This window comes from Micromys minutus (assembly GCF_963924665.1).
Source record: "Micromys minutus genome assembly, chromosome: 10".
Lineage (NCBI taxonomy): Eukaryota > Metazoa > Chordata > Mammalia > Rodentia > Muridae > Micromys > Micromys minutus.
In genome coordinates this window covers 38,549,021-38,620,832 of record NC_137979.1, presented here as the reverse complement: position 1 = coordinate 38,620,832, position 71,812 = coordinate 38,549,021, and the positions used below count along the sequence as shown (strand labels likewise).

The 71,812-nt window shown below is 45.9% G+C and overlaps 1 protein-coding gene across 4 annotated transcripts; it reads left to right on the top strand.

The window, feature by feature from the left end:
* Positions 1-14,044: 14,044 nt before the first annotated feature.
* On the top strand, positions 14,045-70,608 carry HLF (HLF transcription factor, PAR bZIP family member). Of its 4 annotated transcripts, none has more exons than XM_080922892.1 (5): positions 14,045-14,634; positions 16,711-17,046; positions 61,467-61,687; positions 66,410-66,597; positions 68,808-70,608. In XM_080922892.1, exons 1-5 carry the CDS (start codon positions 14,520-14,522, stop codon positions 68,848-68,850), a joined length of 903 nt encoding a protein of 300 aa, XP_080779018.1. In that variant the 5' UTR covers positions 14,045-14,519; the 3' UTR covers positions 68,851-70,608. The 4 variants fall into 4 exon arrangements, with proteins under 4 accessions (XP_080779018.1, XP_080779017.1, XP_080779020.1 ...); XM_080922891.1 differs by having other exon boundaries at positions 66,407-66,597; XM_080922894.1 differs by having other exon boundaries at positions 66,410-70,608.
* Positions 70,609-71,812: the final 1,204 nt, after the last annotated feature.

Here is a 71,812-nt window from a genome sequence, read left to right as displayed (position 1 = left end):
CCTGTGACTCTGAGATCAGAAGAGCTGAGTTTTAATGGAGCCCTAATACTTGCTATTAGAAAAAAAATATTCTTAAAAGGATATCCTCACTAGACATGTGTGTCAGGAGGTATCGTATTATAATCTGACTTTTAAAAGGCTCTAGCTCTTTGGAAAAGGGGATATAGATAATGTACTTCACGGCTGTCAGGGATAGCTCTCTGTCCGATATGCAGCTGATTTTCCCATTCCCCTCAGAGCGCCTATAGGAAGGAGTACGCTGGGCACATCGTGGTAGAAGCTTGATGTATTAGCAAAGTGTGGATGGGTGCTTTGCTTAAATAGCTAGAGCCTGTAAATGTCAAGCCCACTGCTAACACATCGATTAAATGGTACAATGATCAGAGAGAGTCTTGTTAGGATGTTGGTGGGACCCAGAAAACAGGCACAACTTTATCTAGTTCCCATTAGCTATTGAAACTACAGGAGAAAAGGAAACTAATGGACTTTCAGTTAAATGCCAAAATAAGATAGATGTGTTGCATGCAATATTCCTCTTATTCTATCAAAATTCCCAGGAGGATACCCATTTTGGTCCTAGTTTCATTGATGGGGAAATGGATTTGGTAGCTTGACTATTTGGTGAGGAATAGTGAACAAGATGGTCGCAAAGCTAGACTCACTTCCATTCCTGTATCTAGCCCATGTCTGTGTTCTCCTCCCCACCCCAGCTCCAGACCTGTCGCCACTCTGCGTAATTGCCACCTCTGACAATGGGACAGAAGTGACAGCTGTGAGGAGGAGTCTGGGGGTTGGCATTTCTGTTACCTCTGCTCCTGACTTGGAGCATGCTGGGCTCCAGTTACTTTGTCTGAATACATGGGGTCTTAGAGTTGAGGTAGATAATCTCTAGAGCCAACATTGAGCTCCTGTAGGGAAGAGGGATGTGGATCCTGTATCTGGTACAGGAGTAAAAGAGCCCCACCTTAAGCATTCTAGACCAATCTCTTCCTGCTCTTAGGTTTCCACTTCCTTCTTCAGGTCCACACATACCCTCCCAGCACAGCTTTCCTGTGTTGGTCAAGAAAACCAAGAGTTAAGGCTTCGGTCATTAGATATTTATTAAGCAATTTCTAGATAGCAAGCATTATGCTTGGATCATGCTGATAAACAGAATTCACCTGATTTCTTCCCTCGTGGAACCTAGGTACACTTTAGTTCTGGACACTAATCAGAAACAATGGAATGTTTTTTTAGGCATGAATAAATGAATAAATGAAAAACAGAAGACAGGTGGAGAGAAAGAGGGGGGAGAAGAAAAGGGGGGCAGATAATTCAACAGGCGATACTTGCTGTGTAAGTGTGTACTGAGTTTCACTCTCAGAACTTCCATTAAAATGATAGCTATAGTGCCCACCTGCAGACCCAGCACTTGGGGAAGAGGAGACAGGCAGATTTCTGGAGTTTGTTCTCCAGCCAGCCTAACAAAACAGCAAGTTCCAGACCAGTGAGCAACCATCTCAAAGAATGAGGTGGAAAACTCATAAGGAGCATCATCCAAGGTTGACCTCCTGCCTCTACATACCTGTACATATATGTATGTACCCCTATGCACATGCATGAACATAACACAAATACATACTACACACACACACACAGAGAGAGAGAGAGAGAGAGAGACAGAGACAGAGACAGAGACAGAGACAGACAGAGAGACCAGAACATTTCCCAAATCATGAACCTTAAGAATCTTCTTTCAGGGTCTACTCCATTCACTTTTATACCCTAGCTGTTATGTAAGCTTCTGAGAAAAATACTGTTCACATTTTCAGTCTAGAACCTGATACTTCCCCACAGCCCTATTAAAACTAACTCCCTATACACTTCTGGTTACATAAAGCATGCTACATGCGGAGGTAAGAAATATATGGGAAATGAAAATTAATACATAGTGACTGAAAGAAGACTGGTGTGGCCTGGTGCACGGGGAGAGGAGGAACCAGAAAGGGGCCTGGGGAACTTCAGGGGCAGGGTGGACCTTTTGTATTTTGATTATAGTGGTGACTTCATCAGTGTATACAGATGCCAAAACTAATCAAATTGCATGCATGGTTTACTATATGCCGAGTAAATGTCAGTAAACTACCAAGAAAGACAAAGTAACCAACCAGGGTATTTGTTAGACAGCCAAGTAAGTGCGTTAGACTTGGGGATAGACAAGGAAGTGGAAATGAAAGGTGTGGCTGAGCAGTGAAAGCCAGCTTAATTCTGTCATCTCAGGTGACAGGAGTTGTTCAAGCGTTCACCACAGAGTTGAAGGGACTTGCTGGGCAGATCTTTTGCCATCTAAACATAAGTAAAACAAAACAAAACATCAACAACAACATCATAATCAACAGCAACAACAACCTTGCAATTGCTTCAGCATTACTATAGAGTGGTCCACCATTGCTTATATTTTCTAGGAAACCATCCAGATAAAACACTCACATGTGTGTGTGACAGCCTCCTTTACCCAACTCCCATGTTAAGGGTGTCACATTAGTAATTTAAATCAGCCAGGGTAAGAGCTTTGACATTACAGGAACCAGCCAATGCTATAAAACCAAGGTTTACTTGCCCAAAGTGTAAGCCGTAGGACAGACATCATACAGATGGGACAGAAGTATGAAAGCTTCACACAAACTTATGGTCCAGGGCAGGGGAGCTGCCTCAGCCAGGGAAAATGCTGCCTGTGGAAGTGTAAGGACCTACCTGTGTTCAGATCCTCAGCTTTCGTGCAACACCTAAGCTTGGTGGAAGGGAGTGGTTAACATTCCCCAATATCAACATCCAGTCTGGACCCACAAGTGTGTACATGCTCTCTCTCTCTCTCTCTCTCTCTCTCTCTCTCTCTCTCTCTCTCTCTCTCTCACACACACACACACACACACACACACACACACACACACCTTGACTGGAGGGAGGTGGCATTTACAGTACATGCTCTGAGTTTCATTTCTCTGGCTCCCTCCATATTAGGTGAGATCTATTTCTGCTAATAACATGGCTGAAATCTCTGAAAAATGAATCACTGCAGGGAGACGAGGGCAGGAGAGAGGAACAGTGGTTCAGAGGTGGCTCTGGCTAGAGCTTTGCTACCAAGAACAGGTCTGAGTATGGAGTAACTAAGGGAAGGGAACTCTGGGCTAGCATCCCTGACATGGAGGTCATGGGGGGGGGGGTCATAGCTTCTGGAGAACATCCTAGGACCTGGACTTGCCTTCAAGAAGGAAGTGGAGGATTTACAATAGGTAAACTGTGTCTTGTCCCAGAAGAGACACCAAGGAAAGGATTTGTAACCGATACTTGGAGGATTAGGTACACAGGAAATGAGCGACAAGAGAAAAAGGGTTTTTGTGGACAAGGCAGATAGCTGACTTGAAACTGAGCTGCCTGTACTTTCACAGAAAGAACCCGCATTAGGGCAGTTCCTTGGTTAATGTCTTGGGTTTGAATCAGGATGAGAAAAGTGACTAGGTCATTGGAAGAGAAAAGAGAATCATAATCTCATTGTTAAAGTGTACTGGAAAGACACCGGGTAATGGTGGCGGTGGTGAGTGTGTGTTTTATGGGTCTGATCTTTTTTCAACTTCTAATACACAAAATCAAAATGAACAAGAAGAGAACACCTGTGGCTTTGGTGTGTTTATTCGTTCAGAGATTTGCTAGGTCTATTCCGAGCCATCGGCCTGATGTCTCTGGCTGGGAGATGTTACCTCCCCTGAAACTTTGCTGATGCCAATGGCTAAGAAAGAAAATACCAAGTGCTCAGGATCCAGAAGAGGGAAAGCAAGAGCCTCCCTTACACCTCGGGGGAAGCAAGTCTTTGCTGACATGTTCATTTTTAGATGTCCTGTTCCCAAAACTGCAAAAGAAAGCTTTGTACAGTCTTCAGACATCAACTTCGTGGTGCTGCATTAGGCCAATCGAGGAAACAAGACACATCTTCATGAGGCAGACACAAGGCTGGAGAGATGGCTCAGAGATTAAGGCCACTCGTTCCGGTCGAGCAGTGGTTCTTAACCTTCCTAATACTGAAACCCATAAAATGTTAGAATGACCCCCAGCCATAAAATTTTTGTTGCTGTGTCAGAACTGTAATTATGCTACTGTTTTGAACTGTAATGCAAATTTCTGATACGAAGTCTGAAATGTGACCCCTAGAGGGGTCGACTCCCACAGGTTGAGAATTCAGGTTTGATTCCCAGCACTCACATAACAGCTTACAACCAGTTCCGGGGAATGTGATGCCCTCTTCTGACTGTGTGTGTGTGTGTGTGTGTGTGTGTGTGTGTGTGTGTGTGTGTGTGTGTATGTGTATGTATGTATGTATGTATGTATGTATATGGTGCCCAGACAGAGGCATGCAAAACACTCATTCACATAAAATAAAATAAATTTTGAATGACTGTATTTTTTAAGGTTTATTTATTTATTTCACATATGTGAGTACACTGTTGCTCTCTTAAGACACACCAGAAGAGGGCATCAAATTCCATTACAGATGGTTGTGAGCCACCATGTGGTTGCTGGGATTTGAACTCAGGACCTCTGGAAGAACAGTCAGTGCTCCTATCGGGCTGAGACATCTCTCCAGCCCAGACTGTATATTTTTAAAAAGCACGAACACTCTGTGCCAGACAAAAAAATAGACTCTTTAAGCAGCAGACCCACAGATCTGCACTCTGTAGTATTTCTCTGAACTTTGTAACAATGGAGTTTGACAAGGACTGTAATAGCAACTGGGTATGGCACCGGTCTCTGTAAACTCACGAGCTCAGTGCTCCAAGATGTTATTGAAATCAAACTATAACTTTCACAGGATACCTGCCGTTTTCTTAACAAAATGCCCAAGACGATTAGGCAGTGGTATGAGATCCCCAGATTATTGGTTATTGGGTCTCTGTAACTACGTCAATGCTGACTGGTCCGCAACTGGAGGCCTAAGGCTACAAACACAGCAGCGGGTCTGGTTTGGATGGGAACCTATTGTGTTTGGGTGTGTTCGGAAAGGAATTAGGAAGGAGAGCTGAATGGTCAGGACTAAGCCCCAGCAGGTAAACAGAAACCCAAGCTGCAGAAAACGGAGAACGTGGGCTGGCCGTACAGATAACAAACACTAACCTTCAGGGGTGAATAAGATCTGACAGGCGACGGAGGGAGGAACAAGCACCTCAGTCTACACTGGGAGCTTTTCATTCCCTCAGAGGTGGGCAAGGAAGAAGCGTTGAAATGGAGAGTGAGAAAAAACATCCCTTCTAAAAACAGAGCTGCGCCCCCTCCTGAGCACAGGGCCCAGGTAGATGACCCTGAACTTTGGCACTGCTGCCCCCAGTAGAATGTATATGTACATATACCTTCAAGCAGTGTCAAATGTCTGTTACACAACTCCCACTGCTGGTAGTACAGTTCCACCGGTGGAGTGCTCGCTTTGCAAGCATCAGGACCAGTGTTCAGTTTCCAACAATCTCTATAAAAGCCTGTCTGTGTTGGCAATGTGCTCCTAATCCCAGCACTGGTGGGAGTAAGAGGGATATCTCTGGGGTCCACTTAGTGTGGTTCAGGACAGTGAAAGACCCTGCTTCAGCAAGGGTGATGGAGGAGGCCCAAGGAAGGATGTCCAGTGTTGCCCTGTGGTCAGTGCACACATGCATATATACCACACATACATACCACTCACATACCACTCACACACTTACATATCTCCCACAAACATACATACCATACACATACACATGCACACATACATACCACACACACATACACACATACATAAACACTCATACAAATCACACACACATACATACCAATACATACTACTCACACACATACATATCTCACACAAACATACATACCATACACATGCACATGCACACATACATACCACACACATACATATACACTAATGCATATCACACACACATACATAAACCACACAAATATACACACATATATAAACACACTTACTATCACATACACATACATACTACACACACATATGCACACACACACACATAAATACACATACATACCACACATATATAAACCATATACACACCATACATACCACATATACACATACACACACACGTACATACGTAAACATACATACATACCATGCGCACATAGGTAAACTACACACACACACACACACACACACACACACACACAAAACCAAGAGAAAGAAGTTTCCTGTAAGTGAACGGAACCCTAAAAATATGAACTCTTGAACTCAGGGTGTGGCGTGCCCCAGTGTGCATCTCAGGTGAGTGTGCAGCAAGAGAATGAAGCATCAGGAAGAGAGGCAGCAAGGTAACCTGAAGGCTGGAGGAAGCATTTGGTATTTGCCCTACCCCGGGCCAGCCAGTCTGCTTTTGGCCTGTGCTACAACTCTGGGTTACAATGCTTAAGGAGTGTTAGTAGCTGACTGCAGTGTTATTTTAAAGAGATGACAATGTAGCATGGAGACCTTCAGCCGGGGGGCCTCACGGGGCAGAGGGTGGCAAACAATCCATGTGCTTTTTACTGTCCTCAGTATCTTCCCCCTCGGGTAAACTTCATCTTCCAGAACTTGTACTTTGACCTGGACCATTCCCACATGCCTACCCGAGTGGACTTGTTTCCCATTCCCTGCCTCCATGACCCGTTCCTATCTTCAAAGCCTTCTCCATCAGCTGCCCTATGAAGGTTTCTCTGAGTCTTCAGAGTTGACTCTCCTCTGTGCCCCACTTCCCACCCCACCCTTAATGGTAGATTGCCAGACTGCAGGAGCCTTGTGACTAAGTCTGTACCCTTCACTGCAGTCCTCGGGACCCAATGAATGCCTGGTCCAGAAATGCCTTCCACCGATGGCTTGTACATCCATAAGACCATGATCCTGGCCGCCATCTTAGCAAAGCAGTCCCGTTGAGAGCCCATCCATCTTAATGTTCTCTGCCCAGCACTAGCAGATGGGGAAACGGTGTGCTTGGAGCCTAATAAAGCAGAGGCTAAAACTTAAGAATGCTGCCTCTCGCATGGTGCAGAGTTTAGGAGATGCCCCGAGACACAGTAAGCAGGAAGAAAGTAACCTTAGAATGTCTCTGTCATATGTCCAAAGTCTAAATCACTTCAGGCCACACATGATCTTTCCGCCTATGTCTCTCTCCTCAGCCCAGGTCCCTGTGATCAGTGCCCACATCCACACATTTGCTCAACCAGAGAGGAGCCAGCAACACTCTGTGTACCTGGTTGGCACCGCCTCATGTCATTAAGGTCGTTCCAGTCACTTCCTCTGCTCTGATTCCAAGCTTAGCAAAAAAAAAAAAAAATCTCTCACAAAGAGCAGCCCTGGAGGGCAGGCAACACACTGCCCAGGGGACGGGAATTTTCATTTTTTAAAAGTATTGCTTGAAGTTCAGCAGAGCTGGCCTGCTCCTTAGAAAGAATTCTGGTCTAAAGACAAGCAGTGCTAGGCTGAGCTGGTAAACACGGTGCATCCATGTGTCTGAGTTAAACCAGCTGCCCCTGGTCTGTAATAAGTGACTTGGTGACCAGTGGTCCAACAGAGACATCACTGATACACAAAAAGTTGGCTGGTCACTCATGACCATGGCTCACGTGAAACCCCAGGAAAGTCATAAAGGCTAGTGACAAAACCCTGACCTGAAAAATGAAGGCTCGGTGAATGAAGGGGAGTTGGTCCTGAGATTCTTCGTGACTGTAGCCCATGACTTTATGTCTCCTCAGCTTTATTGAAAGCATTGTCTGCTGCAGTGCGTGGTCTGAAGCCTGCTTTGTAATCCCCTCCTCTCTCGCTGGGCCTAAGAAGGAACTCTGATTCTGACCTGACCTTTACAAGTGACACTTGAGAATGTAGCTGATGAACGTTCATTTTCTTCTGGCCCATCAATTGATCAAATGACACATTCGATGTGTGATAGGCATCATGGTGAACCCCTGTGTCCTTGCCTTTAGTGCCTCCCTTGGTTCACTCATTTTAAACCGTTACCTAATCAACACAATTCTATTCTGTCACCCCTTACTATGAAAATAGGCGGACAACTCCACCCCACTCTGGAGACCTGCAACGCGCTGGATTCGATTTTTTATTTTTATTATTAGATTTCAGGTCGAATTTGTTGTTGTTGTTGTTATTTTGTTGTAGTTGTTGTTCTGTTGTTGTTGCTGTTGTTTTGGGGTTTGGGGTTTTTTTCGGTTATTGAGATTAGGATAAATATGATATGCCTACCTGATGGATGGAAAGATGGTAGAAAAAAAGTATTCATATTTAGATGCAAAAGAGCCTCGAATGACATGGACTTAAATGCCTGTACAAGTTTATCTGTGGGCGCACCTCAGGAGGGAGAAAGCGGATACCCGATAGCAAGTCCTCACCTTAGTCCAGCCTTTACAGCATCCTGAGCACCAGACCACGCACTCTAGCATTCCAGTCTCCCGACTCAGCAAGCTGAGGCTTTTGTTTACGTTTCACTCAGAAGAAAACAAAAATGGAGATCCAACGGACTATCCAAAGTCACAGGACAAGAGCTGAACCAGGAGGAACCTTCGTGGGTTTGTTAAATGGCTCTGTGTCGTTTGTTCTCCAGGTGGAGGGAAAGAACATGTGCGCTAGAGACCTGCAGAGCTATTTCCAACTCACGACTTAGAAATGGGCCCCATTGTCTGAAGCCTGGGAGGACAGTACCATATACTCTATGCTGTGGGACAGGGCAAGGGTGAGATGGCATTGTAAGCATCGTTATTGCCCCAGAACACAGGTCAGCATGATAAAGATGCTGCTCCCGCCGCCTGGTCCCCCTTTTCCTCCTGCTCCTCCCACTCCGTGCTAGGATGGTATTATGTGTGCTAACTGCTAATAGGGGTATTATGAAAGCAGGTATCTGTCCCCTAATGTGCACGTGGCCCCAGACTGTCTGATCATTCCGTGGAGCACATTCCATTATTTTCCTTTCTCTTTGCTACATACATTTTCTTTCTTTCTCTTCTAGACAATTCCCTTGGTCTTCTACCACACCTGCTTGAGTCCTGCCATCTTTATTTATTCTTTAGTAGGTAAGTTGATTAATTATCATTGTCCCTTTCCATGTTTTTAGGTGAGCTGGAGGCCTCCGGGAGAGGGAAAAGGATGAATGACCCTTGGCTTGGCAATCCGATGCTTTTCACTGTGGATTAGTTCCCTGGATAAATTGGCAACAGGCTGAACAGGTTCACCGAGAGCTTTGGCTCCACTGTACAATGCACTCCATAATCTCAGGGCAGTCCTTTCGCACAGGTTCCCAGGCCCTGGGAGGGCACAGGGGCAGGGCAGGCATCGTGTGCAGGCTAGATTTCACAGCCACCAGGAGTCTGAAATATAGACACTACTCACACAGTACAGACCCTCCCCAGAGCTTCAGAGTCAGAATGGTTGACTCCCACCCATCTGCCCTCTCCCTGGCCACTCCACGGCCCCAAAGCATCCCTACTGATCTGTATTGTTAAGTCTCTTGAAAGGACAACAGGTAGAAAACACTACCTTCTCTGACCCCCAACCTTCTTTTTTTCTGAAAGGTTGGAAGAACAGGAATCAGCAAAGTCCCCCAAACTCTAAGGATGCCCAGTCGTTGTCCACTGGGACTCAGGGATGGAGCCAGGAAGGAAGAGCAGCCCAGAAATGAGCAGCCTGGATGAAGACATGAGAATCCAGCAGGCTGGTACTGAGGTTATACCCGGCATAGGCCTCTGAGACTGAGCTCAGTCTGCTTTGTCTTGGCATCTCACACGGAGCTGCACATGACAATGCTTACAATGGGCATGGAATGGACAGTGGACGGCCAACAAGCCATGCATTCGACCAGCGACTAGCTGAACTAGCAGCCACAGTGTCCAGCGCTTCTTTACCTCCCTGGTGTCTTCATATAAAACCAGAACACCTGAATGCGATTGGTGGGTCCTCTCGCTCTTTCCAATGAACTACAGCACCTAACTTCCATGCCCTGTGTATTCCCTTCCCTCCTTGACTCAGGCTTAGCCACACACCTAATTTTGACTGATGGAGCATCAAGCAAGTAAAGGCTTCATATTGGGGCTTATCTACTTTGCTGAGAAAACCATTCAAGGAGGGCCAATTGAGAAGAGTGAGAGAGCTTGATACTTACATGAAAAAAAAAAAAAAGAAAGAAAGAAAGACAGTCAGAAAGGAAGGAAGGAAAAAAGACAGTCAGAAAGAAAGAAAAAAAAGGAAGACTAGCCATGCAAACTCCCAGCTGAATTTTACCCAGAATGCAAAGTGATGAAAAAACAATAAAACATTAGACGTATAGGAAACAGCTCTGGAGACTATCGTTCAACAATAGAAGACTGGGGTGATCACCTTTTTTATGGCATTGTGAGGTCAATCCGGGGCGTGGAAGGGCCTTGAAAATGGACGAGGGCTATCCGTAACTCAGGGTGTAGACGCAGACCTACCTTCCTGGGGATTTGCCACTCTGTATGCACTAAGAGTCAGCCCGAGGGACAGAAACCCACAAACGGACACAACGCAGAGATGAACAGGTTGTGGGAGCACCCTTACGTCACAGCTCCTACACCTGTGTGTCAGGGGACACTGCAGAAGTGAGAACTGAAGGATTGGTGAAACAGAATTCCAGGAAGTCTGCTTGTGAAGGACTGGCTCCTACAGTTAAACTTCTGGAGCACTCACTATGCAGTTGACGTAGAGAAGACAGAGGGGAAGGGGAGTCAGTGTGATAGGGGCTTGGGGCTCCAGGGTGCCGAAATCCAGAGAGGACCAAGTCCAATGGAAATGAATGGCATGGATCATTATCTCAAGGAACCGAGCAGCCAAGCCACCAGGCCAGTTTACTCACCTGAAATGAGAACTATTTCAAAACCACAGCATTGGGCTCTCTTGGCTGGGAAGGAAAGTGATTGCTCCAGGCAAGCAGGTTCCTTGAATCAATATGTTTATTCTGCGGAAACATGGGGAAGAGAGGGAAGGTAGAGAACTCTGAACATGGAGTACCAGGCTGTGCTAAGGGGCTGTCATACCTGTCTCCTGTCTGCAGTCAGAGTGCTTGCTCCTCTCCTTGTGGATTGGTTCACAGGCTGTGGGCAAATTAAGTTGAAGGGATACCCCTCTCTTTCTCTCTGAAAAGAGCATGGAAGCCCAGTGTGTGTGTGTGTGTGTGTGTATGTGTGTGTGTGTGTGTGTGGTATGTGTGTGTGGTGTGGTATGTGTGGTGTGTATGTGTGTATGTGTGTGGTGTGTGTATGTGTATGTGTGTGTGGTGTGTGTGTGTAGTGTATGTGTGGTGTGTGTGTGGTATGTGTGTGTGGTGTGGTATGTGTGGTGTGTATGTGTGTGTGTGTGTGTGTGTGGTGTGTGTATGTGTATGTGTGTGTAGTGTGTGTGGTGTGTGTGTGTAGTGTATGTGTGGTGTGTGTGTGTGGTATGTGTGTGTGGTGTGGTATGTGTGGTGTGGTATGTTTGTATGTGGTATGTGTATGGTATGTGTGTGTGATGTTTATGTGTGTGTATGTGTGTATATGTGGTGATGTGTATATGTGTGTGTATGTGTGTGTATATGTGTGTGTGGTATGGTGTGCGTATGGTGTGTAGTGTGTGTGTGTGTGTGTGTGTAGATTAACATGGAAATATTCCTCTGTTTTTGAGACAGTGTCTCTCACTCAACCTGGAGCTCACCAATTGCCTAGGCTGATGGTCAGTGAGCCTTTAGGATGTTCTTATCTGTGCCTCCCCAGTGCTGGGGTTACAGGTCCATGCTGCTGCTGGAGGGTTTTCTCCCTCCCCCTCCCTCCCCCTCCTCTCCCCTCCCTCCCCACCTCTCCTCCCTCCCTCTCCCCTTTCTTCCCTCTCCCCCTCCCTCCCTGCCTCCTTCCTTTCCCCCTTCCTCCTTCCTCCCTCCCTCTCCCCATCCCTCCCTTCCTCCTTCCTCCCTCCCTCTCCCCCTCCCTCCCTTCCTCCTTCCTCCCTCCCTCTCCCCCTCCCTCCCTCCCTTCCTCCTTCCTTTTTCCCTTCCTCCTTCCTCCCTCCCTCTCCCCCTCCCTGTCCCCCTCTGTCCCTCCCCCTCCCTCCTTCTCTCCCTTTCCTTTTATGCTAATACTGGGCATCCAAGCTTGTATTTTCATGCTTATGACCCAAGTGCTTTTTAATTCACAGAATAATCTCTTCAGCTCCCACTGAGTCTTTTCTGAAAAACAAAACAATGGCAGGGTTTGGGAAGTTCATAAAGATCCATTTACTCCAAGCCCACCTCAGGCGCTTCTCTGGACTCTTTTTCTGGTAACAGAAGCCTATTCTTCCTCTGCAACATCACGTCTTACCCATCTCCCGACCAGCCCCAGCACTGCCAACAGCATGCAGTGGTGCTCACTAAATGTACACAGCATTCAGACGGAGGCTCAGGCGGCTCCTGTTTCTGGAATCTGACATCACAAGAGCATCTCATAATGTTATCTTACCATTCATTCCGTCCAGGTGTTAAGCTGGAGGAAATGAAGGCCTGGGCAGGAAACTTCTGCTCAGATAAAGAGAGCTGCTTATCATGAACTTTCAGTGCCCCTCACCCCTCAGAGTTTCCTGAATTTTGGATTTCTCCTCTCTCCTTTCTCATCCCTCATTCTTGGTAGTGAGGTGGGGGCGGGGTATCCCAGTAATATTTGTACCCCAAGGACCCAGTCTGTTTACGAAGGCCTTTATATCTCGTTGAAGAGCTTCTTGCAGATCCTTCCCCAAAAGTCTGAGACAACTCTCTGTGGTACAGCACTAGCCAGACATGGGTAAGGCCTTAAGTCATCAGCGCTGCAAAAACCATCACAGGATCCTCCACGGGACAGGGGATCTTGGTGTTGGGTAGAAATTAATTGGTGGGGGGAGTGCAAGGCAGAACTGTGTGGAGACAGTGTTAGTGGGTCTCAGGTGAGGCAGGACACCTACATTCCACCCCATCCACTCTGCCAGGGAGGTGGGGTGCGTTCCCCCCACACACACCGGAGGCCCTCAGCACCCAGGTCAAAAGACTGGCTGTTCTAGCTGCTTTCAAAAGGCCAGAGGGAAGTGAGGCAGCCACAAACAACAAGATTCCCCTCACCCTTTAACAAACAGTTTACAACAAGATTTTAATTAGTATTCAGACCTTCTAACTTGGCCCAATTACAGCCATGCTGGGTCTTGTAAATACTTTTAATATTCATTCAGTGCATAAATCTCTCGTGCCTTCCTTCGTCCTTCTGTTGGGAGCAAATGTCTGTCTTGTTAATTCCCTCCGACAGCGTGGGAGCCAGTTCACTTCAGCTCAGTCTCCTGTCTCCATTCTAAGGTTGCAGAGTGTTTAGAATTTAGGAAAGTCGATATTTTAGGTCGGATATGGAGTGGGGCTAGAGGTAAAGTACTAAGCTCATCGGGAGGGGGTGGGGGGCTATCCAGAAGTCATTCTCTTTAAGTCTATCCAAATAGGAGTCTCCTAAACTTGTCCTCCGGTTGGAGCTACCTGAGAAGCTTTACAAACCATTGGTTGCCAGGACATCACCTCACGGTGGGGGGGGGGGGTGTATAATTTAAATCCGGGATGCCACTTGACCATCTTCTTGTCTTTTCTTTTAAAAATCACCCATTTATTTCCACATTGAAAACCACTGACACGAATTTCCCATTGCTCTGCTCACTCAGGCCGGGGTGGAGGGTGGGGAAGAGCTAGCACGCAAAAGGATCCAGGGTGACAGCGGAGTCCTTCCCAGCGCAAGGCAGTGAGCGTACTAGGAAAATCTGGCACCTGCGCTTTTAGCAGCCCACCAACGCTGCAAGGTCCAGAAAACAGCGCGTGCGGCGATGCTACACACGCAGCCCTGAAAGGGCGGGGCTGGAGGGCGGGGCCGATCTGGGCCCCGCCCCTGCACGCCTATCGGCGCGCGGTGCGGGCCCTGACGTCACTCTTGTCAGGGCAGCGGCACATGGACTGCCTGATGCGCTGAGCCCGGCGCTGCGGGGCCGCGGAGCGCGGGGAGCAGCGGCCGCGGCGGGGAGGGGGGTGGGGCGGGACGGCACAGCCTCGGATGCTCGCGCGAGGGTCCGGGGCCCGCGCTTTGCCTTCTGCTCATCTGCAGCCATCTAGGTGTTTTATTCTTTCTTTCCTCCACCCCCCCTCCCCTTGCAATTTTGAACATTTTGCAAGACTGAGTGCTGGAGGCAGGTGAGAAAGAGCATCCTGCACAGGGCCGGAGGAGTCAGCGCCGCTGGGTGCGCTTTCCCTAAACTGTCAGCACTGGGAACGCGAAAGTTTTTTTGTTTTTTTGTTTTTGTTGTTGTTGTTGTTTTTATTATTTTGATATTTGTATGCGGATGTATTTACAGAGACAGAAGTGATTTTTTTTTTCCTTTCCTTGTCTGCACTGTTTTGAAAGCGAGTACTTTTGGTTGGCAAAGGACGGAAGAAAAAGCTCATCAACATTTCGGGGCGTCGATTGGCCTTCTTTTTAAGACAGTTGAGTGCATCACGATGGAGAAAATGTCCCGACAGCTGCCCCTGAACCCTACCTTTATCCCGCCACCCTACGGCGTGCTCAGGTCCCTGCTGGAGAACCCGCTGAAGCTCCCCCTTCATCCTGAAGACGGTGAGCGTTGCCTGGGCTCAGGGAAGGGACGACACTCCCAGGGACCCCCTGGTTGGCCCAGCACCAGCAGTTTTCTTCCCCTGGCCTTGCTTTATTGAAATTGGGGGGCTCACTCCCTATTTCTCCTAAATGCAAAGGGGATCCCTCCGGGGCAACATTTGAAATAGAGCTGGGAACCTGGCTCACCGGCCTTTCTAGGTCTGTCCTGCAGCGCAGGTGACAAGTGAACTTGACAGATCAGGATCGCTGCTTTGAGTGACAGGGTGTGAGCTTCCGCGGAGACTGGCGTGTCTCTGGGACTGGAGAGGAGAAAGGGCGGGAGGTGGCTGGTTGGAGCCTTGGGGGGGGGGCTAGGGGAGGGGTCCCCGTAAATGGGGGTTCTCACTGGGCAGCCTGGATATTCGGATTGTGCTACTGCTTTGTGTTGTAAACTCACGCGGCAGGAGCGGAGAGGCGCTTTCTCCCGCTGGCCTGCAATTCACCGAGCGGGGTGGGGGTGGGGGGAGTGGTCTGCCGGCGGGAAGCGGTGCACGCCTCCAGCGCTGACACTTTCCCGGTGCTCTCTTCCCGGTGGGAGGGGAGAGCTGTGCAGGCTCACGTGTAACCGCGTGCAGGAGCCTCCTCTGGCTTGAGCCCTTTCTTGGTAAGTCTCAAACCTTCCCTAGGCATCCGGGGCTTGGAGCTGAGGAGACAGGGGGTCGGGTACGGTGGAGAGGGGGGTTATGCATGTGAGAGCTGGCTGGGGACGCAACCGAAGCCGGACAGATTTGTGTTCTGAGCCGGCGTAGTTTCTTGCCTTTGGTGTTACCACAGTGACAAAAGCGAATTATGCTGCTCCAGCATAAAGTCTTGAAAAGATTATTTAGCTGCAAATAGCTTCGGGGTGTTTGCATCATTTTCCATGGGAGAGAACGCCTGTTGCGTTGCAAGAGTTGCTGGTGCTTGATTGCGCTTACAGACCGCCCCCCACCCCCGCCTCCAAAACCCTCCGGCACTGCTTCTTAAGGAGTAGCATTTGGGAGAAAGCTGCGGATGCGGTAGGCTTTTGTGGTCCTGTTTTAAGTCCAACTCTCTAATGAGACTGCGGAGGATTTGAAGATTCCAATGAGTGACAGTCGGGCTACATTTCTCTAAGGGGGAACAAAAACCCTCAGAATCAAATTCTGTAATCCCTGATTCCACCCACACCTGAATATTGGTAAAATGCAGACAGCTCAGTAAAGACCAATCCGGGAGCTGTATTGCCAGGCAGGGAATAGCTGCATTCTTCCCCTCATTGTGTGGGACACAGCACCTTTGCATCATACTGCTTTGTGATGAGATGCATAAATGTATACTTCCTTTTTTGTAAATTAGGTAATATTTAAATGTTTGGGGAAAACGAACCCACCTTTTAAAACCGACTTAGTCCTTTTGTATGCGTTTGAGTGGTCTTCTAAGCAAATGGATGAGTTTGAAAGTTCTTTACCTCTACTTCACCCCCACCCACCCGCCCACCCCTCCTCCACAGGCTCCTTCTGTAATGGGAGCATCTCTATCATCCTTGTAAATGGGGGGGGGGGGTAATTATTGAGGTAACGCATGGGAAGGAATAACGTAGAAACTAGATGCATAGTAATAAGAGAAGGTGGGGGTGGGGAACTGCTTACTAAGACTAAGCATGAATGCCCTGGTTTATAAGTCTGAATGACCTGAAGTTCTTGCTGTCATCACTTTCTGAAGGATAGAAGCATCCCAAGTTATTGGTGGTCCCTTTCAAAGGCAGTGGAATAGCCTCTCCGATGTTATGTTTCCCAGCATAGATTTCAGCGACTTAGCCCTTCAAAGAACACACTGAGGATTGTTCTCTTGTTTTCATTCCCGATCAGTTGGTAGTCCAGTCCTGCAGACCTGTGCCGCATTTCCAAAGTAAATAGGAAGATGTTGAAACTCTAGATCCACAAAGGACAGCACCCAGAGGCCTCGGTGCCCCCCAGAAGTAGTTTTGTAAGAGATGGCAGGAAGGCTGGTGACAGAATGACCCCCTTTTCTTTTCTGTTTTTAAAAACCACGCTCACCTTTCCCTTTCTTCCTCAGCATTTAGCAAAGATAAAGACAAAGGAAAGAAACTGGACGATGGGAGCAGCAGCCCGACCGTCCCCCAGTCGGCCTTCTTGGGACCCACCTTATGGGACAAAACCCTTCCCTATGACGGAGACACTTTCCAGTTGGAATACATGGACCTGGAGGAGTTTCTGTCAGAAAATGGCATCCCCCCCAGTCCATCTCAGCACGACCACAGCCCTCACCCTCCTGGTTTGCAACCTGCTTCCTCCACTGCGCCCTCAGTCATGGATCTCAGCAGCCGGGCCACTGCACCCCTCCACCCTGGGATCCCGTCTCCGAACTGTATGCAGAGCCCCATCAGACCAGGTAAATTCTGGAAGGTTCACCCTTTTAGATGTTGGGGGACGACAGGACGGAAGCGGGGAGAGGTAGGCGTGAGTAGGCAATCTTAACACACATTTCTAGAGAGGAGTCCTCGCTTCCTGTTCGCAATAGCCTTCCTCCTTCAGTGAGCATGCGTGGCTCTCACCTGCAGAGGCAGTTAGAATCCGACCCAATGGACCTGCCCTAAAGAAGCCTATGTTTTCAGGTCTGGGGTGTGAACCCAGACTGTTCCTTTTAACCAACTCCCAGAAGAAATCTGAGCGGTTGATTCAAAGACTACAGTTTGTGACACTCCAACCCCGAGTTAAGAAATGGGCTAATAGGTTAATGTAAAATAAACATCGATTCTATCTCCTACCCCCTTCCTCTGGTCCCCGAACACAAAGATAAGAGGATCTCAATGGATAATTTGGGTTGACCCCAGAAAGGTAACTCATATCCATTCTTCTCTGGCATAAAGTGGTAAATGTGAGTAGATGTTCAGGACAATTCCCTCCCTCCCTCCCTCCCTCCCTCCCTCCCTCCCTCCCTCCCTCCCTTCTTCATCTCCTTTGGTCATTAACTAAGACCAAGAATCTATGTAAACCCAGGCTCTCTTATTGCCTGAGGCTAAGTCTCTTTCTTCTTAGCACCCTGAGTTCCTGTGAGCCAATCTGCCTCTATATGGTTTTCAGTGTCATCTGCTCCTCACGCTTATTCCCCCTTTATTATGCTTGTGCCCACATAAAAAGCCACCCATGGTGGCACATTTGTAATCCTGGTGCTCGGGAGGTGGATACAAGAGGCTCTGTGAGGTTCGTGGACAGCCAGCCCAGGCAAATCACACACACGTGCACCCACATCTGCACATGTCCCACCTCCCACTTTCAAACGGCTTCACACATATACGCAAATAAAAAAATGAAGAATGTTTAGGGAGATGACAGAGAAACATTATCGAGAAAGAATGATGCTTTGAAAACCCGTTGCCAAATGGGCAGGGGGTAAGCCCAGACTGAAGCAGCTCTGGATCCATCCACCCCTTTAACATGCCATAGAGCACAAAACAAACAGGAAGAAGGATCATTTTATGGACAAATACCTGGAACAAAGATTCAGAGTGATAAATTGACAAGGAAGGCCTCTGATCAGAAGGCCCTTAGCTGCAGGGGAAGACAGGAAACAAGACAATGAGAGACTTGTGTTAGCAGTTTCTGCTGAATTCTGTCACACGAAGAACTGGGAAGGAACTGAAAGGAAGGCGGAAGAGAACCCCTACCGTTATAGGTTAGCCTGGAGTTCAAGTTCACCCTTTCATAGATCTCTGGGCTTTCAAATCTATTTTACCCTGTCTCCAAAATCCACTTTAGTTGATAACTCTAGGCTACAGGCTCTATTGAAGTGACAACTTAAGCTCCAGATGCCCCCGGAGACTTCATCACTCTCCTGATGTGAATTAGATGACCTGCTATGAAGAATGCATATGCTAATGTTTTCGGTTTCTTCACTGGGAGAGGCAGCTTGCTAAATACACAGCCTCTCCACACCAAGTGCAATGATGTGTCACAGGGAGAGAGCAGAGTCCCAGAGAGGGGGCACTGGCATGTCCCACATCCTACCCACATCTGAGTAATGGTAGAGATGGCATAGCCTCTTGGAACCCCGTTTTTCCCTTTAATACAAAGATATCATTTTGATTTGATGGGCTATTTTGGGAAAGATAGACAATGCACCAAGGTCAGATGGCTAGCTTCGGGTATTCCGTTCATTTGAAAGGTTGTGGCTGTCGTTAACGTTTACTGTTATGACAATCCTTATCACCTGAAATTCCTTCCTGAAGCCATTAGATTCCGTTACACAGCTTCCTCTTGGAGAGAAACAACCGGAGGTTTGGTCCAGTGAGCATCGTCTGGAGTGTTCCTATTGAAAGTGAAAAGTTAGGATCATAGACTGAGGCTCAGTCATTTGTAGGAGCTCCTTAGTGTCCATTGTGGTCCATGACTCAGGTGATGGGGATTCCCCAGTCAGAGTCGAGGGCCATAGCAAGGAACTCTCAAGTGTCTGTGGGTTTTATTCATTCAGTTACAGAACAAACATACCAAAGGATTTGAAAATACTCTCTTCACTTAAATTTCCTTTCAAATGTAGTAGGATAATATATAATATTTCAACACAATTTTTGCTCTTTGAATTGAAAACCAAGTGATATTCCTTACAGGAGAAACAAACCAAAGCTCTTTTTTAAAAATGCAATACATTTAGAGAATTGGCATTCTGAATTCATACACTGCTGCTCATGATAAAGATTATACTGAGAAATGGGATTTCAGGGGCCATGGGCTTGCTGGATGTGTTATCTCAAGCAAATCAGAAAAGGGTGAAAGTTCTTTACTATTCTGCATAGCTCGCAGGGGTGACCAAAATAGAAATACTCAGTGAATCTTGAGGAAAATGAGTCTTCAGACCAGAAGAGCACAGATATAGCCAGGGGCATTCTGGGAATTGTGATTTCAGCCTCAACTGAAATATCTCAACTTGAGGGTAAGTCTGGTAGTATATGGCCTTGTGGATTATAGGAAGTTCAGGAACATCTCTATTCTCTTCTTTAGATGCCAGGGACACCCACTGTCCATCTGTGGCAAACACAGATGTATTGAGTCACCTAACAATGTCCCCTGGGAATAAAGTCATTCCTAGCTGAGAATTAATGCCGCGCCTTCAACTTAAGACAGCAAAGTCCAGACTTGATTTAGGCTACTATCATACAAAGGAGTGCTTTTTATCCTTCAATGCTCTATGGCAAATGTTTTGAGATGGTCAAGAGATAATTCAGTTGTTGGTGGTGGGGGGTTATGTTTTAATAAGAGTGTTCTGCACTTTGAGGGGGATAGAATGAGGTTATCAGGCTAACCAGGATATGATGCCGCCCAGTTCAAATGTTTGCCCTCGACTGCGTGTTTGGTATGCAACTTTTGAATTACTCTCGATAGCATTGCGTCAACGGTGCTACCTGTCTGAGTGACAGGTAGTGAGTGAAGCCAGACAACCATGCAGAATGAGGTCTACCTCACGAGTATCTTGGAATGGCAAGGCGAGCGTGGTTGTGCACCTTGGAAACCATTTATCATGACTGCTCCTCAGACCCTTTCCCCGTGTTACCCATTCAGATCCGATTCCTCCACACAGGTGTGTGATCAAAGAATGACTCGGTCTCCGAAGCAATAAACATTTTCTAATCCTAGAGACGAGTTGAAAGCTATGGTGGGCAGAAAGCCATGGCTTGTCCTGCCCTTGAGGGGGAGAATAGTGGGTCTTGAATTCAGTACAGCACCCAGGCTGTGCCCAGACCAGCAAGATGGTAGGAATCATTCTGTGGGCTTTGGCATTTGCATGTCAGATTGTATCAGAGGTAGTGTGGAGAGTGTGCTCCTGGAGATTGCATGCTGGGTACTAGGAAAAATAAGAATCTGTTTGCCCCGAGACTTGGGTGACTGCTTTAAGGACAGCTGTCCCTTTAGGGAAAGTCATCTACAGCAGACAAAGGCAGAGATATTTTTAAACGCTGTGCTTGTAAAGATGGATTTCAAATCATGTCTTCGTGTGTGTGTGTGTGTGTGTGTGTGTGTGTGTGTGTGTGTTTAAATAGCTTAGGGTGCCTGCCACTTTAAGGCCCAGATTCAGCTGAGAATTGAGAAGGGTTTCTTTTCAGCCTGAGCCCAGGGACTGGCTATAATGAAGGCCTGCTACACAGAAAAGTGAAAACCCTTCCATGTGGTCACATGTGGGAAGAGGAGCTCACTGAGCAAGTGGCGTTGAGAGATGGGGACAGGGACACTTGATTTGCAGCCTGGTGTTTGTGTCTTCCTCCTACTTGGCTGTCCTTGGCGGTAGGCCTTTGACATGGGAGGGACTTCCCAGCTCTGGGATCTGTATAATTATGTGGGGAGCTCTGTGCAGGTGGATTCAGGATTCTGGGAAGTCTCACAGAGAAAAATGCCTAAAACTCACTTTAAGGATCTGCGGGTCATGTATTTTCCCACCTGCCCAGCACATGTCCACATGCTGGCTGAGATCCATCTGAGCCATGTGACACGTATATCACCTCAAGATGCTTGGGAGTTTCTACCTCATTTGGATCAAGGGAATTGGTGGGAGGGGAAGAGGGAGAGTCCAGATTATTTTGAGTGTGGTCTTTTAGATTTACTTACATTTGTCCTCCATGCTCTGGGAGAGGACAGGCTTGTCCTGTTCTCAGGTTCTGGTTGCCACCAGCATATACAGAGTAGCAATCCCTTGCCTGTGACAAGAGATATTTGGAAAGCAAGACAGCTCAGTGATAGGAATGTAGGCTTTGGGGCAGAGCTGAGGTTTTCATTCTAGACTCCCTTGCCAGCTCATTTTGTGTCTGCTTTTATCTTCTTCTGACACACCAGAAGAGGACATAAGATCCCGTTACAGATGCTTGTGAGCCACCATTGTGGTAGCTGGGAATTGAACCCAGAACCTCTGGAAGAATAGCTACTACCTTTAACCACTGAGCCATCTTTCCAGTTCCTTGTACCTGTTTCTTAACCTCTCTACGCCTTAGTTTACTTAGCAATAGAATGGAAGCTGTAAATACCACCCTCTCCGCAGCTTCTTCATCCTCTTCATCAGGTTTAAACAGGATAAAGAATGGCAGAGTACAGTGAAGCTTCCGGTACAGGAAAGCTCACTGTCCTTATGAGAGCAGTGACAGGGTAAAAAAAAAAAAAAAAAAAAAAAATGGCTGGGTTCCCTGTCCCCGTTCTCCATTTAGGGATTTGTTCATCTAGTCCTCTTCCCTCTGCAAAAATAGGACATGCTTCTTCTTCTTCTTCTTCTTTTTTTTCTTTTAACCTCCCTCAGCTTGCCCGGTGATCATTCTTGTAGCCGGTTTGACCTTTCTCTCCCTCCTGTGTTAGAACCCATCGCTCTCCTGATGTTTGCCTAGCAGTATTGCCCCCGGCTTAGCAACTCCTATTCTGCCTGTGGGAAAGAACCCAGCATCTGCTCCCCACCGCCCCCAGCTCTCATGGGAGCCGTGGACACCCTGGCTGCCTGAAGGACCCTGTGCTCCAGGCACGTGGCCATGCCCTATGGAGCTTGCCCAACTCTGAATGGTATGCTAGCTTGTCTCTCCCCCATCCCCCCACTCCGTCTCTACCCAGGAGAACTGCAGTAAATGCCAGTGAGCAGCTGTAATCCTGACCCTGGCATGATGAAGAAGCCGAGCTCCAGAGGGAGGACCTTTGATAGGCCAGGGAAACCTGCTCTCTCTGGTGACATCCAAGCCAGCCCCTAAGCCTAGCCCTCTGGCCTGCCTCTCAGAGGCCCCATCTCCTCTGTCTTTCCTGCTCTGTGGCTGTGGGCAGGATTCCGGGAGGCTGGCTGCTGCCAAGGGTCTTGGCAGAGCATTTTCAGTTCAGTGCTGTGCCTACCAGACTAGAAAAATAGCACTAGAAAGACAGAATTAGGTGGAGGGAAGGAAGAGATGATGGGGAAGTCGGGGAGACAGCCTGGATGACATCCTAATACAGAACCCCAGAGGGTGGGAAGACAGCGATGATTTATTATGTGTTTCCGATACCTCACTTCCAACTAGCACTAATCACTTCTACCCAGGAATCATTTTTTTTATGTCTTAGCCATAAAAAAATGGAGAAGGAAGATAGAGGAAGCAAAAAGATGAAAAAACACATTAACAGCAACCAAAGGGTGGAGAGGGGTGGGTGGTTCGATGCTTGAACCTGTAAGGTCAGGCACACTCATATTTAACTATTTCATTTCTTGTACATAACCCCTGTAAACATCTTCACTTAAACCAAGGGACCCCCATTTTTGTCATCCTTAAATTTCTTAAGATAAGTGATAACTCACCACATGTCATGTGTCTTGGGATGTCCTGGGTTGGAGATGTAGATATCCACATACAAGGGAGCAATGGCTTCTGGGGTCCAACAGAGCCAAGTATGCATCCCGATATGGCCACTACTGGGCTCCCACTTGATCTCAGGTAAGTCATTTAAGTGATGTGAGCATCCATTCTCATCTGGAACTCTGGAATATTAATTATAGGATCTTTTCTGCAGAGCTAGGAAGGTCATAGGAGACAGTGTGTGGCAGCCCATAAGCACAGAGACTCCTACACAAGAAGTACCCCTAACAGCTACTGCGAACAATGTCCCCAATTGCCACGGATTGTCTCTTATAGGACTGAGCCTAGGGACTCAAGAGAGTCTAGATGTTGTCCTCTTGACCAGAGAGAGTTCAGTTTCAGGACTCTGGACTTCTCCTCAGCTTCTGTTTCCTCTTACCTGGTCCTCACCTAGCCTCTGGGTTTTATTTAGGTGGTCAAGGGGAATTGTGACCTTAACTCACTTCCCTCCAACTTACAGGTTTAAAATCCAAAGCAAGGGAACAAAAGGAATCTTGAAGAAGTGATTGCTTAGATTTATCTCCTGAGAGCTATTTGCTAGTAAACTTTCAGTGCTACAGGATAATATTTTTTAGAGTAAGTTTTAATGAGTGCACTTGACCCCCTCCCCCACCCCCACTCCCACCCCCACTCCCACCTCCAAAAGAAAGGAAAGGCTAGAGGTTTCTTCGGATGTAGGAAAAGGGAGAGTTTATAGGTGATCCTCCTGGCAAGCAGCAAAACCATTTGTTAACATTTCAGAGGAGAATTCCCCCCTTCCAGTTCCCTTTTCCTGTGTGCACTCTTGGTCTTCCTGAACCTCCCTTTTGCAAGGAGAGCCCAGCCAGCACCAGTGTTTCCCACAAGTCAGCTCGGCTGCCTCTCTAGTGCTAAGGGATTAGACAGGAACAGAGAAGGTTGTAAGAGACCCGGAGCGGGATGGACAGGCCCAGAAATAGCATCAGGCTTTGCTTTGTTTCCGTTGTGCTTGAAGAAAGATGAGGGGAGGATTTGGTTGCTAGTCTCCAGAGGGTGGTGATTTCAGAGAGAAGTTCAAACTTGCAGACACACAGATAAGTTCCAGGACAAACCATGCTCTCGCGCCAAGTGGCGAGTTTATTGAGACCTCAGATGTCTATTGAAAATAGGAGGGTGATGTAGGTATGAATAACATTTGAAACTATGGAAGGGACCAGTGCCAGCCCTCGCTCACAAACCTCACAGGAAGCAGCCATTGCTCGGGGCAAGGGTGCCCTGGGCCTGACTTCCTGGAAGAGCTGGACCCAGTGCCAGGGGCCCCAGAAGAAGTGAGGGAGTCAGGTTAGAGCAGGCAGGAAAGCACAGAGCTGGAGAGGCATGAAGTCCACGGTGTGCTCAGGCAGCAAGGGACAGACGGAGTGCGTCCGGTATACAATGTTCCTCTACAGGAGACCACGAAGAGTGGGGGAGTTCTGTGGTGGCTGGTCGTAACGTCTGCTTCATATATGTCATGCCTCAGAACCTCAACTGTGTTCCGGAGGCAGTGGGGAGCCATTGCAGGTTTATGAACAGAGAAACGGCACGTGAACCTTTCTATTTGGGTTCAAGGTTAAATGTGAAACATTTTTAGAAACTTGACAATAGTTTCCTCTGGTGAGCTAGGATTTCCTTATTTTTCCTTATTTCGAAAATAAACACTCTTCCTCCAACATCAAACAGATTTAAAAAAGAAAAATGAAACAGAGCGATGTTCTAATTGATCTAGATGAAGTAATTTCAAAACATGGGGTTTAAGTTTCACTTGTGAAGCCCATAATTGTGATGATTGGGGAAAAGCACTATCTGGCAAGGAAATGGTTGGAGGGATTTGAATGGTTTAGAATTTAAATGTCCAAAAGCAGAGCTGGCCTCACAGTAGTAAAAAATAGATTTTAATAAACTCAGCCCATTAGTGTTCATTGCTTTTAAATGTCTCTATTTTATAGGGTTTACTAGGTTTGCAAACAAGCATATTGAACCAATTTTTATGAACATATTTGTATGTTGTGTGTGTGTGTGTGTGTGTGTGTGTGTGTGTGTATGAGTGTGTTTGTGCATGTGCAGGTGTATATGCAAATGCTGGAGGAGCAAATGCCTCAGTGGCACAAGCAGTTCTTGATCATAAGGACTAACTGTAGCAGTAGTTTCAAGCTAAAATTACCTATCCAAGTTTCTGGCCAGGTTGTTAATTTTACTAGAGAAACAAAGGGACCATCACTGCTTCTCTCTGACCTTGTATGTGCAGCTCGCTTCTTTTCTAAAACCAGAATGAGTGCTTCTCTGTGCTTAAAGTATGCATATGTATGAGGGAGATGGGGTGGGCATTGCTAGAGAAGGAGGCCTGGTGGGAGGTGAGAGGGGATGGGGTGGGATATAGCCGCTGAGCAGTGCGTACACCGTACACGGCAGGACTTCTTTAGGCTCCCCTCGTGTGTGCAGGCTAAGGTGGTATTCCAGGAGATGGGAAGATTCACGAGAACCCAAACCAATGTCCTTAAGTAAAAATAAAGAAACAAAGGCAGTTTGTACAGTTTCACTTCTGCCGCATATGCTGGCCAGTCCCAAGGATGTTGACGGAATCCCTTCCCGACCAGAGGAGAAATTGTACACTTCTCCTCCACTGGCATCCTGTGGGCACACATTCTGTGACTGGTTGTATATGTGAAACTTTCCAAGATGTTCCCTGTTCCTTTTTTTCTGACTTTAACAGATATCATTATCATCTGAAATCATCTGAAATTCACATTCTCTCCCGAAACCAATATATATATCACCGGTCACAACAAGTTCCTAAAAGGTTTATTTTTAAAAGTTGAATCTGGAATGTTCATTATTGTTATTATTGATGCAAGAATGCTTCGGGGTTCGCAGGTCTTATAATGAGGTATGGCTGTGTCTAATGGAAACCCCTCGGCATTATACTCTTTCCCCATAGACCCTAGATTCCTAAAAAAACAATGAGTACATGCTACAGAAAGATGCTCGTGGGACCCATAACACTAAATCATCTGTGACAGAATGTTCTTGCAAAGAGTGGAGATGCATAAATGAATCGGCAGAAATAAGTGCTTTGGCAGAACTCCTGAGTAGGAAAGAGAGATGTTCACTCTTCTAATTAGCTCTGGGTAGCAGTCTGCCTTGATGTCTTTGCTGAGGAACCCAGGCAAACTCCTTACAAGTCTGTTCGAGCTGACATTTTAAAAAAGTGTGGTGTGTGTGTGTGTGCATGCGTGCATGCGTGCGTGCGCACACACACGTGGAAGTTAGGAGACAACCCCAGATGTCATCCTCATGAATATAGTCCACCTCCTCTGAGACACATTCTCTTGTTGGCCTGGAACTCATCAATTTTGCTAGACTGGCTGGCCAGGGCTCCCCCTGTCTTTGCTTTGCCAATGCTTTACAATCACACACCACTGCTTTTTATATGAGTTCTGGGGATCAGTCCCAGATCGTCATGTCTGTGAGATAAACAATTTAGTAGCACTCCCGGGCCCAAAGTCTGCCGTTCTCAGCGGGAAGGGTTAAGCATGCTGTCCAGTCATGCACACCGAATGCCTCTTGAGTTGGACTGAGTGAGCAAGGAAGACAGAAAGTTTGCCAGTGAGGGAGAGGATGCCGCGGGGCTCTGACCAATTGGAGGCTGCACTATAAACCAGATGAGCAAGATCATCCAGGTACACCGCAGTTAGTTTACCCAGGATAGAGATCACCATACCTCAAGGTATTATAGAGCTCTGTTAAGGATGTGGGCAAAGAAAGGCCTATGCTTGGCACTGAAGATTCAATTCACCGTATTCATTATGACAAGGGCTTAAGACCATATCTTGTTGTTTGCTCAAGAGAACAATGAGCCAGAAGAGGAAGTGTTCTTTAAGTTAGTCACAGTAGTATTGCTCTACGGTCATTAAAGTGTTTTAAAAATTACATGTACTTATTTAATTTTGTGTGTGTGTGTGTGCGCGCACATGCATGCTAGTGAACACTTACTGTGTGCCAGAGTTTGTACGTGGATGTCAGAGGACAGCTTCCCTTTCACCATGGATGCCCTAGGTCAAACTTGTGTTGTCAGACTTAGCAAGTGCCTTTACACCGTGAGCTAGCCTGCTGCCATCGCACTGTTTTTAAAAGGGCCGAAAATCCCTGGAAAGAACACAGGGGGAAAGATAGAAAAGTAAGAAGGAGGACACTGTGGGGAGAAACAAGGCCTGGGTACGGTTTCTGCAGATGCCAGCTCTGCAGTGCAGACTTCATAGGAACTGCATAGGTTTCCTTTCAATACAATTGAGGTCTTTATACTTGACCGGCATTCTAAGGAAAGCTGAGTGTCATGTTTCTTCACAGAATCCATGGTGTCTTTACATGGCCAGCAACGTGTATGGGAATGAACACCTTTTTTTTTTTTTTTTAAGTTTTGATCAATATAAAAATATGTTTTGTTATTGCCTTATAAATGAAACTCACCTAAAGAAAGAAAGCCAGCTACTCATATTCAGTTCTATTAGATTCCTTAGATACTTTGGGCATACTGTAGCTAGTGTGGGTATTTCATAAACCCTCTATAGAGAAATGTTTGAGCCTGCTTGTGTCTGTGTCTTTTTTGACTTTCAGTTTGTCTGGTTGTAGCATTGCATTGACTTAGATTTCATGATCATTTGATCTCCAATCAATGATACTGAAAAAATTTGCATTCTTTGTCTTTATGTGTATGTAGTATATGCATAGGTACAGGTGTGTGTATGTATGCACATACACATGCATGCGTGTGCACCCTCTTCTATTGTTCTCCACTTTATCATTTGAAGCTGTGTCTCTCACCAAGTATGGAGCTCACTGATTCTGCCAGAGTAGCTGACCACTGAGTCCCAGGATCTCCCTGCCTCTGTCATCCTGGTCACTGCTAGGGTTACAGATGTCTAATACATGCCTGGCTTCTTCAGTGGGTGCTGGGATTACTAAGTTGGTTCCTTATGTTTTCGTAGCAAAGGCTTTATCCACTGAGCCACTTCCTTTGCCATTTCATAAAAAAAAGATACTATGAAAACACAACTTGGCGGCCACGTTTGACTAACCAGTGCAGGAAGTAGTCTTTAGGGACTTTAACCATAAGTGTCTACATTAGTGTTTTTAACGTCAAGTATGTATTAATCAGTCAAAGGCCCTCGGACACAGCAGCTTCTGTGGTTGCATTCATGCCCCCTTTGTGGCACTCATTGTTATGATCTCCAGCTGCCCCTCCAATGCCATTTTTATGCTTCTATCCCAAAATGCCATGTAGGTACATAAAGCCCAAATAGGTGATTGTCATCAAAGAGGATGCCAGGGACAATCCCCAAAGACACAATGAAAGCTCATCTGTCAGGGCAACTTCTCGGTCTTCTCCTTTTTATGGAGAAGTGATTGTTGGACTTCTACCCTTGGCTCTGCTGTTTCCCAACAGTGTAAGGCTCTGGTTTTACTCCCTGCTCTGTAAGGGATCGGAAAGCGCCGTTCTAGAACTCCTGATATGTGCTCTACAACACTCTCAAACCTTCCTCCCCCACCATCGCCTATGGACTCTCATGGGAGAAAACGTCTGTGTGAGATGCTGGCTGGATACTGTTCCACCCCAGCTGGGCCAATACACCAAATAAAAGGGGAGAGATGGCTGGCTGCTCTCTTGCTGGGGGCTGTGACACTCTTAATAGAACTAACAAGTGGGACTGTGGGTTTCCAGTGCCAGCATCTCCACTGGCCCCGTGCTCCCTCTCTGGGGACCACCCAGACAGACAGAAATGTGACCAGGAGAGCTCACCCAGGACAAACACCGTCCCTTTCTTCACATGGAATGGAAACATAAAGGGTTGATTTAAAAAAAAAAAAAGACTAAGAAATGAAATTAAACTAAGTCTTTGCTTTCCTGCCACAGTAGAGGTCGGGGGTCTTGTCACATTTCCTGGCACTGCGGCATGTGCTGCACATGTGGAAAAGAAAGGCGAGGAAGGCTAACAGCAAGTCTACACGGTATTGCGGCATCAAACCACATGCCATGTTCCCCTTTTACGAACGGTGTTTCATTCCAGCTGAAGCGCCTTCAGCCTGTCTTCCACCCTCTCAGGTGTCTCTGGACTCTCCGTTTATAAAAGGTTAGGTACAATCCTTCTCAATTTAAACCAGCCAAACGCAGTATGGAGTCAGTGCCACATGCATAAGGGCTTTTCTTCTTTCATTCTTTCTTTTCCCCTTCTTTCCTCCCTCTCTCCCTTTCTTTCTTTCTTCTTCTTCTCTCTCTGTCTCTCTGTCTCTGTCTCTGTCTCTCTCTCTCTCTCTCTCTGTGTGTGTGTGTGAGTGTGTGTGTGTGTATACATCCGTGTGGAAGTGGACCAAGGTGTCTTCCTCCACCACTCTTCACTTTTTAAAAAATTCTTCTCTCATATATTACATCAAACCTCCCCATCTCTCCCCCAGATCCATCCCTTCCCCTCCCTCATTCCTACTCCATCTCCTCTCAGACAAGAGCAGGACTCCTGAGGACATCAGCCAAACACAGCACAATAAGCTAATAATAAGAAAAGGCGTATGCTGTCACATCAAGGCTGGGTGAGGAAACTCAGCAGAGGGCATAGGGTCTCACAGGAGGCAGAAGAGTCAGGAACAGCCCCCCGATTGCAGCTAGGATTTCTACAGGATCCTCAAGCTACTCAGCCATAGCCTATGCCAGACCCCTACGTGTTCTGTGATTTCTCATGTTCCTGTGGGTCTCCGTCAGTTGGTTCCGTGTTCTGCTGTATCCCTGACTCTCTGGTTCCTCCGGTCCTCAGCAGGACTCCTGATCTCTACCTAATGTGTGGCTCTGGTGCTCCGAATCTCCTCCCATCAGCCGCTGGCTGAAGTCTCTCTGCTCTTTTTGGTGACATTCACTAGGCCCCACTTGACTGAGGCAAGCTCTCTTCTGAACCTAGAGCCCCCAAATTTGACTACTTTAGGTAATCAGCTTGCCCAGTGGGTCTCATTTCTACTTTTGGAACCCAGGATTACAAGAGGGGCTGACATGCCTCTCAGTGTTTTGGGGGGTTTCACTAGGGAACTGGACTTGGGTCCTCACGCTTGAAGAGTGAGAGCTTCATCTACCAAGCCATGTAGCTCTGTAGCTCGCCATGATACAGTTAAGCTGGGGGAAGGGGATGCGTGCTAAGGAGTTCCTGTAAAAGGTTGTTATAGTGTGTCTCAACCTTCCTAATTCTGTGACCCTTTAACGTAGTTCCTCCAATCATAAAATTATCTTCATTGCTACTTTATAACTGCAATATTTGCTACTGTTATGAATCGCAATGTAGATATCTACATTTTCCATGAACTTCTGGGGTGGGGGTGTCATGAACAGTTGGTTGAGAACCACAGTTGTGGAGCATTCATTTATACTAAGCATAATAGTGGTTCTTGGAATTTAGTCTCTTCCTAGGAGGTTAGAATGGAGGGACTACACTGCCAAAATATATTTTCTTTTATTCTCCATCAGCCCTTCCGACTCGATTACAGGCAGCTTAAAAATAAATTGGGCATATCTTAGTGGCCAGAAACCATGGCAATCAGGAGGAGAGCATTATCAAAGCAGAAATAACAAGCTTTGATAAAGCTTTCCAGAGAAACACAGTCCCAAGAGCATCCGCACACTTGTCTGGACCCTTATGTCACCAAATTAGATTGGGTTTGAAATCAGAGTTCTTGTTGGAAGCCATGAAATGTTGATTCCCATTCTAAGCCCTGGTCCTCTCATCTAGAAATGGTGGCCTGCTTCACAAGATTGCCACGAGGGTTAACTTACATTAAACATGATATCCGTGGAACAGCCTGGGGCTCTGCCTACTTAGGAGATGTGACTGTCATTTAAGTCAGAATCATAGTCTGTTGTTTAAATGAAACTTTCTAGAATGCATTTGTAGTTGCCAGCTTTGGAGTGTCAGTTGCAGGCTGCTAAGGCTGAGTCTTTACAAGTCCCCCCACCCCCCATGCTTGCTTGGAGACAATGAAGAGATCAAATGTGTAGTTCTCCTGTGTACTAGTTTACAAGTACCCTCTCATGGTAGCCATTTGTCTTAGTTAGGATTTTATTGCTGTGAACAGACAATGTGACCAGGGCAACTCTGATAAAGGACCACATTTAACTGGTGCTGGCTCACAGGTTTAGAGGTTCGGACCATTATCATCATGGCAGGAAGCATGGCAGCATCCAGGCAGACATGGTGCTGGAGAAGGAGCTGAGAGTTCTACATCTTCATCCAAAGGCAGCAGAAAGGGACTGTGTGAAAGTGTGTAGCTTGAGAATATATAACCTCAAAACCAACCTCCACAGCGACCCACTTCCTCCAGCAAGGACACACCTACTCCAACAATGCCCCATGGGCCAAGCATTCAGACACACGAGTCTCTGGATCCCAACCCTATGCAAACCACCACAGCACCTCTCTGGGTTTTACTTCTTTGTCTATAAAATGAGAACAATGCCTGTCTTCCTCATGTATGTGACCCAGACATTAGAGAGCCAATTAAAAAGTGGACCAAATGAAACCCAAGGCAAAGTTCAAACTGAGTTGGCTGTTTAATTTCCACTAGAATTGAAATGGCAACAGGGAAAACATGTGGCAAAACCACTTCAAAGGCAGCCTTAGCCAGGAAGAATGAAGAACTTGGAGTCAGCTGATCTAGGCCTGGCAGCCACCGTGGCAGGGTGAGGGTGTGTGCTTTTGGACAGGTGACCACTATTCTCAAGTCCCCCACTGTCCTTGTGTGTGAAATTCAGGTACTGGTTGTATTTTTGTGACTCTGTGGGCTAAGACTCCTATGAATTGTAACACTATTTTTCTTGGGGCCAAGACCCAATATTTTTTTAAAGCCTCCTGGAGTCATGGTGCCAGGGAAGTGGACGGAGAAGCTGACAGTCTGCTATTCTTAAGAGATTATGGGTGTTTAAAAACTAATGCTTAAAGGCCAGGCATTTGACACCATTTGAGGTAGACAAACAATTAAAGCGGGTTAAAAACAACCTTGATTCTGGCTGAATACCACTGGTTCCTGCAACATTCCTGAGCGATTCCGAACCTCAGTTATCTGTCTGAAATCATCGCTCCAAGGGTTAGCTATGTGAGCCAGACAGCATACAAGGTAGTGGGGAACACCCCAAGGCCCACAGCTACCTCTCTCATTGGCATTTCTTTCCATCTGGACTTTAGCTCCATGGTGTGTCTGGAGGCAGGCTTCATGGTGTACGTTTTGGCTCATAGTCTAGAATGTCATCCTAAAGATTATGAGGCTTAGCCTTGATCCATGGAAAGAGTTCTGTGGTTAATTAGCAATGTCTGCCAGGCTTAGGTGTGGCAGTACCTGTGTCACATATGTGCTGTCCCTCCAAGGCAGATTGGGAAGCTCCTTTAGGATGCATACCCTCCATTGGGCAGCAGATCAAGGACTTGGGCCAGTGTTGTTTCCGGTGTCCTAGAAAAATGTTTTTCCAAGCCTCTGGCAGGTTCTGTTTTAGTCTCTTGGGGAGGCTCATTCGAGTTAAGTGAGCAGACAGAATGGAAGAAAGGAAGTCTGTTGATTCTGCTCCACAGTCACAAGACAGGAGCTGTAAGATCAAGAAAGCTGGAAAGTCTACCATGCAATGCCATGGGAACTCCAGTGAGGACCAGGCAAGGTGCCCCCTGGCCCAGCAAAGGCAGCCACAGACCACAGACCTTGCTTGGCTGTGGCTAGAGGCCATGACTACAAATTCCCTGGACACTAGTTCCTTGGTAGGCATCCAATTACACACTCCATATCCAATGGCCCTAGAGAATTCCCATCTGTTGAACACTGAGGGTGCCTCTCAGTTCTCCATACTGAGGAACAGAGCATCTGAGGTCTGTTTCTCTCCAGCTTTGGAATGTGATTTATGCTTCTGCGCTGTTGATCTGTTTCCTGGTGATGTTCGAGCATTTCAGATTTGATTTTATTTAAGAACAGTGGAGGGGGTGAGGAGTGCTTCTTGCAGCTCACCATGTGTATTTCATAGGCAACTACATCTTACTTTAAGATGATCCCTGAGCCATCTTACTTTAAGCCTATAGATCCTTGCACCTGTGCACCACTGTACTTTTACTGTGTGCTCCCTGGGATCCTGGTAGCTGGACCACAAGGGGTGGATTGAGAAGTGTGTTGGGCAATGTTGGGAGAAGAGGCCAGAGGCCATACAGTGTCTATGAAGAACCTATAAAGACCTCACCCACCCACCCAGTGGAGAGTGGCCCCTGACTTCCTTTCTTCCTTCTGCTTCCTGGGTTTTCCAGTGGCTGCACTTGAGCTCCGCATACAATTAACTTTCAATTATCCAGAGCCTGATTAGTCAGTTTGCAGATTAACCAAGGTGAAGTCTCACCTGGGTCTTCGCGGTGCTCTTCAACTCAGTCGATCTTGCTGATTAATTAGTTGGTTATGGCTGATCGCCTGCTCAGGGATCCTGAAGCCCTGTGACTGGGCCGCTCACACCAGGGGAGGCTGAACAAGGGACAGCTTTGTCCGCGTTTCTTGACTCTCTTTAGCCAGAGGATTTTCACAGAAAATCAGAGAAAGCTCTGAATCCTCTAGCACAGTTCCTGAGAGGTTCAGACATACCCTGGGGTCCTGCTGCAGGACACTCACTCCACCGTTTGTTTCAACCAACACACTTTACAAATTGGGCAGTTTAAGTTGACCCCAGGGTGCTGTGCAATTTGAAAGGCATTGCAATTAGAAATCTAATATGTTGAAAGTAGGCCCACTGTACAGCAATGGGGGCTTCTGTCCCCCTCTCCCTCTTTAGTCTTTTAACTTCTTCCCTCCAAACGTGTAGACTGTCCGACTCCAGGGAACACCAAGCATTGGATCCCACCAATGTGGGAGGCCACAGCCATGGTGACAATGGGGGCAAGGTGCTGCCTACAAAGAAAGGTAAGTTCCTCAAGATCCCAATCTTCCCAAGGTGATTGGGATGCTGAAGACTGGATTTCATTGTAGTCTTCCTTCACAGAAAGCTGACCACCTTTGCTAGCGTCTCAGTGGGGTGTAAGAGCAAAGCTATATTTAATGGCCATACCTTGTTAAATAGAATACACTCTGTTAATCTTCAGTGGCTCTTTCACCATGTTTGGGGCCATCTCAGTTTGGGCAACAGATAACTCCAGTCTTATGGATAAACCTGGAGAAAGTATCCTCTAAGGATTTGGGAGTGTGGATCACAGAGAAAAAGGGGTGTGCATACATCATGTTTAATGGGGTTCCATAGGTTAACCCTTACTGCTTCAGTAGCACTCTTTGGAGCACTCTCTGTGTTTCTCATTTCACATTTCCCAGACCGCCATGTCATGGGCTCAGCATCGTCACCTCTTTCTAGCCAGGGCCATGGGTTTCTTTGGTCCTTCGTGTTTTCCCAGGGCCGTCAGTGTGTATGTACAGTCTAGAGATCACATCCTATTAGCACAAAGAAATCTGCTTGGGCTGCCTGGTTTTGCAATCACGTGGAGGGAAATGTGTTTCTTTGGCCCGCCAGCCTGCAGCTCTCTGTGCAGAATACAGCAGAGAGAGCTGGGCACCAGGCCAAGCTTACATTTCACTTCGGAACACACTTTCGAATCACTCCTTGGCAGAACATCCCCGGTGGTGTCTATTTGGGGAGTAAGTTAGAGAAGTGTTGTTTTTCTCTTATGAGTGTCAGGAGATAGGACCTTTAGAACATGTTTTGCTTCCCCCATCCTCGCATCTTCAGGGTGCCCAAATATCAGTGTGATCCAGGAAAAGGCAGCTACAGCAGCAGAGAGAAGCCCCCCCCCCCTTTTTTGTCCCTGGCTGCCCTACAAAAGCAGTGACCACAGCCAGCCTGCCAGGGATAGAGGAACTTAAAGGCCTGGGCAATAACATCAAAAACAAACTTCTGCAACTCTGGGGGCAAAGGAGCTGCTCTCCCAGATAAAGCAACATTGTTGTCCAAATCTTTCTTTGCAAAAGATCTGAGACTTTCCTAAGGTTGGGTCTCAGCCAGCCAGTGAAGGAAGTTACTCCGGAGAGCCTCTGGAACCGTAAATGCTATAAAAATAAACAAACAGACCTCTTCCATTCCCTTCTCTCTCCCTTGTCTATTTTTCCAGTCCCCCCCCAGCCCACCCCAACCCTGTTGTTCTTTAGTGTTCTGCAGCACGCTGCCTGCTGGAGACCGCTCCTTTCCATCTTCTCCAGCACCACGGTCACTAGTCTAACAAAACAAAACGTCTAACCTCAGAATGAGGGCTCAGGAGACAGGAAGTCTAACTTAGTCAATCTCCCCGTTGCCTTATAGCGACCTGAAGCCTACCTTGAGGCTGAACAATGAAGTTGCTTTGGGAATTTCAAACCTCCTTGAGAAAGAATGGAACGGCTTAGAAAATATTTGCTGGCATAGTATGGAGTTCTCTTTTCCTAACGAGCTAGACCCCCTCTCATGAAAAGAAACTTTGTCTTTACCATCCCTCCGACCCAAAAGCTACCTAAGGATTTCCCAAGGGCCAAGCCTCACTGTCATTCTTGCAATTGAAATTTGGGAAGGTTGGCCTTTCTGTCAATACTGTGTGGCCAAGAAGCAACTGATGGGGACAGAGAGAACCTTCCCCTGCAGACGCATGCGCCTGGCTGCTGCCTCCTGTGCCAAATAACCACTGGGAGCCCCCACCCCCTTGGTGAGGATGCCTAGACTCTCTGAGGCAGGCTGCAACTTCCTGCTGGTCAGCTCCTGGTGTAGCCTTTGCTTACTTAGGAGAGAAGGCAGGTGACAGGGACCCATCCACCTGCCAGAAAACCTGTTGGTAATTAGCTTTAAAAATAATGCCAGGTTCTCACAAGACTGCTGGGTGCCGTTAACTCAGCAGGGAGAGGTAACAGCACCCCACAGGAAGGAAAGAGCGTTATTTCACAGGATAACACCAGGGCCGTCACAGTAATCATTCCAGGGGAGGTTAGGTAAGGTTACCAGAGAGATGAAGTCACCTTGCACCTTCTAAGAGATCAGCAAGGAACAGCAGGAGTTCAGAGCCACGCCCCCTTCCCTTTCTATATCAGACTAGGGTATTTTGAAGCCCTGTTTTCCTTTTGGAGGAGACTGGCGATTCAGCCCACAGCGTCATACATTGGAAGCATACACTTTACCACTGTGAGATTCACCTGCAAAACCATCACTTTTTTTTTTTTTTTTTTTTTTTTTTTTGGTGGAGGACTGGGAGGCTTGGCAAAGTCCCGGAGGGAATGGAGACTCAGTCACCTTTATCAACATCAGGTGTGAATTTTCCACTGTGAAGATGTGGATTAATTTCTCAGCGTCTTAGCCATGGTGAATGAATACCTGGCTAGTTACTGTTTGACACCTAGGGAAAGACTATCGACCTCTACCTCCACCCCCACTTAGGGAGTATTTTCCAAATGTAATTTCGCTTTACAAATAACAGCTTCTATTTTTGTAACATTATAACAATAGGACAATTATTATTCAAGACCATGCCTGGACTAAGAGAATCAGCCTTCAAGGTTGTTAAGAGCTGATTGTTGAGCCATTCTTCTCACTGGTGGGGAAACTTTAAACTCACAGGTTTTTTGCCCTTTGCACCAGGAAGAGCTTGTGGAAGCTGATCTTCTAGGCTCCCCAAGCTCTCTACACTTCATAAGATCTTGTCAATTCTTTGTGCCTAGGTTTGTCGCTAACACTTCCTCCTGTGTTTTCCACCAGAATTAGTAGCCAGGAGACATGAATTGAATGAATGAATGAATGAATGATGTATCAAAGATCAATCAGCTTTTGTTAGAATGGCTTTAAATAGATGCTTGGGATGGCAGAATTTTTTTCCCCCAACATAGTGGGCACAGCTTAGCCGGTGTGTCTTGGAGGAGGCCACAGGTAGCCTCTCCCAGCTGATGCGGTAACAGACTCTAGGACCTTTTGCTCACAGTGCATTCACAGTCTGCTTTTCTTACATGTCACTGTCATGCGATTGGTTGTATAATGAACAAGAATGAAGAGACCTTTCGGGGTAGAGGACTTAGGTGCTTTCAAAGCTAGGAGAATATCAAACCCTGAGTCTCTACCCTTTAACCACAGAGACAACGTCTAGAAGTCAGCCTCTCCGTGTGTGTCCACACATCCCGAGCAAGAGTTCTTATAGTTCACCCAACAGGTTCTTAGCTGGGATTTTAACTAGGTAAGTAGACAGAGGCCAAGTGGGTTGAAGGAAGAGGATGTAATTTAAAAAAAAGATAAACTAAGGGTTGAGGAAATGGCTTAGTTGGTAACGTACTTTTCTCTCAGAGCATAAGGATTTGGTACCCCCTAAGATCCATAGAAAAAGCTGGTGCCAAGACACACACACACACACACACACACACACACACACACACACACAGCATCAAGTTACATTTCTTTGATTACTAGATAAAGGTAAGCACTTTTCTACAAACATGCTAGCTGCAGCTTCTTTGTGAGTGAGATTTGATTCCTTTACAAACTGGTGAGTTCCCTCCCCTGCCCCCAGCCACTAAACAGAAGTGGCCAGCACCAAAGAGAAGCGTATCACAATCAGCTACAGCCACTCCTGCAGCGTCGCCCTGGGTGGAAGAGCTGCCTGCATCTTTCCACTGCCCTATACTGTCTATCAATTCTGAGACTGCCATCCCATCCCCTGCATGCATGCAGGGAATGGCGTGCGAGCCTCTGGCAGCAGCTAGAATTGTTAACCATCCCCACATTCACCATGCCTCAGTTTATCTATGTGTTAAAGAGAGAAATAGCCTCTTACCTGCCACAGGGTTCTCTAGCTAGAAGTGGTGCCAAACATTATCCAGTCGATATTATAGACCTGTGTGAATCTAACTATTGTGGGTCCAGCCTTAAGAACTTTTGTTTGCAAAAGAGAGATATTTTATTTCGAAGACCAAGGTGTGATGATTCCACATCTGTCTTCTTGAGTTTTGGTCTCTCCTCCAACTGCCCCTCCATTTTTTTTTTAAATCAACAAAACAAGCCTGGTTTTAGCCACGTCTGTGGAATTCTACATCCCCTGCGTTTATACTGTGTCAAAGGGCAAGAGGCCGATGGGCCTGGAGGTCTTCCGTGCTCCACTCTGGGATGCAAAGACTCTGTCTTGGACAATATGGAGACCGCCTTCTCGGTGAGCTAGAGACGTGGATCTGTGAGTAAGCAGAGCCACCCTCACAGAAGGGCTCAGTGCAGACTCAACACAAGAGCAGCTTTTGCTCAAATGTCCTCAGGATGAAAGTCCACTGGGTATGGCAGCTGCACAGGACAATACCAGTCACCACTGTGTTCCACAGTTGGAGGACAGGGCTTTCCTTTCCCCTCCTGCGTACCCTCTGATCTCAGTTTCGACCTTTGATCCGGCAGTAGGTAGAAAAGTAACAGCTCCCTAGTTTCCCTCCCTCCCGTTTATGCTTATGATAGTTCGGGCGTCAGGTCACACGGTGCGTATGTGTTCTCGAATTAAACTCCAAAGCTAGCCCTGGGCATTAGCAGTGTTAGTATTACATTGGTACTGTCATCCCTGTCCTTCTGCAGATGATGCTCGGAATGGTACAGGCAGCAGTTAGCCAGCAGGGCGGAGACAGGATGCAGTGCTACCATCTGGCACTGGGTCTCTGTTTCTGTTACTTTTGTCTGTTTGTCTACAAAATACTTTTTGGATATTCTCTGTATTTACATTTCAAATGTTATACCCCCTCTTCCCCCCTCCCCAGCTCCCCTTGCTTCCATGAATGTCCTCCCACTACCAACTACCCACTCCCACCTTGGTACCTTGGCATTTCCCTACACTGGGAAAACAAGCCTTAAATGGACAAAAGACCTCTTCTCCCATTGATGCCAAACAATGTCATCCTCTGCTACATATGCATCTGGAGCCTTGGGTCTCTCCATGTGTGCTCATTGGTTGGTGTTTTAGTCCCTGGGAGCAATGAGGGTTTTGGTTGGTTGATAATGTTGTTCTTCCTATGGGCTGCAAACCCTTCCAGCTCCTTCAGTCCTTTCTCTAGCTCCTTCACTGAGATCCCTGTGCTCAGTCTGATGGTTAGCTGCAAGCATCCTCATCTGTGTCTGTATGACTCTGGCAGAACCCCTGAGGAGACATCCATATCAGGCTCCTGTCACTAAACACTTCTTGGTATCAGCCATAGTGACTGAGTTTGATGGCTGTGTATAGATCCCTAGGTGAGGCAGTCTCTGTAGATCTTTTCTTCAGTTCCTGCTCCTCTATTTGTTCCTGTAGTTCCTCCTGTGAGTATTTTGCTCACCCTTCTAAGAAGAATTGAGGCATCCACATTCTGGCCTTCCTTCTTTTTGAGCTTCATAGGTATTCATAGTCAGTTTCTTAGGTATTCCAAACTTTCTGGGGAAAGTATCCTCTTATCAGCGAGTACATACCATGTGTGTTCTTTTGTGACTAGGTAACTTCACTCAGGATGATATTTTCTAATTCTATCCATTTTCCTAAGAATTTCATGAATTCATTGTTTTTAATAGCTGAGTAGTACTCCATTGTGTAAATGTGCCACATTTTCTATATCCATTCCTCTGTTGAAGGACATCTGGGTTCTTTCCAGCTTCTAGCTTTTATAAATAAGGTTGCTATGAACATACTGGAAGACATGTCCTTATTATATGTTGGAATATCTTTTGGGTATATGCCCAGGAGTGGTATAGATGGGTCCTCAGGTATAGTACTCAGTACTATGTCCAGTTTTCTGAGGAACTGCCAGACTAATTTCTAGAGTGGTTGTACCAGCTTGCAATCCCACCAACAAGGGAGGAGTGTTCCTCTTTCTCTGCATCCTTGCCAGCATCTATTGTCACCTGAGTTTTGGATCTTAGCCATTCTGACTGGTGTGAGGTGGAATCTCAGGGTTTTTTGATTTGCATTTCCCTGATTACTAGGGATGTTGAACATTTCTTTAGGTTCTTCTCAGCCATTGGGTGTTCTTCAGTTGAGAATTCTTTGCTTAGCTCTGTACACTATTTTTAATTCTCTGAAGTCTAACTTCTTGAGTTCTTTGTATATTTTGGATATTAACCTTCTATCCGATGTAGAATTGGTAAAGACCTTTTCCCAATCTGTAGGTTGCTGTTTTGTCCTATTGACAGTGTCCTTTACCTTACAGAAGCTTTGCGATTTTATGAGGTCCTATTTGTTGATTCTTGATCTGAAAGCATAAGCCATTGATGTTCTGTATAGGAAATAATTTTGTCCTCTGACTCTGTGTCCTAAGCTCTTCCCCCACTTTCTCTTCTGTTAGTTTCAGTGGACCTGGTTTTCTGTGGAGGTCTTTGATCCACTTTGACTTGAGCTTTGTACAAAGAGATAAGAATGGATCGATTTGCTTTGTTCTGTATGCTGACTGCCAGTTGAACCAGTACCATTTGTTGAAGATGCTGTCCTTTTTCCATGAAATGTTTTTAGCTCCTTTGTCAAAGATCAAGTGACCATAGGTGTGTGGGTTCATTTCTGGGTCTTCAATTCTATTCCATTGATCTACCTGCCGGTCTCTGTACCAATACCATGGTTTTGTTTTTTGTTTTTTGTTTTTTTTTTTTTTTTTTATCATGATTGATCTGTAATACAGCTTGAGGTCAGGGATGGTGATTCTTCCAGAAGTTCTTTTATTGTTGAGGATAGTTTTTACAGTCCTGGGTTTTTTTGCTATTCCAAATGAATTTGCAAATTGCTCTTTTTAATGATATGAAGAATTGAGTTGGAATTTCGGTGGGGATTGCATTGAATCTGTAGATTGCTTTTGGCAAGATGGCCATTTTTACTGTATTAATGTATTAAATATATTAATGCATTAATCTCCCTGCCAATCCATGAGCATGGGAGATCTTTCCATTAGGCCACCGCAGCCTCCTCCACTAGTCAGGAGAGGACTCTTAGGCCTGCAGAAGGTAGCAGAATGTTAGGAGCCACCAGTGCACCTGTGCCATGGAACGGGATGGGATGGTGGCTACTAGGATCTGGGTGCCTGAATATGAAAACACAGAGGGAAAATGTGTTTTGCTCTGGCTTCATCTCCAGAGTCTTAGGCTCTAACTAGCTCCTAGGAAATCTAATTTTAAAGGTCAGCCGGACCAGCTTGTGAAACACAAGGTTTATGTTTAAATCAAGAAGACTGAGTTTAAAAGTGAATTCTGTGCTTTGGTGTGGCTCTCGAAGCCCCGGTTCCTTTTGACATAAGAGCAGCAGAGCATCCCTCAGGATGCAGAACTCAGCGCACAAGCATGTTTGGGATCGGCAGAGCAGGCACTGGACCAGGGAATGATGCCGTGTCCCGAGGCCACTGCAGTCCAGCAGCTCCCAGTGTAGCCAAACAAGTCCTAGGCCACACTGCACAGTGCGGCAGAGGATAAGTGCATACAGGTAAAAGATCCTCCATCTCTAGTGAATACATCTCTCTCATATAGACACGTGCACGTATGTCTTTATGGAGCCACACACACAAATATCTGACCGCGGTGGGAATGGTCTGTGGGCTTAGCTTTCAGTAAGCTACAGGGTGAAGATGGAGGCACTTCCTTAGTATTCCTGACCATCTGTTCCCCTGTGGCACACCCAGTGATGAGGGCTCTTCCCAGATACATACAAAGGAAGGAGCCTCTGGGGAGATGAAGAGGCACAAGGTGTCATCACCCCGTTGGTAAATATTAGTTTCCTTCCCCTCCCTGTGTGTAAGGCGAGTTGTACTGAGTGAATGGGGCTTCGCAGCTCAGGATGCAAAAATAGGCCTGCCTCGGAGAATGTGGTCTCTTTTCCCCGAGTGTGGACCAGATGTCAGGCTGCCTGGTAAGGACTCAAGGAATGTGACAGCTTCCTTCTGCAGGGCTTCGCTGCTTCTCTCCAGATGGAAGCCTCCATTCCCATGTGAGTTTTGGGTCTGAAAAAAAAAAAAAAAGCAAGAACAGCAAAAAAGGATGGCTTATGAACCTTGTCCTCCGCCAAAAGCACGTGTGAGTCTATGAATTTTAGGTGTTACCTTCAAGTCAGAAGTGTGGCCACTGCATCATTCCCCCTGTGGCTTAGTGACAGTGAAAAGGAACGGAAACCCATAGCCTTTGGGTGTTCATTTTTTAGCTGCTTGTATTTGTTTTGACCTCACATTTAATCAGAGCCAACTGTAAACCACTCCGAGCTATGTGTCTGCAGTGGCGAGTTCTGGAAGACGGCATCCTTTGCACTGATCAAGACCATGGAGAGAAATGATTTGTGAATGGAGTCTGACCAGTGGCAGAAAGAAGCTACAGAGAAGGACTAGCAGAGGTGACCCCCCAGTTCCATCCCCAACTGTGTCTTGAAGAAGAATAAGCAAAAAACGGAAACAGTAGGCAGGAAGGGTTTTATACCCAACTTAATGAGTTTTTCTCATCTGGTATGAACAGTGTGCCAGTAATTTGTGGGAAAGATAACAAATCTGCACCCAGGCAAGGGCCATCAGGGTGTTACAGCACAGAAGACATGGGTGGGGGGGGGAGAGGGGGAGAAAAACCAACCCAGTATGAAAGAGGTAGTTAATACTCAACCTGAATGAATCCCTTACCCAGATAAGGAGAGTGTTTGTGGCATGGTGTAGGGCCTGTGTGTGCACTCCTATGTGTTTCAAACATGGTATGTTTAAAGAAGATGTTAGGAGGTTAGGGGCTGCATAATTGATGTGATTTTGAAGTTGCTGTGGCAACACACCTACCCCAAGAGAGTTGGTGTCTGTGGGAAGGCAGTCAAGCCTGTGGCTTTTGCCCTGGACTATCCTGTGCCTTATTATCACCTGCTCTGGGCCAATGGTCTGGACAAATTCAAAAGAACAAATGCCCCATGCCGCTCACTGCAGCCAGTCTTTGTGAAAGTGACCCAGGAATAAGATACAGAGGTGGTTAGTCAACCAGCTAGAAGGTTACAGGGAGGGAGAGAGAACCCGAGCTAGCTTGCCAGCTCTTCAGGACACATCTCCCCATACTGGGAAGCATGGGATAGCTTGTAGATTTCCATGAGAGGAAGTAAATGCATATGGCCTCCATGCATGTAAACTGCCAGTGTTACAATGCCCATGTTATAAGCAGTAGCTCAGAAAGCCTCGGGGACATAAGTAAAACAGACTTTAGAGCAGCAGGAAGATTTGGGTTGATGAAAACTGACAGTTTTCTAAGACCTTGGTGATTTCCTCTGTGGCACCACCTTCTGGCAAATCATTAAATGACATGGTTGGAGGCGCGCTTTGGTTTGTGAGCTCCTGAAGCTGAGGCTCCTTTGTCCACCTTAGTAGTTCTTAACTTTGGCCCTACACTAGGATGACTAGTGGTAATTCTTGACATTTCTGTCTTAGAATATTTCATCACAAAAGAAAGGAGCATCACTGTTAACGTCAGACGTGTATGACAATGTAGCTTGAGTTCTTACAGCCTCTTTCCAGATTGGCTTCCTACAGTCTCTTGCATTCTTTTCCAGAGAGTTCCTTTGACTCTGTAAGCACACACACACACACATATGCGGGTGTGGGTGTGAGTGTGTACATTGTGTGCTTGGAGATATGAAAATATATGTATATATATTTACATGCACCTGGCACATGCTGTGATACAACTTGCCTTTTTAATATCCGCTGGGGAAACTATCCGTATTAGCACATACAGACCCGCCAGCTGCGTGGAATCCTGTGTGTTTCTCCGGCTCATCGTTGCCTCTAGGCATTTAGCTTGGTTTCTTCCACAGATGCCATCGTTCACGTTTGTGGCAGACCTAAAATTTAATCCCTAGATGTGGAAATGCTGGATCGAAATGTGTAGGCTCTGGGGGAACGGAACTAATTCACACTCCCACCAGAAGCATGTAAGAAAGCTATTTCCTCTTTCATTGAAAAAAAAAATTGGAGAACCCAGGCCACATTGTCAGATCTTCTGATTGGTCAGGGAGAGGCGCTGGATGGAGGGGGTGATCTCAGTGTTCGTAAGAGCGTTGCAGGTCAATCTCCAACGAGGTGGAGAATTCGAACTGTGGGTAATTACTTGATTGTGTCCTTTGAGATCCCAGCAGCAAGACCTATTGCATGGTTGTGAGTTGGGAGAAATAGAAAGATGTATGTCTTCTGAAGTTTCTATAACACTGGACATCCCCATGTAAGCAGACATGGAGTAAAATGAGCCTCTATCCATAAACATGGTATGCTGAACATCAGAAGCCAGAGAAGTGCCACCTAGGTTCTGTTTGAGACTTTCCCCTCTCCATTCTAATTATTTTTTGCCAGAATGCTTTTCTTGTGTAGGTTTTTAAAGAAAAAGGTATGGCCTCAGATTCCCTAGAAGTATTTTGTAGATATTAAAAGTTAACATTGTTCTTGCTGCGGTAAGAAGTATTCCACAGATTGGTGCAGAACTTGCCAGCTTCAGACATTCAAGGTTTCTTCTCCCGCTTGCATAGGAAACTCCAAAGACCGAGAGACATAGAAAAGACACCTTAAGAATCACTAGTTGCTGCCCTTGTGGGCAGCCCTGTTTCAGACAAACATCACCAGTTTTCAGTTCCTTGACCCTGTCGTTTTAGGCTGTGCCATCTCATTCTCTCTGGGGAGTCTTTGTCCTCTGAGCTGCTAGAAAGCCCCTTCCTTTACAGCCTGCAGCTCTCCCTCTCCCTCCTCCTCTCTCTGTCAGTACGCATGTATCACACACACACATTCAGAGATAGACAGACACACAGTGCACACACATTCAGAGACAGACAGATAGACATCATGGGGGGGGAGTGGAGACAGAACATTGGTCTTTACCTTATGGCAGATCTTCCTTTTCCTCCCTCTCCTCCTCCTCCATTTTTTTCTTCTTCTTCCCTTTCTTTCTCATGCGGTGGGTTAAACCCAGAGCATCACACATGGCAGACAAACCCTTCCTTTTCACTGAGTTATGTCACCTGCACTATGGTATTATTTTTTGGAGACAGATCCTCACCAATCTGCCCAGGCTGGCCTTCAGCTTGTTAGCTCAACCTAGCCTCAAGCCTCTGATCCTCCTGCCTCAGCCTCCTGACTGGCCGGTGTTATAGGCATGAGTCACCATGCCAGGCTTCCTTTTCATTCTGAGGAAACTGCCCTCTACTCACAACTACCTATGGGTCTCCTAGACTTCGTTCACTTCTCTTGTGATAAAATTGTCCACAAAAACACTTCAGGAAGAAAGGGTTTATTTAGCTTAAAATTCCAAGTTTTAGGCCATCACTGCAGGGAAGTCAAGGCTGAAACTTAAACCATCAAACCCACAGCCAGGAACATAGAGAAAATAAATATGCGCATCCCCACTTGCTCGCCTGCATTCCAGTCCTACATAGTTCAGGATCCCCTGCTTAGAGAAATGTGCTGCCCACGGTCAGGGTGGCCTTCCTACATTAGTTAACAAGACACACCAAACACACACAGAGGCCCCCAGACACGTCCACAGGGCCTGATCTAGGCAGTTCCTTAGTAAGATTGTGTTGTTCCCAGCTCATTCTGGGCTATGCCAGGTTGGTAGTAAAGTAAGCAAGCCTAGCATATCCTTACAATTTGGTTTTCTTTCCTATCAGCTCATTCCCATGATTAGGTAAGGATTGATTTTGATGACTGTTACTGTTGCCGGTCAACACTGGAATGACAAAGGGATCTGGAGGCTGTGGGATGCTCTTGGTCCCTGGAAATGAGACTTCTTTTGATGCACAGACCCAATAGAGGAGCTGAAAGGGAGCCATAGCACTGGTGAGCCAATGACTTGCTGATGACTCAGTGATGACCTTCTGTCTATCAAGACCTCACCTCATGCCCGTGAAAGAGAAGAGCCGGTTTTTGTCCCATGAAGATTTTTGCATAGACTGCAGTACACAGGAGCCAGATGGGCTCGGCTTAGCTAATCTTAGTGCAAGCTGGGAACTTTCAACTGAAATAACACATTTCTAAGAAATTGTCTGGTGTGGAATATTATGTATGTATAAGAGAGGCATGCCTACAGCACAAAGTTGGACTACTTATTGTAAGTTTAGCTATATGTAGGGTTCACCTGTACCCCTCTTTCCGGAATAGCAAGAAAAAGATTTAACAAGCTCCCTCATTGTTTCTTGCTTGCTATATCAATAGCTGGTAAACCGTTTTAGTGTTTTTTTTTTTTTCTTCCTGTCACACAAGACTTGTATTCATTTAGAAAGTCCAGGTAGCCCTTTCCCCAAATCTTGGCTTATTCTGAATGTAAAAGTCAGATGTCTGTTGATTTAGATAAAGGCTATCTGTAATAGACATGTGGCTCTACAGTCTCCCCCACTGCCTCTGGGACTGATGACCAAGCTGTAGCTTTCTCGAGATGTCCTCCCTGCTATGAAGAAAGCATATACCCAGGTCCGTATCAGTTAGCACAAGAAGACTCGAACATTGACTATACGCACAAAGCTCAGCTACCTGCCCGTCACTGAGCGCAAAGGCTGGTAGCACTGGAGATTATTCACCTTGAGATCTTGGGCACATGCTATCCATTTTGTTTAGGTACCAGCTGACTGAAGAATTAACTCAGCTTGTCCTCTGAGATCCATACGCCTGACTAAGCATGCCATCTACTAACATCTAGCAATCCATGTTTCATAATCTATCTGATTTGCCAAGAGCAAATACATAGAGTGAGAATGACCATTATTCTGTGGTATTCTCACAGCCTATGGGGCAGATGTTTCTGACAGTAGACCATAGAGGATGCCTTTATGGGGATTTGGCTTGCCATTCTTTCTTCTTGCATGACATCATTCTCTATAACTAGATACAAAAACACAGAAAAAATGGGATAGGATTATTAAGACACAGGCTTAATAGACAATATTAAAGACATCTATATCAAACTAGGGTTTTTCAGCCCGCGAGGATGCTCTTATGAGCACGTCTCTGAGTTTTCCCACAGAGATACAGACATCTAACATCGCAAGACACATGTGCCTGCCATTAGCCCTGCCTCATGCAGGAGCCATGTGAGAGCTGCTTGAAGCAGGTTGTCTGACATTAGCTGTTGGTGTTAATGATATCTCTGATAGACTTCGGTGTCGGGGCGTGGAGATATGGAAAGAAAGGACTTTAGAGTTAGCCTTAATTCCAAATATAGCCTCTCACCATGTAAGTTTCTGCAAAGTACTTAATCTGTCCAGTTGTATTGTTTGGTTGGCTTAGGGTTTTTTTTTTTTTTTCTTTTTCTTTAAAGACAGAATCTGGCTATTAGCCCAGACTGGCCTTAAACTCTCCCACCTTCTTGTTTCTCCTTTCCAGTGCTGGGCTACGGGGCTGAACCTCTATACTCAACCTGTACTGTTCCCCACTTGTTTGATTGTGGTGATATTGTAGCTGCTTGGTTAGTAGGCATGCTAACTGCTCATTAGTGAGCAACGGGGCAGTCAGTTGGATCTCTCTTAGGTCAGTCTCATTTATGTTTTGTTCAAAAGCTGGTGGCCATTTCTAAGTACACCACACTGAGGCTCCTCCTCCGCCTGAGCCTAAGGGGTCCTGTGTTCCTTCCCCAGGATCTTTGCTTTGACTTCCTTGTTGCTGTGTGTTCTCTTCCTGGAGAGGCCCAGAGATCAGCACATCTGTATCTGGTTAACATTGCTCTTCAGATGTCTAAATCGACCTAGAAAACGGAGGTGCATGTCTGAGAGGCTTCTCCGTGAGGGGTCCGTGGGCACATGGCGCCGCTAGAGGCCTTTTCCTCTAAATGTGTTCACCCTGCCTGTCTCCTCTGTCAACGAATGATAACACCTATCCAGGCATTGGCTCATCCCACATCAGCAATGAGTCTCAGCCATTCTGGTCTTCTGCGAACCCCACCTCCATGCAACAGCCACATTCATCTCCCAGGGAAGAGCCATGCATGTGACCTTCTTGCTCCAGTCTCCCCCGCTGGCTCCCACTTCCTGACTGGTAAAGTCTGAACATCTCTAACTATTCTTTGCCCTCAATCCACACTCCTGGCTCCTCGGTTCCTCCACTGGAGTTAAGGCTTCTGTGTCTGGAGTCTTCCTGTGCTCTGTTCCTCTCCCCTGTAATCTTCATGTCTTTTCTTTTGGGCCAGTTTCCAGACTTGTCCTAGGACAGATGCCAGCTCCCTTTGAAAAGCATTTCCGAATGTCCTGTGCTCCCTCCAAAGAGATAGATTAACAATCAACTTTTCAACTGCAACCTTTGGCTCCATGGACAAAGTTCTTCCAGTCACTTAACAGTCTGTATGCCAATCATCTGTGTACTCGCCAGTCTCCACATCCAAACTGCATGTTTCCTAGAGTTTAGAGTTTCTTTATCTGCTCTCGGAGCCCCAGTGAACGGTCGGCACCCAATAAAAGGTTTTAAAGTAAACACATACTCTTATCGGCAAGCATGTGTCACTCTCCTGTGTGGGTGATGGCTGTGGTCTTGCTTGGAAAGATTGACAGTCAAGTTTGAGGACTGCTAGTTACTTTAAATGTCAAGAGTCACTATGATACAAACTCCAGGTTGGCATATGGTAAGTGCAAAAGAGCTTAGCTAGTATTCCGAGAGAGATCGGTGGACCTTACTGTGTGCTAATGCTGACATCCTTGGGGGGGAGGGGGCAGAGACCTGGATCAGGCCTTGTTAGCTGGTGGGACAGAGAGGTAGGAGGATGTAAAAGCCGAGATAGAACATCAAGGGCCTGGGGCTGAGCGGTACGAAAACGATGGGCTGCTTTTGATTATGGTAAAGATGTCCTGATAGCAGTAAGCTGGCAGTTCTGTGGATGGGTGGCATAGCATGTGGTGGAAAGAACACGGCTTGGTTGTCCCAGTCTTATGTGAACAGTCCTGCAACCAGCCCACGACAGGGACCCCAAACACAAAAGAGAAACTACCCAGAGCTTGCTGTTTATTACTCGACCTCGAAGGAGCCTCGTCTAACCTCTCAATCTTTAATCTCAATATTTCACGTGAGGGCATCCCGAGGCTCAGGGAGTTGTCCCGAGGGTCCCATAACTGAGAGGGTTCAGACCATGGCTCATTTCTCCATTCTGCCTAAGAGTAGATGGTTAAACTTTAAAGCCAGACGGCATTGGGAAACAGTTTCAGGCCTGAGGAGCCGTGCAGGAAGGGTGAAGGTCAGCAGGAGGCTGGGTTTGAGCTGGGCCTGAACACATCTACGGTGAGACTGGTCAGGGAGGTCCTGACCCGCAGCGTGCAGGTCGATTAGCTCTCTGTGTGAACTTCAGGGCAGGAGAGGTGCAGAGAACGCTTGGACCAAAGCCAAGAAACCAGGGAGGTTGGGGCAGGGGTGGGGGTTGGGTGTTCAGTTCTGGGTATCAAACGAAGAGACCAGTGCAGGGAAAACCATGAGGCTCTCCTCGGGAGATCACAGATGCAGCGGAATGTTAGTCACGTTATCTAGAAGTTGATTTTTCAAACAGTCCTGTTTTCCTTCCTGTTTTGTTTAACAGGCCAGGGGTCGGAAGGTGCTCAGTTATCTCTGTGGAGGACCTGGGTGGTTTGTTTGTACAGCGTCTTTTCCCCTTGGCCTCCCGTCTCACTGCCTCTCTGCCTCTTTCTAAATCCAACCCAAAGTTTGCACGCAGCCCAAAGGAGAACCTTCGCTGTAATAACTAATCCTGGCAGTGCTCTGTAAACTGTGGGTTTCAAATGACTAGGCCTGCACATTTCCACAACTCCAGCAATTAAAGAGCCTCCGGGGACCTAGGCAGTGCTCATGCTAGTGCTGGGGGTTGCTGTTGAAAAAAAGCGGAAGAGCCGCTTTCTGAAAATAGACTGCAGGTATGGGACAGCTCATTTCCCGACTCGATAAGGAGGTCGCCCATCCTAGGGGGAGTCAGGTAGATTGCTTACCGGCTCGATTTTTTTTTTTCCCACCAGCAAAATGTACCCTCTTACTCCTACCCATTTCACAGGGTTGGCAGGATGGGCAGAATGAGGTCATTGAACAGCATGGACCCAAGGAGATCCGTGCTGAGAGCAGAGGCTCTCCCTGTGCCCTCCGTGATTTGGTGGCACTGATAGCCCTTGTCACTTTGCACACCACAGGGGTCTCTCTGCACTCCGTCTGTCTTCTTCCACTCCATTGGTCCCCTTTATTCTGTGCAGTTGTGGAAAGATGTCTGGACTGGTCATTCATTGCCTATTATATCTCTGTTGCTGCAGCAGCCTTGAGAACAGGGAGCTGACTGGTCCCTTTCAGACAGACCGCTTTAAGGCCACTTTGCAAAGTTCAAGCCAGTCAGTCAGCAATCGACTATCTGAATTCTCCTTTCATTTCCCAGGACTTAACCCTACCCACCCATTCCTCACAAGTGCAGAAGAAACCTGAAACTTAACCCATTTCTCCGGCGTTTCAAATATTGGAGTGGAGTGTGGGGCGGGTGTTTGACAGGGTTAGGAAGAGCCAGGCATCTTGTTTCCCATCATGACATCTGTATCTACCTCTGAGGCTTGAAAGCTGCAAGGTCCCAAGTGCAGCTCACCCTGGCCCTCAGTCCTGTTGGCACTGTGAGTTCACTGTGGCCTCCTGGGGTGTTATTACTACTTAGAGGAGCCATGCTGACTTCTGCCACCCTGTGATACCCCCCATTCAGGCCTTGGTGAGGTTCTCAGCTTAGTGAATAGCAGTTAGAGAGTGCTTGGTTGTCCTCTCCTCAGGGACAAAAATGGGAAGGCCTAGGGCCACACACACTCTGACCTCTAGTTGAAACATCTGTTCCCTCCCCACCCGACTGGCTTCTGCCAGGCTGTGGTTGTGAGCTCTGGTCCCACCACGCATCGGGTTCAAGAAGGCAGATTTTGCTGACAGCTCTGGCAAGAGGCCTGATGACAAACACCCTTGGAACGGGAGGCCTTGCTAATCCTCTGGGCCAAGCTCCTGCCAAGTTAGAAGCTGCCAAGTCAAGTCAGGGCCACTCTGAATACTGATCCACAGCCCCAGGGCAAAGTGCTTGTCCTGGGCACAGGGTCACACTTAGCAGTGTCTAACACGATTAGCAAGGCTAACACCAGAAGAAATGGGAACCAAGGGCATGGCAGGAGAGAGGTTCGGGCTCCAGACCTACCCAGGGCCTTCCCTCTTGCTGTGTGTCCCATGGTTCCAGGTGAAGTGGGCAGCATTGTCTGTGTCCCAGTGCGCAGGTGAGGGGATGGATCTCTTTAGTGTAGAGGGACTGACCTGTGGGTGACAAGCCTCCATCTGACTGTATTTCTAATGAGCAATGTTCCCTCCTCTAGAAGAGGTCCCAGCAAAGGATCCTAGGCAGAAATGAGAGCCACAGAAGAGTGATCTACCCACAGCAAACACTGTCACGCTAATCATAAAGCATATAGTTATAAAACACTTTTTCCCCATGAAGTGACCTGTAAGCCATTCTTTCCATCCTTGTCTGTGTGTGTGTGTGTGTGTGTGTGTGTGTGTGTGTGTGTGTGTGTGTGTAATATGCCTGTTCAGGAACCCTGTCTTCTCAGGGGGAGGAATGTCTCGATGCATACAGGAATGACTGTATTCTTTACATATGTTTGTATGCAAGGGACCACAGTGACAGGCGCTGGCCCAGTGTCTCAGTGGTTGTCCTGTCAGGTGTGGTCCTGCTCTCTGCAAGAGCTTAGTATTCTGGAACTAGAGTGAGGAGGAGCTGAAGCGGTGACAAAGAGGGAGAGAGGAGCAAGGGTACAAACCAGACGTCCCTGGGGCTTGTGTGTATGACAGAAGACTGTACCTGTCCCTTTGGATTACCAACTCTTGTCTAGGCACCTGGTGGGCCCTAAGGTGTGAGGACCTGAAAAGCATTCCCTTTGTTCCTCTGCTGCCAATGTGAGAGAGGGCGAAGTAAAGGAGAAAGCGCATTTAGGGTCCGGCTGGCTAGGGGCTGAGTCCCAGCTGACTTGAGTGACTTAATGTAAGTAGCCTCATTGCTCTGGCCTTTCTCTGCTACTTCTCTAAGAGGCTGTGTCCCTTAGCTGGGCATGCTGATAATTCAGTGCAGTTCTGTTCGGTGGACCCCTAGCCCAGTCATGATGCAGGGCTAGGCTTCATGGTCCCACCAGCGGTCCATTTGCAGAGTGAGGAAGAGGAGGCGCATCTAGCTGTTAGTGGGCATGCGCGGCAAATGACGCAACTCTTTGGAGCAGATTCTGCTCCTCTGCTTTTCCTTTATGTCCACGTCTGGAGACTGAGGATGCTACCAATTCCACCCTGGAGAGCTAACGTGGGGATGAAACATCGGAGCTAGTCTTCCTAAGAAGCCTGATGGAAGCAAGGGTTACCTGGTTACCCCTTGGTTACTAACAATGGTACTCACTACTCACTGGAGGGAAAGCATCTGCCTGCTCCCAGGACTCACTACATCTGTCTGTCTGTCTTCTCACTGGATGGAGAAGAGCTGTCCACATACCGGGGCTCAGATGGGGCTGTGGATTTCCTACTCACCCTTATTTTTGTGGGCAGCCTGTTACTTAGTGAATAGAGGCGTTGGATAAGAGCCTCGGGATCAAAGGCATCTTCACAGTGGGACTTCCTTTGTATTTATTCTCCAGTCTTGAGAATGAATACTTCCTGACTCCATATCTGAGTATGTCTTAGAGAGAGAGAGAGAGAGAGACAGAGAGACAGAGAGACAGAGAGACAGAGAGACAAAGAGACAGAGAGACAGAGAGGCAGGCAGAACAAGTGCCCAGGTTTCTGGGGGAGCAGAGCACCCTTTCCAGTATCTTAGGCTTAGATTTTTTTTTTCTTTTCTTTTGTTCTTCTCTCTCTCTCTCTCTCTCTCTCTCTCTCTCTCTCTCTCTCTCTCTCTCTCTCTCGTGCGCGCGCGCACACACACACACACATATACACAAACATACACACACACACACACACACACACACACACACACAGAGAGAGAGAGCATGGTATATCAGTGGCCTGCTGTGTTACTCTCTGCTCCTTCTCCCAAGCTAGACATGAGGGCAGTAAGCCCAGTGATCTTCCTGCCTGTGCGCCCGCAGTGCTGTGGTTAGAGTGCAGGACCAGCTCTGTTATTGTGCCTTAAATGCTGGGATCTGAAATCATCCCCGTGCTAGTGCAATGGGCTTTCTCTCCCGGAGAGCTGTCCCAGGGAAAACCTTTTTCTTTTCTTTCCTCCTCTGCCTTTAACTTCACCCTCTCTTTTTATTTAATCTACATTTCTTCTTTCATTCACTCCTTCAGTTTCTTCCTTCATCCCATTTCTTACATATCCTTTGGCCCCTTTCTTCCTCCCCTTCTAACTTTATAACTTCTTGGTGGACTTTCCTCAGCGACTTTTAACACAGCCCCCTGCAAAACAGATAGCCAAGAAAACATAGCCACTTTAAACAATGTTTTCATTTTTTTCAGATTTTGAAAAATAAAGGTGCCCCTTAGAAGTAATTTTAAGGCAAAAGTAGAGAAACTTAGCCCCTGTTTCAATGCTATAGAAAGTAAAATGTGGATAAAAATGAATATTAAGAGGAAACCCAAAAGAGTCAGATGGGCAGTGGGTGAGGCTGAAGCCCATAAAGATTGGAGCTGGAACCGAAATGGTGCAAAGAAGCAGGCAGAGAGTAGAGGAAAAGAATGTTGTAGCCAGGGCACGTGGGTGTGTGAATACATAGGAAGGGCTAGTGTGGGAGGGAAATCTCCAATGTCGTCACGTGGGGTGATGGAGTGATTTGGGAAGATTCGGTATGAGAGGGGACCTGCCTGGGTGTCGGCTTGAAGAATGTCTTCTCGCCACCGAATTCATGATTAGGCATGGATGGAAGGACAGAACAGACAGGAGGACTGAGGTTGCAGTAGTTTAGGAGAGGGATGGCGCTGCCTTAGAAATAGGGACAACCCTGTGAGTGAGTCAGTCTCTGTGATCCTAGAATGTACAGTTTACATTTGTGGTTGTATATGGACCACTCACCAAGTTCTTTCCAGGGCCCATGCTAAACTATTTACCTTGCACATTGTCAAATTCATTGTCACAGTCTTTACTCCCTGGCTATGCAGCCAACACTCCGACATCCTTTTGTATACAAGGAAACCGAAACTCAGAAAGATACTATAAGAACATATCTGTCTCTCTCCATCTCTTTGTCTGTCTCTGTCTGTCTCTGTCTCTGTCTCTGTCTGTCTGTCTCTCTCTCTCTCTCTCTCTCTCTCGCTCTCTCTCGCTCGCTCTCTCTCTCTCTCTCTCTCTCTCTCTCTCTCTCTGTGTGTGTGTGTGTGTGTGTGTGTGTGTGTGTGTGTGTATTTGGGTGTGACCAATCATTTCTTCTCCCAAACAGACTTTGATGGGGTGTGGAGGAGCCGTTTGTTTTGTTTGCCTTTTCATGAGTGTTCTGATGTATAATATTCAGGTGGTGAAACTGGAATTAGGGAGAGCTTAAGCATGTCTCACTTCCAAGTTCAATGTTAGCTACTTAAACCCCAGCTCGATGGGAATGGGACCGAACACATCCCCACTTGAAGTAGCTCAGTTCCTGGAACAGTCATCTGCTACCTTGAGAATGCTAGCCCGTCACAAAAGCCCAGAACATACGCAAGTAAGGATTTATGGTTCACTCAGGTGCAATTGCTCTGTGCCAGTCAGCGGCTGTTCTGGCCTTAGCCGGATCCACACTTCTAGGGAGCAGGTGATTGAGCTGATCCCCTGGCCTCTCTAGTGCCCTTCCTTGCAGCCGGCTTGCCCAAACTCGTTTATTGCAATGACATTCACACCACTGACAGAGACAGGCTCCTGCATAGTACCTTTGGCTTGGCTGCAGAAGGCCAAAGCACTCTTCCCATATTCTCTTGGCTGTGCAAGATAGGAGTTGAGTCCAGATTAGAGAGGCTTGGAAACAGATTAGGCCTGAAGTTGCAAAGCTACGTGGAAAAGTTGTGGGCAGGGGAAGAATGGGACCCTGGGCCACTGGAATGTGCCTGCACTTGCAGGGTGCTTGGTAAAGGAGTTAGTGTCCCTTGTCATCAGAACAGAAACCACCTAAACTAGACTCAAAGTCTGGGAAGACCCACACTTTTAGGATACACTCAGGAGACTTTTATTTTATCTCTGTATGTATTGCAAACTCTCCTTATTGATCCTGAAATATTATTATAGCCCCCCCCCCATGGGTTTCTTATGTGCTAAAGGGATTTCCCGGAACAGGGGTGTTTTATATTGAAGTAGGCAGGCTATGAGCCCTGAATGTGGTTTTCTCCCGATTCCAAGAGAAGAAGAGATGTTATTAGGACCATCTGGGATCCAGGAGACCATAACAAGCAAACAGACCTCAAACTAATGGTGGAGAGGGGAGAAGCAGGCAGGCGAGAGGAAGACCTGAGACCAGGCTTTGAATTGGGAGGCTTTCCACCCACTCGGTGGAAAGGGATCCCTTTGGACAATGTACAAATCACCTCCTTTCCCCCAGCCTTTCTTGCTTTTTAAATTTTCATTTATTTTATTTCATGTGCATTGGTGTTTGGCCCGCATGTCTGTCTGTATAAGGGGTCGGATCCCCTAGACCTGGACTTGCAGGGAGCTGTGATCTACCACATGGGTGCTGGGAATCGAACACAGGCCCTTTCGAAGAGCAACCAGGGCTCTTAACCATGGAGTCATCTCTCTAGACCCCTCTCAGCCTTTCTTGATAGAGGATGGTTTCTCTCAGCCTGCTCGTGCTCCTGAGGGACTAACACTGAGCCGTGATGACGTCTTTGTCTTTTTTTATATGGCTTTAAATCTAATGCCTGTCCCCTGGAACGGGGAGCGCCTCAGAAGGGTTTCAGTCCCTACAACTAGCCTTAGGGACTACATAATAAATAAAAGGGTTATTTGCGGCTTCCATGCAGCTGTAATTTAAGAACACAAACCAATGACCTGAGCAGAAAGGACACACATTGCTACTATCTCTGTTCACCGATGCTAGTCAGCTAATGGGACAGGGACTGATAAATTCTCATGAAAGAAGGCTAACGAGAAGGTTTCGGCAGGCCTGTGAGGTGCCCAAAGTGGAGCCCAACTCTGGGTCCGAAGGTGACTTTGGATCTCTTCCCGGATTTCCGTAGGCTCTCTGGTCTACCTCTCACTGCAGACTCCTCCTTGGCTCTTCCGTAGAGTGTCATTGTGGGGCCAGTAGAAGAACATGATGCCCAGCAGACTGCAGAACCCCAGTAGTGGGATTGAACCTGCAGACTTTAAATTAAACCTAAGAGTAACATCAAGCTTAAACAGCAAATACGGGGGAAGGGAGACACAGTTATTGTAACATTTTTTTAAAGAGGGTGAGGCCTCTTTAGGTTTCATGTCCCCAATGTAGAGAGTCACAGCTAAGGTCATCTTCATTGATTCTTGGGCTCCTTCCTTGTCCCAGGCCATGTCTCATCCTAGAGATGCCCCTCCATCACAACCTCGCTGTATCAGTTGCAGATCCCCATTCATTTTCATGGCCATCTGCCATCTCTCCTGTCCTTCCCCCTGCTCCTGAACCCCCCCCATTTCCCTCCTCATCTCCCTCCCTCCCCGTTCCCTCCCTCCATCTGCCTCTTGTGACTATTTTATTCCTCTTTCTAAATGAGATTCAGGCTTGCTCAATTGAGCCTTCCTTCTTGTTTAGGCCCAGAGGAGAAAGGGAGGGGAGAGGATAGTGGGGAGACGTTTACTGGGAGGGGGGCAGTGAGTGGGATATAAAGTAAATAAGTAAAAATAAAATTAAATTAAAAAATAGAGGGTGAGGCATTTGAGGAAATTTAATGTCTTTATTTCTGGTTTGAAAAACAATGGTCAATACAATAAGGGTGGGAGTCCCTAACTCTGAGACTGTGACCCTTTGGGGTTTTATGGTGTGAGCATCTTCCACTGATGTCTGGATGGTGGGATTACCCATCTCACCTCACTCCACCTCATGTTGCTGATGCAGATGATGCTGATGCGGCGAGATTAGAGTTTTTCATGGAGGAAGAAGTGGAAATACTAAACATTTGAAGTGAGCTTGAACTAGCCCTGCAGGTGGATGATAAAATTACTTACTAAAAAGTTAAGAAAAATCAGACTTGATCAGACTGTTAGAGGCAGGCTGGGGGTGGGGGAGGTGGTTGTCTATGAGCCTGGTATCTCAAAACCTGTCACTTCCTACATACGAGCAACAACCAGTTAGGACCAGTTAGGACCTGGAGGAACCAGTAACAGCTTCTATAGAGAGCATTTCAAGTTAACAAACACAGCAACAATGTGACAAGTTAAGGCCCCTGTAAGAACTGAACTTTTTTTTAAGACCTCCCCCCAAGTGAAAATGGGACATTCAATGTGTCTTCCTGCGTGGCTCACTTGCAGTCTTCACTCCAAACTCCCACTGAAGATTTTAAATAAAACTCAACAAATGCATTCTGAAACTCACCTGAAAGGATGTGTGCAGGGGGTAACATGACGCCCTTTGAAAGTACTCTAATGAAGACATGACTTGGTCTTGTCAAATATTAAGCTTTACCGATATCAGTCACTAGAGCCAGACATTTTGAGAACATTTAGTTAGCATCTTTTTTTATGTTGCACATGAAAAGAAATTCTGAGTGAGTCAAATAAAGTAGTAATAGTTGTAATAAAGAAAAGTGCAAGGTTATACACTGATATATGAACATACTGTGTACTTATGCCAATACAGAGTTACAATGGAACAATCCCATCATAAACAGGGTGGGAAAACTGTTCAATGTAAGCTGGATGAAGAGTCGATGAAGTTTAATTTTAGGATCGAGTGAACACTGGGCTCATGAGATAGCTCAGGAAGCTGAGAAGTGCTTGCCACTCAGCCTGATGGGCCAAGTTTGATATCCAAGACCCACATTGTAGAAGGAAACCCACATGAGTTGCCCTCTGACCTCAACTAACGTGCACAAATGAGCTCACACAAATAACCCATGCAGGCTCACAAAATAAATCAAGTATAATAAAAGTATCTTTAAATTATAAGACAAAATCTATCTTGTTGAGTCTTTCTGAGAATATATATATATATATACATATATATATATATATATACACACATTTCATATTATCATTTCTACCCTTCCCTCTTACATCCCACTTCTCCCGTGCCCCTCACTCCTCAAATTTATGACCTCATAATTAATTTTATATGTAATATTTATATTTAATTATGTTTTATATTATAATAATAAAATAATTATTACAAATATTACCTGTATGTATATCCTGTTGAGTATGTTTAGTGTTGTTCTAATGTATGTGTGGTTAAAACTGACCACTTAGGATTGGAGAAACTGCTGGGAACTTGTCCCTGGAGAACACCCATTCTTCCTCTCTCAGCAGCTGTTAAGAACTAACCTATAGGGCTGGAGAGATGGCTCAGTGGTTAAGAGCACTGACTGCTCTTCCAGAGGTCCCGAGTTCAAATCCCAGCAACTACATGGTGGCTCACAACCATCTGTAATGAGATCTGGTGCCCTCTCCTGGTGTGTCTGAAGAGAGTGGCAGTGTACTCACATACATAAAATAAATAAATAAATAAACAAATCTTTAAAATAAAAAGAACTAACCTGTAGCTCTTCATCCAGAGGTAGGGCCATTTAAGATTCCCCCATCCATATTGGTATATCAACTGGTGGTGTCCCTGTTGGCTGAGATATTCTTAGTGTACCTTCCCTATCATTTATAGAAGACCCAATCTCATAGCAGATATTTTGGTCCTCTGGGTCTTATAATCTTCCAGCACCCTCCCCCCACATGCATTCTCCTCGATGTTCCCTGAGACTTTTGTGTAGGAGCTGTGTTGTAGATGTCTCAGCTGGGGTTGGATAGAACTATTAAGTGTCCTCAGAGAAGAACTGACTCCTACAAGCTCACTCGCCCCCCCCCTTTACACACATACACACACACACACACACACACACACACACACACACACAGAGAGAGAGAGAGAGAGAGAGAGAGAGAGAGAGAGAGAATAACAAATTTATGTAAAAAGGTAAGAGAAAAGCATAGATGCCTATGAACTGGTCGGGGATGTGGTGATGAGACATTAGGTGGGGCGTATTGTTATTAAGTTCAAAGATAATGCCTTCCTAAAAAATAACATTCTATTTGATGGACATGAGGTTCCGTTTAAAGGCAAGGTCAAGAGGCACAAGATGATGCTGTGTTCTCACCATCCGGTTCAGAGCTCAGCAGTCCCTAGAAGCTGGAGCTGTGCAGCAGCTTGGCTAATGAGAAAAAAACCCATCACCTGCCAATGTGGGGGTGGGGGGTGTCCTTCCTTTTTGGCAAGCAGTGTACAAAGAGGGCTCAAAGCAGAGAAGGGACCTAGAAGGTCGTCTGTGTCATCCATTTTTCAATCTCCCTTCCAGGCCTTTCCAGAAACAGGTGTGCAGGGTTTCAGTTTCATGCAATATAAGCAATGGGTTGCATGCTTCACCCTGGGGTAGGTTTCTAATGAACTCTGAGGGTTCTTCCTACATGGGGGCCTACCTCTGGCAATGAGGAAGAAGAGCAGCCGGGCCCAGTGCAGCCAGGCTGTGTGCTCTCATTTATTCTCCGAGCATGAAAGGAACAATTGTAAAACTGAGATGAAACCAGAAGTTTAGCCGCAGAACTCCCAGCGTAAACATTTGCTCTGTTATTAAGTTCACTTTCACCAGCTAGACAAAGAAACACAATCCACCCATTGTTCTGTGGATGTTTGTGCAGTCCGGTGGCTTAGTCTGCAGAGGGTTCAAGTAGAAGTGGGGCTGTCTCCCTTCTGCCCTTTCTGATCTGCTAACTGCTTTTTTAAATGTGCCCCTTCTCAGCATCCGTGTAGCCACTTTTACTGTGGGTGCACTGTACCACAACAGCTTCGTACCCGGCCTATCTCCCCCTCTGTGCCCCTCAGTCCATTTAACCCCAAGAGTCTTGTTCTAAAGTGGCTGTTTGCCGCCTCACTCCTCAAAATTCTCCCGTGACATTCACAGTTGTTTGGTTTGTTATATCCCTGAAACCCTCTTACCTGTGGCCTCAGCTCGAGTAGTTTTACCTAAACTCATTTTGTCTTCTGTGCTGGGTTCCAACAACTGATGACTATTCATAGCTACTCAAAAAAAAAAAAAAAAAAGCAAACTGGATGGGGGTGGGGGGGATGTAACACACTTGCTGACCGACCATGATCAGAACCCCAGGGAAAAACAAAAGTAAGCCAACCTAGAGCTGAGGGGGTAGCTCAGTTGGTAAAGTGTCTGCCACAAGAGCATTGGGACCTGAATTCAGATCCCGAGAGCCCATGTAAAAACCCAAGGAGAGAGGGTGGAGGCAGGTGGATATCTGAAGCTCATTGGCCAGCAAGCCTAACTAAATTTAAGAGTGTCAGGTTCAGTGAGAGGAACCATCTTGAAAAATAAAGGTGGAGCATGGTCAAGAAACGGCACCCAATGTCTACCTCCTGCCTCAAATATGCATTTTTGCACACACATATGCACATGTACACATACCTACACTGACAGGTACACACATCAACATAACACATACAGACACTGAAATTCTTGTGTCTATCTTATTGTGTCTAGAGTGCCTTTTTGCAGATTACTATCTATCTCAAGATGCAGCTCCACTGGGTGTTATCGCCAGGATCCAACCCCCATTCCCTCACCCCCAACCTCTTTCTCGTCAGGTATGTTTTTCTACACTCTGAACGCACATGAGATTGACTTCCATCCTACAACCACCACACCCTACCCTAACTGGCTAATTCTAGGTCAGTTTCTGTGACTCACCTGGGAAACAGCCTTAAGTGACAACCCTTGTAACTCTATCGGTTACATCATCCAGCATGCCAGTCAAGTAGCTGATGCTCCATGTGTATCTTAGCGTCACAATTGCTGTGACAAAACCGTTCATCACTGAAAGATGTCAGGGCAGGAACTTACATAGAACAGGAACCTAGGGGCAGGAGTTGAAGACCATGGAGGAATGCTGCTTACTGGATTGCTCCTTAATTCTTGCTCAGCCTGCTTTCTTAAACCACCCATGACCAATAGCTCAGGGGCAGCACCAGCCACAGTGATCTGAGTCCTCCCACATCAATGGTCAATTTAAAAATGCACCACAGTCTTGCCCTAGGCCGGTCTGGTAAACACATTTTCTGTTGAGATTCCCACTCCCCAAGTGACTCTAACTTGTTGACATACATACAACTAGCCATCACAATTCGAGTGGTAGGAAAATGGGAGTGTGTGTGTTTTAAGCTTTCTTCATCCCATTTGTGAACTAGTAGTATGTATCTTTGTTTTGCCTGATAAGATATGAGTCAATCATGTTCTGCCTGCTGTGTTCTTGGAAATTTGGTAAAGATGAATAAGGACCAAAGGCAGCAAGGGCAGGAGAAAGTGGGTTAAAGACTCCAAACACTCCTAAGTGGCGCTGACCTGGGTTGCCTTAGAGTTGACATAAGTTAAAACTCCTGTGTTTTTCCAGGCCAGCTGTTGCCAGCTAACCGAAACACACCGAGTCCCATTGACCCTGACACCATTCAAGTTCCGGTCGGGTATGAACCAGACCCGGCAGACCTTGCCCTCTCCAGCATCCCAGGGCAAGAAATGTTTGATCCTCGCAAACGGAAGTTCTCCGAGGAAGAACTGAAGCCACAGCCCATGATTAAGAAAGCTCGAAAAGTCTTCATTCCTGACGATTTGAAGGTAAATTGGAACTGGTAATCAGGCTATGGGCTAATGGGAGGTGAAATTATGGGAAACTAAACAGGTGGATTCCGGAAGTCTGTATGTACTGGGAAACGAAGGACCTGAGAGTTCTGATTATGGTTTTTTGTTTGTTTGTTTGGTTGGTTGGTTGGTTTTTTTTTGTTTTTTTTTGTTTTTTTTTTTTTGGTTTTTTTTTTTTTGTTTTCTTTTCTTTTTTTTTTTTTTTTGGCATGTGACTTTTTGGCACAGTACTTCCTCTCTAGGAGTTTTTTTGAAATATGCTTTCATGTCTTGATAGTGTTCCGACTTAAGGAGAAGAAGCAAAAGATTCAGGCGACGTTAAGTCCTGAAGGAAGCAAACTGGTTCCTCTCTATAAGGGATCCCATGAGCCCATGCATCAAGCTCAACCCTTTTAATGTTGCAAGGGGGTGGGGTGGGGAGATGTTTTGAGAAGAGCACTTGACAGGACCTCAGTTTTCAGTGTTCATTGTTGATAGTGAGCTCTACCATTTTCCCGAGTGTTTTGGGGACTAAACAAGTCTGAATTTCCCCTTGCATATGACCATGATTGCATGTTGTGGGAAGAGATAATAGATCCTCTGCTACTATTTGACGTTAACTAAGTTCTGAGTGGTTTTTCTGTCCTGGGTTGAAGTGGAGAAGTCATTTATTGGGAAACAGATTCACCTGGTCTGATACATTTGCCTTAGGATGTAGAACATTCCGAAATTCTACAAGCACAGAAGTATTTATGATCATCCATTTCGTAGGACTTGTTCTGTTTTTGCTTCTTTCCAATCGTGAGAAAAATAGATGATTACATGTATTTAACATATTTGGATCAACCATAATTAGCTCTTTCCTAACACCTGATTTTCATTGCCCAGACCTAAATATGTAGAGATACTTCATAGGAAAATGAGAGTTTGTGACGAAGTGTGAACTAATGTAGGCCAGTCTTTCTACCATTTTATGTCTAGAAAGAATACAAGAGGCAGATGTACCCAGATGATCTGAAGCATGCCTGTTATCCTCACATCTGAGAACTTCTTAATTGCTACAAAATGGGCAAGAGTCAGGGCTGACATCCCAAGTTATCGCCTTATGTTGAGGATATGGAGAAGCAGAAAGGGGAACTGAGGTGAACTCTACTTTTAGTGTAAGATGGGTTCTACAAAGGTCACTGTAGCATGGTAGCCCAGACAAAGGGCCCTTACATAAAAAATCCAGAGATGTCACTCTAAGAATCAAAACCAACAAAGTCTGTAGGAAATGTACCAGAAAATCCAAACTTCTCGGGACTCTAAGGGGCCATGGGATCAGATGCAAGCTGAATAAAGTACCTTCTGGCAGTTGGAGGCCTTCCAGAGTCTTGAGTCTTAGCAATCTAATTCTGTGTATTTCGGAGTTTTATCTCTTCACCCAAACCATGAAGCCTGTTCAGCCTGGGCCTCTTATTGACTGGGAAGTGGTTTGACAGGGTGCTACCGAGGAGATTAAACTTGTAGCCAGACCTTCACAGAGTCTCCAACTTTGCGTGTTTGAAGAGTGAGCGTACTTAATGGCCCGTGTACTCTTGGCAGCAAAGAGGCCACGATGAACCATCTGGGCTTGAATCATATGCACTGCTGCTGTCATGGCTCAGCCTGCCCTTTCCACATGGTGGGTAGGGAACTGGCAGGAACCTTCTTCTGCAGTGTGCCCTCAGAGGGGTTTTTCAATTGCAGGTGAAACCTCAAAGCACAAATTGAGAGCTGCTGAGAAGCAGGAAGAAGAGCCTTGAGGGCTTCTCCCTTCAGCAGAGAGGAGTGAACTAGGGTGGGTGGGAGACAAGCTGTATGTGGCCCTCAGCACAGAATGACAGGTCAACCGGAAATAGAGTGGGGTGGACCCTACCAAGAATGCTCTTTACCACAAGTGCTTAGCATCTCTGAAGCTGGCCTTTTGGGTTAGCATATATATTGAGGGAGACCTAAATGGTGACATACAGGAATTCCTCACTGATAACACACAGTCACATTTGTTTCTTACTACTCTTAAGGGCCATTCATTCACTCAGCAAAACATCTTGCAGAGGCTTAGGGGATGCTAGTGTTTGCCAACATCAGCACCGCACTTGAGCTCATAGAAATTCTAGTCTGTACAGAAAAGGGGAGTGTTAGAGGTAAGAGATGAGTGCTTCCTTGCATGAAGGTAACTGAGCAGCCAGAGGGTATCAGCTCTGGGCAGATACAGGATGGACCAGGAGATCCAGTGTCAGATCTAACATTCCCACTAGAGATCCTGCCTCCCTGTCTCCAATCAGAAGGATGAAAGGAGGCAAGCTTCTAAAGACCAGGGTATCCTTTCTTCCATCGTTCCCATTCTCTCCATCCTTTCTCACAGCTCTCTTTTTTGCTTCCCTCCTAATTAAGAGGCTTGTTCCCCATTCCACACACGTGCTAGCTCATCTACATATGTGAGCAGGTGAGGCTGGGGAAAGGCACTTTATAAATGATAAGAGGCCTGAGCAAACCCCCCAGTGAGAACTGATGGAGAAGAGTTGTTTGTTACATTAAGGTCAGTCGGTGACCCCCTTGGTCCTTAAAGACGTGGTCAGAATTGTCACAGAACACCAAATCCATTCACCCACTTCCCAAGGCTGTGCTCAAGCACAGCCTCACCTCCTGCTCTCATGTGCCCTTGTGTGTAGGTTCTGACCCATTTGGACTCAGCCCTTCATTAGAATGTTCTTGGAAACCATACTCCTGGGCATATTGACAAGTGTGGTCAGCTTCCTGATGCTATAAAGGGGGGTGGAATGGAGGAGGACATCAAAGCTGGATGCTTCACTGTTCTGCATCCTTTGGTTCCCCTCGCTTAAGTGATGTCACTGGGTTTCCCAGGACCTCCCAGCCACCCTCCCTTTCTGCCCTTCCCACCAGCTTTGAGAAGCACAAACAGCAAATCCTATCAACAACCACAGCCTACCTATCCAAACTTACTCATCAAGGCATTCCTCAAAGGGTCCCCTCCCCTCTAAGAAGACTTTGAAAACCAGTAGTTACGAAGATACCCTTTTTTATTCCATTACACATTACGAAATGTGCAGAGATCTAGAGGTGCTTTATGAACAAAAGACAATCTTGTGACCAGGAGGCAAGAACCTTCTCATACTTCCCATCTCACACATGGTCTTCACACAAGGTACATGTCTACTGAGGATAATGGACAGGAAAAGAGGCAGACCACTGATCCCGAACTCCTTTTGCAACCTTTGAGCTCCACCCATATGAGTGACTTCCTCCAGTGCCAACTGTCCTTAGCATCTTGAGAGATGGGAAGAATTGGCTTCACCTACCTATTCTAGGTGACATGAACTAAAGTATCAGCTTTGCTAAGACAGAGATGTTCACTGTAGCAAGTTGCTCACACAAAAGGAGTTTCAAATTTTTTTGTTTGATACTATCCCCTCCATGGATTAAAAATGTCCATATGATCCCCCATCAGTCCACCTAGGAAGCTTTCCTTTCTTTTGGTAGGGAGAGCAATGATGGAGGAAGATATGGGAATTCCAGATAGGGTAATTGAAACCCTGCAAGTAGTTACACAGGAAATTAGAATACATTATTTAAATGCTAGCCATGGGTAGGAGTACATTGATTAATGAAAGCTAATATATTTTTTAATTTCTGTTTTCAGTTACTGAAGTGTAAGTGCCCCTTGTGTGATGTTCTGATAGCTCAGGGTATAAACTGAAAGGGTGGGTGAACCTCTTTGTATTGCATCACTGGGTTGGTCCCTCTAATAGTGGGACCTATATTAGCCACCATAAATCCACCTGGCCATCTCTATATTAGTGAACTGTAATGTTAATCCATCTGTGATAAACATGCATGTTCTACAGCAGATTTCTGTAGTTTCTACCCATATCACAGGGTGTCATGCATATCTTTGTAGTCCCCACCCCAGATCTCTATTTTTAAAATACCATGAAGATGTAGTTATCAACTCTACATATAGATGATTAGTTTTTCTCATTTTTAACTATTGCAAATAATTTTATAACAAAAACACACCCATGTCTATGAACATGGAGAATGCTAGATGAAATCATAGGGGTGGAGTTGCTACATCAACATTATAGTCACTAAGATAGGTTTTAGAGAGGCTTGGCATAGTGGTGCTAAGGAGGCAATGGCAGGAGGATCGGGAGTTCAAGACCACCCTTGGCTGCATAGTAAGTTCAAGACCAACCTGGGCTATGTAAGACATTATCTTAAAGAGGGGGTGCTAGTTAATTTAAAATTTATATGTGTCTATTATTGAGAGATATCGCCATATTGCCTTCCAATGACACTGTCCCAACTTAGAGAAGCCTTCATGTGTATTCATGGGAGAAAAAAAAAAAAAGGTTAAAAAATTTCAACAAAGAAACTGAAGAAAATTGGAATGGAATTTAGGGTGTGTGTTGAGCCTTCAGCGTTCATCTGTATGAACTCTTAGCTCTGCCTCACTAGCACACAACTGTGTTGGGCAAAGCCTGTTGCGACAGGTTGGTCCTTCTCTAGGACAGAAGCCATGGCTGGCATTGAATACCCTCAGACACGTAGGAGCTGTAAAGGAAGAAGACAGAAATGAAGAAACCCAGGCTGGTGTCCCAGCACACCCCTGGCTGCCACCCAGTGCTGCCGAAACCTAATATCTTGTTTCTTTTTCCTTCTGTAACTAATGAGCAGGATGACAAGTACTGGGCGAGGCGCAGAAAGAACAATATGGCGGCCAAGCGTTCCCGTGATGCCCGGCGGCTGAAGGAGAACCAGATCGCAATCCGGGCCTCATTCCTGGAGAAGGAGAACTCGGCCCTCCGCCAGGAGGTGGCTGATTTAAGGAAGGAGCTGGGCAAATGCAAGAACATACTTGCCAAGTACGAGGCCAGGCACGGGCCCCTGTAGGATGGCATTTTTTGTGGGCTGGCTTTTGAATAGATGAACAGCTTGTTTCCTGTTTGGTAGCACCACACCCAAACCAACCTTTCTGACATCAGCACTTTACCAGAGGCATCAACGCAACTGACTCATATTTTGGTGTGCATCTGTGTGTATGTTTGTGCGTGTGTGTTATGTGCTTATGGTCCTATGTGTGCTCAGCGGTGTACATGTGTGAGTGTGTGCATTCCTTCACATTTGTCATTTAAAAATAGTCCTCTTGTTGTCTTTTAGTTCCAAACAAGAAAGGTGCCATGTTTTTATTAGACCCTGGAGACCCCCATGGGGTTTCCTCCCCTTTCTTCTTCCCTTCCTCCCCTTTCTGCCTTGCTCCGTGTTCCAGTGATCTTACTTTGCCAGGGTCTGCGTGGCTTCAGGAAGCAAGGCCCTGGATCCCAGTTATTAAGACCATAAGCTCTTGTTTCTGTTTCAACCATGAATTACCATGCTAAAAAGGTGCATAGCCTAGCACTGCGCTGCAGCTGAATTCCTTCATAGGTTGCCCCTCTCTGCCCACCCCCTTCCCTTCCCCTTTTCCTTCCTACCCTTTCTCATTTTCCTCTCAGTTTTGGTGATAACTGTCTTCAAATCTAAAGTGCTGTTTAGATTTAGTAGATTCCCATATTTACTTCCTGCTACCTACTAAGTTTCCTTTTAATTCTACCAACCCCAGATAAGTAAGTACCATTATAGAACACAGAGTGTGTTTTGCACTGTCTGTACCTAAAGCAATAATCCTAGTGTACGCTAGAGCATGCTGCCTGAGTATTAACTAGTGGACGTAAGAAATTTTCCCTACCTAGGAATTTCACTGTCTTTTAAAAATCAAAAATAAAGTAATGCATTTGCGCATGACCAGAATATTCTCAGGACAGGGAAGCAGAGGGCAAAGGAAGGCCTAAGAATGAGAGGTTAATTTATCAGTATGTAAGCCAAAAAAAAAAAAAAAAAAAAAAAAAAAATGCATCTTGGAGAAGCCTTTGTCAGGGGAGTACTTTGTTTTGCTGTCTTCTCCTCCCACACCCAGCCCATGCCTACTTTTCTGGTTAACTTTTCTCCATTTTCCTCTTGATATTCAGAACAATTGACCTAAGATTCAGTTCACCCACTTTTTTTTTTGTTTGTAATATATATTTTGGGGGGACGATACTTTGCTGTTTTTAGACATTGGTTAATTAAGTTAAAAAGTTGATGTTTTGTAAAGCCCCCATTGACCCCCTTTGGTGTCCTTTTTGAATGCCTCACAAATGAATGATTCTGGAGCCCATGTTTTTTATCCTGTTTGCTTTTGAACATATGTGAGCCTATCAAGTGGACTTCTGAAAAAAAAAAATGAATGTAAAAGACACTGGTGTATCTCAGAATGGGACGGTGTTGTCACAAACTGTGGTTTATCCAATCAATTTAAATGTTTACTGTAGACCAAAAGGAGAGACTATTAAATTGTTTAATGTTTATACAGAGTAATTATAGGAAGTTCTTTTTTTGTACAGTATTTTTCAGATATAAATACTGACAATGTATTTTGGAAGACATATATTATATATAGAAAAGAGAAAAAAGGAAAACTATTCCATGTTTTAAAATTATATAGCAAAGATATATATTCACCAATGCTGTTCAGAGGAGTGCTTGGGGTTTTTTGAAGTCTTTAATATTTTAAGCCTATTACTGACACATCAGCATGTTTTCTGCTTAAAATTAAATTTTTATGACAATGCTGAAGCTTGCTGTGACGAATCCTGCTCCAGCGCTTTCTTGTTTCTTATCAGGTCTCAGAAGGAAGTCAGTTAACGTCACCCAAAAGCACAAAATGGGCTTTAGTCAAATATTTATTGGATGATACAGTGTTTTTTAGGAAAAGCATCTGCCGCATAAATGTTCACTTCAGAATTCTGAGTGGCTGGAATGGAGCGTTGTTGCCAGAGCCCCAGATGATCTGTTCCCTTTCGGCCTGTGCATCTCATGCGGTGTGAGGTTGACCTCGGTGCTATGTGATATGGGTTATAGTTTGAAAGATGTTTTGACTTTAAAGATGGCTGTGATTTTTGTTTCACCGACTTGTATAATGTCAAGAGAGTCTGCTGTTTCTTCAAAGGCACATTTTGTGCTCGATTAAAATTCCCTTTCACCCATGGATGTTTTCCAGTTTCCTGCCTCCACAGTGTCTGAATTCTCTGCGGATCCAGTGATACCCTCTCTCACACCGTCAGCCACTCTTCCTAGTGTCACTGTTCTGGAAAACGAGACCTGTAGGATTTCTTCCCAGGTATCTGTTTTGTTCCAAGCCATAGATAACCGTGGGAGATGAGAGGGTGTGAGAATTCAAATAGGTTTTCCAAGTAAAAAAACAAACAAATAAATAATAAACAAATGCTTCAACAATTTTGCATAGAACTGAGTAAGAGATAATTCAGTAATAGCCATGAGACAACAAAGAGTTCATCTTTTTGAAGATGGATAAAAAGGGTGATTGCAGAACTGTTTGATAACAGTATCCCCCAGAGTAAAGACAAATGTATTTAAACTTAATCAGAGAAGGGTTCAAGTATCACACTGTGGACCACCCAAGCTCATGGAACCATCCAATAGTTGCTGAAGAAAAGGTACCCGGCCTTTCTTGGAATTGTTTTTACCAAATGAACATCACAAATGTTTTCTGCAGAAGACATAAAAAAGATCATAATAAAACAGATTCTTTTGTATACCAGGAAAGGTTTTAGAAAACCTACCTCATTCAAAACAAAACAACAAAATTCAACACTTTGGAATCTCCGAAGGTGCCTTATCTGTAGGTAATTATCAACCCCCACCCTCAGGCTGAGGTTCTCTTTGCACAGGGACATTAAGTAGATGAAGAAATGCTGTCCAACGTCCTGAGACACTAGGACCCAGGGTCAGATGACTGCAGCAGAGCACAGCCATTAGGAAGTCCCGTTGCCAACTGTGAATGTAGGACTCTTTCCATGGTTATTTATTTGGTCATTCAAAATGCATCCGAGCTGATGCGTGCCCTGTCATTCGGCCATAATTTGGAACGAGCTGCGTAGCACTTCCTGATTGAGTCATGTCATTTCATTAGTCAAGTGTATTTTCAAAGAAAGGAAAAAAGGAAAAAAAAAGGAATCAGGGTTTTTCTCTGCTGATGCTACTCTGAAGTGATGGGAGGGCTGTGACTGACAGTCTCCAACCCTAGAGGGACTGGCACTTTGGATCATTCACAAACCACATCAGGCAAGGCTGGGACAGGCCTTTGACTCTAAATAGAACAGGCCTTTAAGGAACCATCCTTGAAGCAGAAGGACCCTATGTTTGAGAAGGGCATGATGGGACTCAGTCACCGGGTAAGTGGGAAGCCAGATAAAAGAGCCCAGAGGTTTCTTCTAATAAGCTCATTAGCTTATTTCGGAAATTTACATTAAGCCTAAACATTCCTTTGAAAGGCTACAGCCTTGTGTCTGGATGAGCCGGGACAAACTGTGAGAAACAACTTCTCTCCTGCCCAAGAATGAAACAACTGATGTTTAAAATACAAGTTATACCGTGAGCTTTCAAAAGGTGCATCTATTTTTTGCCCTTCGTGTTCCTTTAGGAAAACTCAAACTTTATCAAAGTTCCATAGTGTGACTCTTGGGCAGGCCCCACAGGCCAGGATTTAAAGTTGGGATTGCTTTCCTGCAGTTGACTAAGCTGAGGTGCGATGCCCTCCCTGAAGTAGACACCGTCTTCTCTGGCCCTGATTGGACTTGGTTGCTATTGGGGGCTCCTGACTACATCCCTCTGGTGAAGCCAAATTCAACTCCAGGTGTTTGGTAAAATCGGTGTCAATAATAAATGAACAAAACTTGTAGGTCTTGATGGACTGAAGTTTTAGTAACTACAGTTAATGCATTTTTTTCCAAAATGTATGTGCTGGGGAGGGGGATGTGTGTTTGTGTATGGATGCTTAAGTAGAGACATAAATATGTAATTTTTTAGCACCTCACCAGACATAACAATTAGGTATTATCCTTTTGACAACACCACAAAGATTGCATCTGTTAAACAGGTTCAAGATAATAGGAAGTTAGTGTAATTGCACCATGATGTTGGTGGTATTTATGCTGTCAAGTTCAAAACTTTATTTGTTCTTCTAAATGTTTAATAAACTGATTTTTTTGTCCTTTTTTCATGGATCATTTTGTGACCAGCTGGCTACCAATTGATTTTGTTTTTATCACTATAACTGAGAGTCCATTTACAGAGGCTCTTACATAGATGATAATTATGCTATATAATTAGAAATAAAGTATCATTTATTGATAACTTATGTATTTAATACTTCACTATACACATGGAATAGTTTAATCCCAAAGTAACAGAAAAGCATACAGTGAAGTTACAATTGTTACAGAACAGGAAATGACAGGAATCGCCAACTAGGCAAGTTAAGAAGCTTACCTAAGAGGATTGAGAGCTGACTTCAATGGTTAAGAGCTTTGGATGCTTTTTCAAAGACCCAGAAGACCCAGGTTCAATTCCCAACACCCACATGGCAGCTCACAACTGCCTAAAACTTCAGTTCAAGGGGATCTGGTACCCTCTTCTGACCTTTATGTGGGTGCAGACATTTATACCAGGAAAACTTAATCAGTACATATAAACAAAAATATTAAATAAAATTTTAAAAAGCGTTCTTAAAGTGATGCTTATGAAAGTGACTGAGGTCACCACTGATTTGTCAAATATGTATCATATAGACAGAGAGCTCAGAAGTTAGTCTGGGTCTGTGTTCTTGTGGAGTAAACAAAATAACCCAAGGATTTATTATAGGGATGTAGATTAAGCAATTAGAAGCTGATCCGAGTTGAGACCCAGAAATCTGAATATCTTTTAATGCTTCCAGATAAGTCCTACATATGAACAAGCTCACATGACCCTCATGATCTGAAGGAAAATAGTTCTGGGACCTCAGCAGTGACCAAAAATTTATGACTCAAATCCTTTATATAAAAAGGTGCAATGTTGCCATGTAGCCTATATAAATCTAACGGATGCTATAAATCACCTCTGAGGTACCTCTACCTGTACAGTGTAAAATGTTACATAAGTAAGGGAAAGTCTATAGGCTTGCAGTGTGGACACAACCATCCCAGGCCCAACTCTACAGCACAC

Bases quoted from the DNA above. Each gene is read 5' to 3' on its own strand.
- HLF (XM_080922891.1), top strand. From the start codon at position 14,520: ATGGAGAAAATGTCCCGACAGCTGCCCCTGAACCCTACCTTTATCCCG. The intron at 61,688-66,406 runs GTAAATTGGAAC...GTAACTAATGAG, and splicing joins TCATTCCTGACGATTTGAAG to CAGGATGACAAGTACTGGGC. The intron at 66,598-68,807 runs GTACGAGGCCAG...GATGTTTTCCAG, and splicing joins TGCAAGAACATACTTGCCAA to TTTCCTGCCTCCACAGTGTC.